The sequence below is a fragment of the Lathyrus oleraceus genome, chromosome 1 (assembly GCF_024323335.1).
Source record: "Lathyrus oleraceus cultivar Zhongwan6 chromosome 1, CAAS_Psat_ZW6_1.0, whole genome shotgun sequence".
Classification (NCBI taxonomy): domain Eukaryota; kingdom Viridiplantae; phylum Streptophyta; class Magnoliopsida; order Fabales; family Fabaceae; genus Lathyrus; species Lathyrus oleraceus.
The window spans coordinates 251,030,957-251,103,045 of record NC_066579.1 but is presented as its reverse complement, the minus strand read 5'-3'; the positions used below and the strand labels follow the sequence as shown (position 1 = coordinate 251,103,045).

The window sequence follows — 72,089 nt, the reverse complement described above, 5'->3', positions numbered from 1 at the left end:
AACCTTAACTTAGGGATGATTTGCATTATAACATCTAGGCTCGAGTCGTAGTCTCCCTAGTTGTGTCTCCCTTTGTTATCTGGTTAGGCTAGTCCTGTGTCCCTTCGTAGGGGAACTACGTCGCCCTGATCCTCATACCAGATGAGGTACGTAGGCAGGAGATGAGCTGATCTCTCCGGGCGCCCTTTTGTTTTGTATTTGCATGTTAGGAGATGGATGTAAGCCCAGCGATTGGCATTCCGTATCCTCTTGTTGTATGCTTGGAAGCTGATATAAGTCCAGCGATTGGCATTCGGGTTCCAGTGTGGGTGTGTTTGGTTCGGAAGCTGATGTAAGTCCAGCGATTGGAGTTCGGGTTCCATGTTTGCCCATTTTTGTGTGGAGTTTGACGTAAGCCCAGTGATTGGCAGTCGATTTCCTGTGTCTGTTTTGTTTGCGTGCGTGAGCCGAGCTACGGATGCTCTGATTCTTCTTAGTCCAAGAAGATACGTATGCATAGGATGCGACATCCTAGCGAGCATGTGTTTTCCCCAGGTCGAACTACTTTGACTCTGATGTCTATGCCTGATAGACTAAGTAGGCCCAGGATGCGATATCCTGCCGAGTCAGTCTTGTTTGTTTTCCTGTGTCTCTTTCAGCCAGTGTTTGTTTGTTTATGAGCAGTGTTTTAGCAACCATCTTCCTTCCTTTTGTGTGTGGATCCCGTCGAGTACGACAGATGCGTAGGGGTGCTAATACCTTCCCTTCGCATAACCGACTCCCGATCCCATTCTCTTCGGTCGCGAGACCATGCTTTTTTCCAGGTTTACTTCGAGCGTTTCCTTTCCCTCTTTTGGGATAAATAACACACAGTGGCGACTCTGTTGTTCTTGTTTCCCGCCGGTTTTTCGCGTAATGCGACACATAACATCATAACATCATGGCATTGTACTAACCATTTCAAGGACTTAGGGATTTAACGTTGCTCTATTTTGTAAGGCTATGACTCCCAGGAAGACCATCCGGATCAATTTCGTAGCCATCTCTCCTCAACTCAAGGATTTAGTGTCAGAACTTCCTGATCAGGCTCAGTTCATCAAGAAACATGGTTCTCTCCTTAATTTGGTTACCACTGGTTTCAAAGAAGATATGATAAGAGTCTTATTCCAGTTCTTCGATCCTAAACATCATTGCTTCACATTCCCAGATTATCAGTTGGTACCCACATTAGAAGAGTTTTCCAGGCTGCTTGGGATACCTATCCTTGATCAAATACCTTTCAGTGGTTTAGAAAAGAGTCCGAAGTCCGAAAAAGTTGCCGCAGCTTTACACATGACAAAATCCGACATTGAAACCAATTGGGTAACAAGAAGTAGAATTAAGGGTTTACTTGCCAAATTTCTGATAAATAAGGCCCGAGAATTCCTAAAAGTAACGAATGTCCATGCTTTTGAAGATGTTCTAGCATTACTAATCTATGGTTTGGTGTTATTTCCAAATCCAGACCAATTCATAGATATGAATGCTATTAAGATATTTCTCACTCATAACCCTGTGCCTACCTTGCTTGGAGACATTTTGCATTCCCTTCATACCCGTACTATGAAAAGGCAAGGGACTCTCATGTGTTGTATACCTTTATTATCTAGGTTGTTTATTTCGCACCTTCCTCAATCGGTCTTGAAGAATGAGCAGAATTTGAAATGGTCTCAAAGGATAATGTCGCTCTCCCATTCAGACATCCGTTGGTGTCCTCATCTCGAATAAAATGTTATCCTCATCGACCGTTGTGGAGAATTCTCTAATGTACCACTTATGGGGATAAGAGGAGGTATTACTTATAATCCTGCTTTAGCCCTACGTCAGTTTGGTTGTGCTCGAAGAGATGGTCCACATGAAATGATTATCCAAGGCACGGTGTTTGACTATGACAACGATTCCCAAGGTCTCCGTCAAAGGTTTGTACGAGCTTGGGGCATGGTGAAAAGAAGCACTTTAGGACAGAAAAACTCTATTCCTATGGAACCTTATCTGAGATGGGTACGCGCAAGAGCTCGTGAACTTGGCATGCCATATCTTGCAGTCGGACAACTGATTATTGAGCCAGAAGTTGAAGGAGGTATTTCTCAGATCATTCCTTATCCAGATATGCCTACCAATGTTGAAGAATTGAAGAGATCCTGGATCCAATTGAGAGAGGAAAGGGATACTTTTGAAGCCCAGTTCTGTGCTGAAAGGAAGAAAGTGTTGGAACTCACCAGCCAGCTTAATGAGGAACGAAGACTCAATACATATCTTCGCCCGAAAAGAAGCCGTCCCTGGGAGACTTGAGCTTTCATTGGATTTTATTATTTTGTTGTAATAAATATTGATTACAAAGTTATTAATAAAATTTCCTTTCTTGGTGGTTTATGCAAAGTTAAATTCCAAAAGTCCTTGAAAACATTTCATACATTGCATAGCATGACATAACATTGCATAACAGGTATTCTAAAGGATCTATGTTCTCACGGTCTTCCTGTTGTAAACAGAAAAATGGCTCTCGAACAAACTGTCAAAGATCTCCAGGCTCAGAATGCTCAATTCCAGGAGATGATGCTGAGCTTATCCAAGGGGCAGGAGGAACTGAAGGCTCTCTTGCTCGAGAAGAAGAAAGACAAGAAACCTATGAGTTACATTAACCCGGGAAGAAGGCTTAAAGGACAGGCTGCAGGAGTCAAGATTAGAATTCCGAAGGATCAAGAAGAGGGGATAGATTCAGAAGATGAGAATGCTGATCCTTTCAGCCAGGAGGACGAAGATGAAGATTATGAGAATGAACAGTACTCTCCAAAAGATGATAAGTACAAATTGCTGGAAGAACGTATGCTAGCTATGGAGGGTCAGAAGGCGCCCGGTCTGGATTTCGAAAGCTTGGGTCTAGTCTCTGATATGGTCATTCCTCGTAAATTCAAGATCCCCACGTTCACTAAATACGATGGGGCGTCTTGTCCTCAGATGCATCTGAGAGCTTATGTGAGAAAGATTCAGCCGTATACCACTGATAGGAAGCTATGGATCCATTTATTCCAAGAGAGTCTGTCTGGCACACAGTTGGAGTGGTATTATCAGCTCGAGAGCTCTAACATCCGCACCTGGACTGATTTAGCGACATCTTTCTACAAGCACTACCAGTATAATTCTGAATTGGCGCCTACTCGGCTACAGTTGCAGAATATGACTATGGGATCTAAAGAAAGCTTCAAAGAATATGCTCAAAAATGGAGAGATTTGGCTGGCAGAGTCAAACCCCCTATGACTGATCGAGAATTAGTAGACACGTTCATGGGTACACTGACTGGCCCATTCTACAGCCATCTACTGGGAAGTTCTTCATCAGGTTTCACTGACCTTATATTGACGGGTGAACGTGTTGAAAGCGGCATTCGAAGTGGAAAGATACAGGCAGCTACCTCCGCAAGCACCAGAAAGACCCATCAGGGAAAGAATGAATCAAATGCTGTGTATGGTGAAAGGGGTCATAACAAGAAAAGTCGTGACCATACCATTGGAGCAGTTACAATTGCAGCACCGCCATCTCAAAACTTCCAGCACAGACAAGACAGGCCAAGAAGGCAGTTTACCAAGATCAATATGACTTTAGCACAAGCACTGCAAGGTATGCTAAAGGCAAATTTAATTACTCTCATAGGCCCTCCTGCAAATCTCAACACTACTTCTCCTCGTTATAATCCTAATGCCAGGTGTGCGTATCACTCCGATAGCCCTGGGCATGATACAAACGATTGCTGGTTGTTGAAGAATAAGATTTAGGATATGATCGACGCTGGAGAAATTGAATTTGATCCTCCGGAGACTCCTAATGTCATCACTGCACCTATGCCTAATCATGACAAAACTGTTAATGTTGTGAATGACAATTCTCACATTACTAATGTAGCGGGCTTAACATCGCCTCTCCTGATCATCAAGAAGAATTTATTGCAAGCTGGTTTATTTCCAGGTTGTGCGGAAAATTGCGGTCTCTGTGTACTCCGACCCAATGATTGCCTGAAATTGAGGAATGGCATTCAACGACTGATGGATGATCGTACAATTCTCTTTGAAAGGATTCCTAAGGCGGAAAACCCTGTGGAAGAAATATCTGTGATTGCTAGGTCCAAAGTCCCAGTGAAGATTACCGCTACTAGAGTACCTGTGAAGATTACTGCTGAGCCCAAGGTAGCTCCCCTAATCATTACTGCACCTGGCCCAGTACCGTATTCCTCAAGCAAAGCCATTCCGTGGAATTATGGAGGTGATGTTTACATCCATGGCGTAAAGCAAGTTGGTAATTTTGCTAATCCTAATGACATTGTTGGGACTAGTAAAGTTACTCGAAGTGGAAGGATCTTCTCTCCAGAAATCTCACCTCCCGCCCCTGAAACTCGAGGAAAGGAACTAGTGATCAACCCTTCTCAGTCAAAGACACCGGTCGAAGTTACTACTGAAGATGTTGCCAAGCAGGAAATGGAGGAAATGCTGAAAATCATCCGTAAGAGTGATTTTGACGTGGTAAAACAGCTGGGGCATACTCCGTCTAAGATCTCGATGTTATCCTTGTTATTATCTTCTGAATCTCATGCCAAAGCGTTGATAAAATTCTTGAAGACTGCTCATGTACCTCAGGAGACCTCCGTCGATCAGTTCGAAAACTATGTTGCTAACCTGGCTGTTGACAATGGTCTAGGCTTTTCCGATGCCGACCTGACACCAGCAGGAAAGAATCATAATAAAGCTCTGCATATCTCCATTGAGTGTGAGGGGATCACCTTATCTCACGTATTAATCGACAATGGCTCTTCTTTGAATGTGTTGCCGACAGCTGTGCTCGATAAACTTGATTGTAAGAGCATCGAATTGGAACCCAGTGATACTGTGGTGCGTGCGTACGACGGTGCGAAAAGTGTTGTCCATGGTGAAGTGGTTCTCCCTATCAAGATAGGACCTCAAGTCTTCAACACTACCTTTCACGTGATGAACATCCGTCCTGCCTATTCATGCTTGCTGGGACGCCCTTGGATTCATGGGGCAAGTGTCGTAGCTTCATCTCTCCATCAAAAGCTGAAGTATCCAATAGAGGGTAAGATTGTCACTGTGTGTGGAGAAAAAGAGTATATTGTCAGTAGTGTGCAGGCCTTCAGATACGTCGAGATGGATGGCGAATTCTTTGAGACTCCCACTCAGTCATTTGAAATGGTTCACCCGACCAGTCCTGTCCTTAAGCCAACTTCCCTTGTGCCCGAAGTCATTCATGCCCCTCCTGCTATGATTTCTATGAAAGATGCTCAAGCCGTGGTTGAAAATGGTGGTCGTACTGGTTGGGGTCAACTGATCAACGTACCGTACAAGTCTGACAAGTCTGGTCTGGGGTTTAACTCTGAGAAGATAGTCAAAGATCAAATTAATGCTGTAGAAGATGCTGATAGCGACTATGACTTGGATAGCTGGATTTTCCCAACAATTGGTGACGGACTCGATAATTGGAAGGCTGAAGACACTATCCCGATTTCCTTTAGTCAGGAGTAATTGTTATTGTCTTGTTGCAAATTTTTAATTTTTTACAATTGAACTTCTTAAAGCATTGTGTCTATGCCCGGGGCACAATGGCTAATTTGTTAAGGGTTTTGTCATTTTCATAAGCATATTCACATTCAATAAATCAATGGACTTTTTGCATTCAAATATTGCGCTCTTTATCTTTCCTGTCATCTTTCGAACAAGCTATGTTTTCTTACACACACTCACGTAACGAATTGCAGACCCACACCCACTCTGGATCCTGTTGATAATAGTTCTGCTACTGTTAATTACGACTTCAAAAATCCGATCTACCAAACCAAGGATGGAAGTGAGGAAGATTGTGAAGTACCTGAAGAGCTTGCCAGACTGTTACTGCAAGAAGAAAAAACTATACAGCCGCATGAAGAGTCAATCGAAATTGTAAACCTGGGTACTGAAGTGGACAAGAAAGAAGTCAAAATAGGAGCAGGCTTGGAAAGCAGTGTCAAGGAAAGATTGATTCAGATGTTACATGACTATATTGAGATTTTTGCTTGGTCTTACGAAGACATGCCAGGACTGGATACTGATATAGTAGTGCATCGTTTGCCGATGAAGGAAGATTGTCATCCTGTTAAGCAAAAGGTTCGTCGCATGCGTCCTGAGATGTCTGAGAAAATCAAAGCCGAAGTGATGAAACAGTTTAATGCCGGTTTTCTAGCCGTTACTTCTTATCCTCAATGGGTTGCTAATGTGGTACCGGTGCTGAAGAAGGATGGTAAGGTGCGAATGTGTGTCGATTACAGAGATCTGAATAAAGCAAGTCCCAAAGATGACTTTCCACTTCCGCACATTGATGTTCTGGTAGATAACACCGCTCAACACAAAGTATTCTCCTTCATGGATGGATTCTCGGGTTATAACCAGATTAAGATGGCACCTGAAGACATGGAGAAAACTACGTTTGTGATGCAATGGGGCACTTTCTGTTACAAGGTAATGCCATTCGGTTTAAAGAATGCCGGGGCAACGTACCAGCGTGCTATGGTGGTTTTGTTCCATGATATGATTCATCATGAAATAGAAGTATATGTGGATGACATGATAGCCAGATCTCATACTGAAGAAGAACATCTCGACCATTTGTACAAATTGTTTGAGAGGTTGAAGAAATACAAGCTGAGATTGAACCCGAACAAATGCACCTTTGGAGTAAGATCCGGTAAACTCTTGGGATTTATTGTCAGTGGCAGAGGAATTGAGGTTGACCCGGCCAAGGTGAGAGCTATTCAAGAAATGCCAGTTCCCGGTATAGATAAAGAAGTCAGAGGTTTCTTGGGACGTTTGAATTACATTGCCCGGTTTATCTCCCATTTGACCGCTACCTGCAAACCCATCTTCAAGTTACTGAGGAAAAATCAAGAGATGATATGGAATGATGAATGTCAAGAAGCTTTTGACAAAATCAAGAAGTACCTCCAAGAACCTCCAATTCTGATGCCACCAGTTGAAGGAAGACCTCTAATCATGTATTTTACCGTGTTAGAAAATTCAATGGGGTGTGTGTTGGGGCAACATGATGAGTCTGGTCGAAAAGAGCATGCCATATACTACCTTAGCAAAAAGTTTACCGACTGTGAAACAAGATACTCACTGCTCGAGAGAACTTGCTGTGCTCTAGCCTGGGCTGCTCGCCGACTAAGACAATATATGTTGAATCATACCACTTTGTTGATTTCTAAGATGGATCCTATCAAATACATATTTGAGAAACCTGCCCTCTCCGGAAGAATAGCAAGATGGCAGATGATTTTAACAGAGTATGATATCCAATACACTACTCAGAAAGCAATCAAAGGAAGCGTGCTAGCTGATCATTTGGCTCATCAAGCAGTGGACGATTACCAATCTATGAATTTTGAGTTCCCGGGTGAGGATGTCATGCTTGTTACTGATTATGAAGAACCTGGGCCGGATGAAGGACCCGAACTGGGATCCCGATGGACTATGGTTTTTGATGGATCTTCTAATGCATTGGGCAATGGTGTTGGTGTTGTAATCAGTTCCCCCAAGGGTTGCCATACGCCTTTCACTGCTAGACTATGTTTTGATTGTACCAATAATATGGCCGAGTACGAAGCATGTATTTTGGGACTCAGAGCTGCTATAGACCTGAGAATCAAGTTTTTGAGTGTGTATGGAGACTCAGCTTTGGTAATCAGTCAGATCAAAGGAGCATGGGACACTAAACATCCGAATCTCATCCCTTATCGAGAACGGGTGTTGACATTAATCCCATATTTTGAAGAGATTACATTCGAACATACTCCACGAGAGGAGAATCAGTTGGCAGACGCCTTGGCCACCATGTCATCTATGTTCAGAGTCAGATGGGACAATGAAGCTCCCACGATCACCATTGAACGATTAGATGAACCAGCATATTGTTATGAACTTAACGTGGATAAAGTAGAAGAGAAACCTTGGTTCCACAAAGTAAAAAGATATTTAGAAACTCAGGAATACCCTGAAGGGGCATCCATCAATGACAGAAAATTCCTGAGGAAGTTCTCCGCTAAATTCTTTCTGAGTAATGGAGTATTATACAAACGTAATCGTGATTCGACTTTGCTTCGCTGTGTGGATAAAAAGGAAGCAGAAAAGATTATGGAAGGCATGCATGACGGTATTTTTGGGACTCATGCTAGTGGACATACGATGGCCAAGAAGATTCTGAGATCAGGGTATTATTGGTCTACCATGGAAGCTGATTGGCACCATCACTCCAGAACTTGTCACAAGTGCCAGATCTATGCGGATAAAGTACATGTGCCTCCTGCTCCATTGAACGTGTTGACAGCTCCTTGGCCCTTTACAATGTGGGGCATTGATATGATCGGGGAGATTAAACCTACTGCTTCTAATGGACATCGTTTCATCCTTGTTGCTATTGATTACTTTACAAAGTGGGTAGAGGCAGCCTCATTTGCTTCTGTCACCAAGAATGTGGTGGCACGGTTCATCAAAAATAGTCTTATTTGTCGATATGGCATCCTTGAAAGAGTTATCACGGGCAATGGCACCAATTTGAACCACAAGATGATTACTGAACTCTGCACGCAGTTCAAGATAAAACACCATAACTCTTCTCCGTACCGGCCAAAGATGAATGGCGCCATAGAAGCTGCTAATAAGAATATTAAGAAGATTATACAAAAGATGACAGTAACATACAAAGACTGGCATGAGATGTTACCATTTGCTCTTCATGGTTATCGCACTTCAGTACGCACTTCGACAGGGGCAACTCCCTTCTCTTTAGTCTACGGGATGGAAGCCGTTTTACCAGTGGAAGTTCAGATTCCCTCTCTAAGAATCATGAAAGAGGCAAGCTTAGATGAGGATGAATGGATTCAGACTCGACTCGATCAGATAAATTTGATTGATGAAAAGAGACTTGCGGCTGTTTGTCATGGGCAGATATATCAGAAGCGCATGACCCAGGCATTTAATAAAAATGTCAAGAGACAGGTGTATCAAATTGGCGACTTGGTGATAAAGCGTATCATTCTACCACAAGGTGATCCCAGGGGCAAATGGACTCCCACATACAAAGGGCCATTTTTAGTTAAGAAGGTATTCTCTGGTGGAGCCATGATACTTGCTACAATGGATGGCGAAGACTTCCCACATCCCGTGAACGCAGACATAGTTAAAAAATACTACGCATAAAAGAGACCCGCTAGGTCGACGTACCTAGGCAAAAATAAGGGCATCCCGGCGAACCAAAAGGGTTCGGGCAAAAATTAGGGATAAACATATAAAAATGTACACCCGGCAAGTCGAAAACCTGAAAAGGCGGCTTGGGCAAAAAAGGGTATCCTGGTGGACTGAAAACCTGAAAAGGCGGTCCAGGCAAAAATTAGGGATTAAAAGCGTATGACTATGTCCCGTTCTCAGTCAGCTTCACCCAAGTCAAAGGGACTGAACAAGCCAATCACTTCTATCCGACAGCAGGAGATGAGACGCTTGAAGACATAATGACAGTAGCAGAATTAAAATCAATAGGACTTTTCCTTCATAGCTTTTTCTTTGTGTTCTCGACAATTTCCTCTTACTAGGATTTCTGTCCCCGTGTATTCAAATTGCCTGTTTATAGGCCCTCTTTCAAAATCAATACAATTTCATTTCCAAAAAGATGCGTTGTTTTACTTTCTCTGTTTTGCTTGCACAAACGTCCATTGATTTAATTTAATTGACATATGCATTTGAATATGATCGATGTTTATCAAAATACATGCATAAAACGGAAATAGCAATTACTAAAAGACTTCAGGATTGAGGAAAAGGTCTAACCATGCTTTCCAATGAATCCATTGCCAATTCTACTCCCCAGCAAAGCCGGTTATTCCCCAGAAGAAATTGGCATCGCTAGACAGACGGATCATCTCCTCCATCCCCTAGCCAGGCTCTGTTGAATATTCCTACCATCAGACAGAAATCAAGTATCCCCAGCTAAGAAAGGGTCATCAATACAAATATCTCCAACCAGAATATTGGGATTTATTTTCCCTTGGAAAAACTCCTCATGCATAGTTCATTCATCACATTATTTCATAGTATACGCATGCATACAACTTTCGCATTTATTTCCGAAAGCATAAAACATCTCATGCATCATGACATAGCATGAAGCTAACTTTATTTTTCAGGTTAATTATCCTCCTGGTACAGTCAAAACAAAGGTCCATTCAGACGGACATCTTTATCAATTACATTCAAGATCCGGATACATCTTTCAGATATACTCCATATAGACGTCCATTCTGACAAGCACTCTGATATCCTCCCAATGGTGGCATCTTTAAGCCCACCCCAGATATTCATTGCAAATACAACATATACAAATACTATCAGATATAGCCTAGCGTACGGTTCATTCTGATTCAGCTCAACATATGACTCCTTCAACTCAGATACGATCTAACGTACGATCCATTCTGACCTTCAACAACTCCAATACGGTCTAACGTACGACCCATTTGGATCCTCAAATCCTCAGATACTGCCTAGCGTACGGTACATTCCGGGGTGTAGTCTAGCGTACGACTACTTTATTCTTCAGATACAGCCTAACGTACGGCTCATTCTGCAACTCCAATACGGTCTAACGTACCACCCATTTGGATCTTCAAATCCTTAGATACTGCCTAGCGTACGGTACATTCTGGGGTGTAGTCTAACGTACGACTACTTTCTTCTTCAGATACAGCCCAACGTACGGCTCATTCTGCAACTCCAATACGGTCTAACGTACAACCCATTTGGATCTTCAAATCCTCAGATACTGCCTAGCGTACGGTACATTCCGGGGTGTAGTCTAGCGTACGACTACTTTTTTCTTCAGATACAGCCTAACGTACGGCTCATTCTGCAACTCCAATACGGTCTAACGTACGACCCATTTGGATCTTCAACTCAGATGCGATCTAACGTACGATCCATTCTGACCCCTTTTTCAGATACAGCCTAACGTACGGCTCATTCTGCAACTCCAATACGGTCTAATGTACGACCCATTTGGATCTTCAACTCAGATACGATCTAGCGTACGATCCATTCTGATCCTACCTTCGTCAGATACAGCCTAACGTACGGCTCATCCTGCAACTCAGATACGATCTAGCGTACGATCCATTCTGATCTTTCGTCCCCAGCGAAGTCACCCGCCTAATGGATAACTCATTCTGCTACTCATATACGATCTAGCGTATGATCTATTCTGATCTTTACCTCTCCAGAGGCAGCCTAATAGACGGTTCATCTTGCAACTCATATACGATCTAGTGTATGATCCATTCTGATCCTTTATCCCCAGCAGTGTATGACCCATTCTGATCTTTCATCATCAAACTTCCTGGATGGCATCTTTAAGCCCATCTCCATCAGGAATAACTTCTGATTAACAAGTGCAAATTTTTGGGGCATTCTAGTGTTCAATAATCTTCCACCTCCAGACCACGAATGGCGTACATACCATTCTAACTCTCTCGGTTCAAGAATATTGAACAGGGGTAGCTGTCATACCCCAAAATTTGCCCGTTAATATTACAAGGCATTTTTTAAGGCACTCCAACTTATTTTTCAAGGCATTAATCTTAAAAGAACAAAGACCCAGCACACAGATGGCCAAATCCAGAAAATGGCCTAAACTGGCTTGCTCGCTAGGCGAGCAATTCCTTCGCCTAGCGAACCCTTCGCTACGCCACTCGCCTAGCGAAGCTTGCGAATACCAGAAAATTCTGGGCTTCATTCTGAGCCCATTAGGTCACAAAAAGAGCATTATAAATACCACAACTTCAGTCAGAAAAAGGAGAACGAAAACGGAACGGAAAGAGGAGATAGAAAGAAGGCACAGCAAACCCTGGAGGCTAACCCAGAGAATTCAGAGCAACCCTAAAGGAAACCCTGAAGGAAACTCATCTGCACCAAGGTTACCTCTGCCCAACTCAATCCGGCGCTAACCCTAAGAGTGACTTGCCAATTCAAGGTTGCAATTCAATTGCAAACAGGTTTGCATTACCATTACCGCTTTATGTTCTTAATTTGCATGTGGCATTATGATTGAATTTATAAAAATATCTTAAGTCTTGCATGTGAATTTAAGTATGTATGAATGTCTTGAACGTTTAACCATGTAATTTCTATGATGAATGCCATAAGGTTTGGAGCTTTTTGGAATTGTACGGTTATTAAAACCAGAACCCGCAGCCGCTCGCTAGCACATCGCTAAGCGAGCATGTAGCGAGCATTCGCTAAGCCGTCGCTAGGCGAGGCAGGAGCGAACGTGACAGTCGCTGATTTTTTCGTTCTGATTTTTGCTTATCTGACATGTTTTATTGTAATCATATATTATTCACCTAACACTATTTCTGTTGTGATGCTTTTTGTTGGGTGCGACTCTTGACCGCACCTTGATTTGGTATTCTGACCTGTTTGCTGAATTTTGTAAGGGTTCACATACTCCCGAGAAGGTAGCTTGCTAGGTATTCCACTTTATTTGTGGGATACCCTTGTGGAGATTCACCCTAATTACCTAATTGATTATAACGTGGACCTAATTACCTAATTGATTACAACTACCTAATTGATTATAAAATATTGCCTTTGAATATGTGATCTTGGACCTCTCTCTGTTGCCTTACGATATTACGGTATTATGGCCATGTCCCGCCAATGTGGGGATACCCTTAGCAAAGACCCTTCGATTAAATCATCATGTCCCTATAAAATAAATCATTGTCCCTCGGATGTTGCCTGCGAATATATGATTTTGTCCCTCGATGTCCCGTCGTTGTAGCCTACGGTTAAATGATGATCGTCCCTTCGAATGTTAAGGTATCCTTACAAATGTTGCCTACAATGACCAAACGATGACCCTACGATGTCCCTTTACATCCAAAGGGATAAGACTATTTACTTCTCAATAGTAATGACAGTTTTACCCTCATAAGGATAGGAAATGCCCATAAAGACTTTGGGTAGGTATAACTCTTAATTGCTGGCTCACAACCTAAAACATTTTTCATACCTCACACTTTGCAAATACTAGAAAATCACCACTCGGTATACATTCGTACTAGAATCATCGCCAAGTTATATTTTTCTAAACCGCTTTCAAAATTAAACGAGATAAACACTTTGTATACATTCGTACAAGAATCATTACAAAGTTAAACTCTCTTTTCAAAATGTTTTCTAAGCAATTCACAAACACTTTTTCAGACAAACATAAGTGATCCAGCAATTAAGAGCCCATGGATAACCATGGATACAAAGGGTGCTAACACCTTCCCTTTGTATAATGTACCTCCCGAACCCAAAATCTAATTAAGGTCTTTCCTGTTCTTTTCCACCTTTTCTTATTGGATAAAAGAAAAGTCGGTGGCGACTCTTGCTATCCGCGACATTTGCTTTCCAAAGCAAAACACATCAAAGTTAGTTCACCGTATGACACTAGCATATAAATTCTAAAAAAAATATTTTTTCTATTATCTTTCTTTTTATTTATTTTATTATATTTATTTATTTTATTATATTTATTTAATTTCTTGTAGTTTCTTTTTATTAATGCTAGCATATATTCTTTTTAAAAATATATATTTTTATCATTTATTTTTATTATTGTTGTTTATTTATTTATTTATTGCAAATTTTAATTAAAAAGATATAATGATATTGATTAAATAATAGAATAAAATAGTTATGACTAATCTCTTAGATCTTGATCTTACCCCAAGTTGTACCTTTTAATCCAATTAAATCGCTTTTACCCCGATTTAAACATCTTATTATTTAAGTTAAAATATTAAAACTTTTTTCAAAAGAAAAGAACCATTGGAATCTGTATTCCGCTGGGAACCCTCGAATGATCAGTCATATGCCATGCGTTTTGGGTTAACCGTTCATTCTTTTATTTCATTCTTAAAACACTTAAATCAACTTGGAAAAATAATGGTCGTTGGGATCAAGCATTCTGGCGTAACTCTTTGAACAATTGATTCTTATAAAGCATTTGTTGTCCATCAAATATTTTTCTCAAAATCTTGAATGAAAAAAGACCGATGGAATCTAGCATTCTAGTGGAACCCCAAATGATTGATCTCGAGGCTTAGGTCTCGTTCTCATCAAAGGTTCGTCATTCATCTATAAAATACATTCAACTAATCAAACTCTTTTTTCTCTCCGTCGTGCGATCTCAAAAAACCTTTTTTTAAACGAAAGACATTTTGTCTTAAGATGATGCAAAGCAATGCTTCATACATAATCGTTGAGTTGAGATAAGTGATGTTTTACTATGAATAGTGATTTGTAAATCCATTCAATATGATGCAAACGCCTGTTCTTCATCTGTTTTTGGTAAAATAATGTTTTATGTCGATTATGACAAAATAGCCTTAGTTAAAATTGACCAACAAATAATTTTTTTTACCCATAACTACATATGCCTTGAGTTCTATATTGCATTTATAGATATGTAGGAGCGAGATCGAAAGTCTCGCCAGGCACATTCATAAAAAAATCCAAAAAAAAATCTCTTTTCTTTTTTCGCACCCTAATGAAAAATCTTTTTTAGTTCTTCACACATTACTAAGGTCCAAAAACATTTCTCTTCTCTCTCTTTTCTCACTCAAATAAGTAGAAGATTGCAAACTAATATCACGCTAACATTCACTACAAGAAACTAAATAAATGGTTCCCATTGAGTATAACGGACGTGAGGGGTGCTAATTGAAGGAAAATTATGATCCAAAATGCAACGGAAATTGAAATTTTTCCTTTAGTGATCCTTACAAATGGGCATGATCAGTGATAGAAACCGTTACCTCTTGTGGCAATTGAAACCTTTGATGTAGATCTAAGGAGTGATAGCAAGCATTGTATGGTGACAACACCTCTACTCAGTCCACACGAATGGATTTCTTCAGTCTCAGTGCTAGATGCTACGAATGAAGGCTTTGAGTGAGAGAGAGAGATAGAGAGAAACTAAATTTCATCAAGTCAAATGCTTCTGCACAAGGGTTCTATTCATATAACCACTTATGTGGGCTGCAAGCTAAAAAGCCCACTTAAGTGTATGTGGCCCATATCTTATGGTATACCGAAAATCACTTAAACGCATGGTACCTTACCATATTTCGTATTCTACTAAAGTGCACCATACCTTACGATGTTCTACAATTCACTTAAGTGCATTGTACCTTGCGGTGTTCCTTATTTACTCTATGTCTCATTAATCAGTCATTTTGTATGTGACCCTGTAGGTTTTCACGATATTGGCAATTATATTAAATCACGTATTTAACATAATAAACAGTGAGTGGTATCTAGCAATGTCATACCCCAATTATTTCCAGGTTTATTTTTTTATGGATACCACAACACATGCATTTCCAACCATCATTGTTAGACTATGGCACGGATCTAGAAGGGGGGTTGAATAGATCCCAATTAAAAACTTGAGTCGGCGCTACCAATTTAAAATTGGTTTTAAAAATTTGTTTTAAGTGCGGAAGCGGCCGAGGAAAATTTTAGTCTAAAACGAACCGTTATTGGAAAACCGGATATGCGTTAAGTTAATGGAATAGAGATAAAGTGAAATACGAATCACTACACTATTTGCACAATCAATGATATGTTTCACTTACTAGCAAGCCTCGTTCCAATGATCCAAAATACCAAATTAAACTAGATGCAAACTTAAGACAACTTTGGCTTATGCAAATTAACAAACACTTGGTGTGCATAAACACTCCAAGTGATATTTGAGTTGAGTAAGTAATTCAAATTGACCTAGTACAATATACTATTGTACTTTGTATTCAAACAGCAGTTTTAATTTCTTACTCAACTTATATCAATGTTTGGTAAAATTGCTTAAACTAAAATCACTTAATTTTTAAGCTGAAAAACACTTATGCAGAAAATTAAAGAAGACAGAGATTTGATGAGGCAGTTCCCCCGCCGTCCTCGCTTCGGGGTATGTCTGCCCTCAATTCTAAACTTAGAATTGAGATGATTTAATTAGATATCACCTGTGAAATTTAACCGTTTATACAAGGATTGCAAAGCAAGTAAACAACAGAACTCCCAATGTGTTGAATGATGCTTCCTATCCTTGCTCCTTGATTCAAGATGAATCAAGACCTTCGATCGTTGTTGCTAGACCTCCAATTCCAGCCCCTTTGCTGAAGAATCTTCCGTTCTTCAAACCCTCGGCCCGGCTGATCTCAAACACAACGAATCGAACCTGAATCCTTCACTTCAATATCACCGAATCCGCTACTAGACTGAAGAAGACTTCCTCTTCTCAATCACCTTCGCTCAGTTGAATATTGATGAAGCAATTCGTCCAAAAAACCCCAAACACAAACCGGTCTTGGAGGACAAAACCCTAACAGTTTTATTCAAGAAAGAACCTGCCACAAGCTTCAACCCGAACCGGATTCTCCAATCACAGCTTCGAACCTTATCACCTTTAACCGAACACGAAGCACATCAAAAATGGTTGTGTGTAGTTGATGTGTTGTGAGATGTTGAAGATGAAGATGATGAATCTTGGACACCTATTTCACTCTTTCTTGTTTCCTTGAACACTTGAATTCAAATTGACAAATGTTTGTTGATAAAAGTGATTTTACTTTTATTTATAGTAACAGCTTACCAACCAAAAATAACAGCTTTTCAAACAGTGGAAAATACTCAGAAAACTGAGTTTACGCCTGAGCGGTCGACCATAGGTCGGCGTGCGCTGACCCGTGGGAAAATGAAAGTTTCATGCGCCGACCCTATGGTCGACTCAAGTCTTCCATGCGCTGACCCATGGCCAACTGCACTATGCCATGCGCCGACCTGTGGTCGACTCAAAGCCATCATGCGCTGACCAGTCACCAACTGGTCTGTGTTATGCACTGACCCGTGGCTCATGCGCTGACTCGTGCGGTCGACTCAAAGCTTCCATGCGCTGACCTGTGGTCGACTCAAAGCATCATGCGCTGACTCGTGGTTCATGTGCTGACCGGTATGGTCGACTCAAAACCTGCACATCTGCACAATTTCATATTTTTGTGATTTTCATGCATTTTGTCATGATCACATCTTGTCCACATATGTTTTTAAGAATTATAACAGATTTAGATAATCATAGGAAAGGATACGATAGGTGATGTGTTGCATTTGTTTGTAGACGTGGAATCGACAATGCTGATTCATCTATGATGGTCATTTGTCATCATCGAAACTTGTGATTGTATGTTGTCTGACAATTTTCCCTTACAATCATAACCCTAAATCCCTTATCTCTTCGCATTTTGAAACTTTACCAGCTTGCACTTAGGGTTTAGGCTCCACCAGGATCCTCTGAGTAAAGGTCTCATTGCATGTTTCTTCAGTGGTCCTATGGATATGTACTTGACTTAAGTTTGATAGTTATTACATTGATTAATTGTTCGGTTGGACATCTATCCAAGTCATGAAGGCACATCATCTTAGATTCACATCACTATTTGTGTCATTTCCAAACCACCTTAAAACATGCATTTCGTGAATCAAATTTCATCTGAAGGTATGATTTTGTATACTGATATGAGGTGCAAATACAAGTCATTTGGTTGGCTCGACTTACAATTTCTGTTTGTTGTCTCTAGCCCATTGCGTCTCATTTCCATTTTATCATAAGCACTGTAAGAAAAGGATATAATGAACAGATACTACTTGAAATGGAATACTAATTTGAATCAAGATCATGAGTAAGTTTTATTATGCAATTACCATATCAATAAATCCATAAGAGTAACCATGAACATGGTTTATTACAAGCAGGAATTGTTGATACGTCAGGTAATCCATAACTCTAATAATATCACATCTGGTTTAAGAACAATTCTTACATTAAATTTTCATCTTTTCGAACTAAGTTGACTAAGGTCAACAAGATAACGGTGAATGACTTAAGATAAATTCACAGTTTTTTTCATTTATAATCATCCTTTTTGGGTCATGAATCGAGAAGTTTTCCTAGGATGGAGATTAGGTCTCGATCTATGCATTTTATGACTATAAGAAAGTAGCAAGCCATTTTTCTATGGATTTCGTGCACAACATCATGTGGTTTGGGTTATTAGCTTGAATTTACATTAATTGAACCATAATTTCCGATTTACAAATATAATTGTTTCAAATGCCATTGACAGAAGCACATCATACGATCGGTCATAACAATCTTAGGATCAAAACTGAAGCTACATATCACTTTTCCATGACACTTGCCCAAGCCTCCCCCTGCGTTTACCTATACATACCATTATAAGCTCTCTTTAAAGCCTGTAGGGTACCCTCTAGCTGCGTGACGTAACCTGCAAACCCAAGAGCCAGTAGTATGCCATACCATCTGTTTTTGAAGAGTTCAACAATGCAAAATGACCAAGATAAAATTCAAGACAGTCATAAGATTCAATGACATTACAAGAAGAAACATCCAATCCTAAGTTACATTCTGAATTCAGGGTCCAATGACAGGATAACATGAAAACAGAACCGCATACACAATCCAAGAAAATCTAATTAAAACTTTCAGCATGAGGACGCAAAAGAAAGCACTGTGTTCAAAGGTTCCAAATCCATAAAGCATACCTGGTATACATTCTACCTCAAAGAAAAACAGGTTTGACACATAATGACAGGGCATGTCCTTACAAGGCAAGAATTCCTCTCAATTTTCATGGACCTCCATATGTTGCTTACCATCACCTTGCTGAGATTATTGTAACTGCAAGCAAAGCACACGGAGTTATCATGGTAAGAAGGAGTCAATCAATATGTCATATAAAAAATAATTGCAGTAAAAGAAACGTTGTACCAGATATACTAAAATTTCATGGGACCACAAGAAACGTCAGAAAGAAATGCTCACTCACTACAAACAAGAGCAGATTTGCTCTTAACAAAATCAGGAATGAACAAACTGGTCCCCCCATAAAATCTTATGTGAAATCCCTCTCTAACAAATTATTGATTTTTGCCAGCACACAATTTGCATATGATTGCGAGACCCACAACTCCCCTCTATAAATAGGTGGATATAATTAGAGAAAGGGGGAGGAACCCTACCGTTACCCTGTTGAAATCAATACCACCCCCCTCACCAAAAGCTCTGATTCGAGTTTCTTTTAGAGCTTCATATTGAAACTCTGAAGAAAACGAGCTTAAAAACCCCATCGGTAAGAGGGATAGCAACAAACGGACGATCAAGCCGAGCATCCGAGAAACGAACGGAAGTCATACCTTATATGGACGTTCATCCGCGGCCGGAATCCTCGTTGGAAAAGCTCAAGTAAAAGCATTGGATCTTGGACACACTGACTCTCCAATTGGGTAAATTTATGTCGTTTCTCCATTGATTTCTCTGCTATCTCATTCTTCGAGCAGGTGGTGAACGATAATTCTTTGTTTTTCTTGTTGTAAATCATTTTGATTTGGGTAACGGAGACGATTGTTATGTTTGGGATTTTCGATTCCTTTTGGTTTTTGTTGATTTGAGTTAAATGTATGGTGTTTCAATCTGGATAGTGTGAGTGTGAAGGCTAGTCTTGTGGTCATTCTGTGGTTATGGTTTGCGAGTAAATTGTTGTTTTGAAGGAAAGGAGAGTGTTGAACGAGAGAGAAGAAAGTGAAGATTGATTCTTCATCTTCGTATGTGTTGGTTTTCTTTATGTTTAAATTAATAGTAGGTTTTACTATTAATTAATGGCAGAATATTATTATAATGGGAAAGGTCATTAACTAGTGGTAGTTATACACCATACAATGAATCTGGCCGCATCACCTTCCCAAGAAGCCACACGCTTTCCCATGGAGTAAGCAAGTTGGAGGAGCTCGCCTCACTACCGTGCATATTTGATTTCCATAAACAACTTCCACTAACAATTTGAATGGAAAGGGAGTAGAAGGCGTTCGCCTTATTATTCCTCGAATAATTAAACAATTGGTGTGCACCATATTGCTCAATATTTTGTCGTTCTTCTAAAAAATACCAAATACTTTAAACTTAATCTCTCGGTCTCGCGCGGCCCACCACTTTACTCTTTTCAAAAAGAACAATGTTTAATCCTTTCTAACTCGCACAACAAACTAGTGTTGTAAGCCTCCGCCGAGAGTAGACAAGCCAACGTTTAGCCTTTAGAACGTGATATAAACAGTTATTCATTAAAAGACACCAACCAACCATAGTACCCGAACTACAAATGCTCTGATTTCCTTATTGCACCATAAGGATACGTAGGCACGAGATTGCAATACCTTGGTAGCACACTAATGAAAAACCTCCCTTTTCCCCCTTTCTGAGGTTTCCATCCATCTTTTTTTTCAATATTTTTATCACTCGAAGAAAACAAACAACATAAGCTAACATTCAAATCGCAAGTTTAACTAAAAGGTTCTCGTTGAGCACAACAAACGTGGGGGGTGCTAATACCTTCCCCTTGTGTAATCGACTCCCGAATCCGAATATGGTTGCGACGACCATTATTCTATTTTTCAAAGGTTTTATCCATATTTTACTATTCCTTCATTAGAATAAATAAAGTTCGGTGGCGACTCTGTTCGAACTAATTTTTCCGCGACCACCGCGTGGGATCGTATTTTTCGAGATGCGACAGATGGCGACTCTGCTGGGGACAACCTGCTCCAAGCTAGAGACAGTCAAGCCTAATTTAGTTTAATTTTCAATGAATGTTAAAATATTGTTTCTTTCTTCCACGTTGCTTCTCTGTGTATTACTGTATTATTTTTGCTATGTGATTTATTATGATACTATATTGGGTGGTCTATGGTGCTTGACGTGTGTTGTAAAATAAGATTCGTACCCGAGCTTTGAGAAGAACTTAGAACCAGAAGTTGTGTAGTATTGAACCGAGGGGTATACACCTCGTTGGAACAATACGAAGACTCCACCTAGAGTAGATCTGTTTGGATTTTCCATCACAATATGGCTAGCCCATTATTGTGAGAAAACTTTGAACACGGTCCGTGACTCTAGGAACCTCGCCTTAACCCAAAGTCTGTTTTCATGATTGGCGATTGTGTGGTATTGAACTGAGGGGTCTACACCCCGTTCGAACAATACGAAGATCCCACTTAGATTAGATTGATTCAGAACTTCCATAATGATGTGGCTAGCCCATTATTGCGATGGGATGCTGAACACAATCTGTTGGTTCTATGTGTTGGAAGCAATTTTGGTAAAACCTAGAGTGTTCACAAGTTGTCACAAGTGTTATCTTGACATAACATAACAGGTTCCTGCAGGGTGTTTAAAATGTGAATGTGCAGGATTTTACTGAGATGTCAGACCCGATATCATGACATCTATATACAGAACATTCAGTCTGAATGTTATGTATTGTGTGATAATACTTTTTATGCTAATCTCTATGTGATTGATGAGATGATTGAACGCGCCATTCAATCAGTAATTACAACCAGATTGACTTATTTTCCAATAAGATATAATCAGCTATCATGAGAAGATATGAATGGAAAATAGTTTTAGGGTTTTATAATGTCCAAGCCCAGCCAAACACTTCTATAAAAAGGGCATGGAAAACATGGTTTTGATACACAAGAATTAACGAACGAAATATTGAGAGAGAATAAGGGTTTTAGTCTTGTGTGGTCGTGTGTATTGTGAGCCATTCATTCATCCATAGATGATTGAATTGGACTGACTTTTGAGTTGTAATTTGTCCACTCTAAGCTTTGAAGCATGAGTGTGTGTTTACTTGGTTGAAGCTTTTAAGCAAGATCAAGTATGTGTTCTTGAAGAGTTTCGTCTTTCATTGTAATATTTGTTTTTACATCACTGCTGTGATTGAGGGGGGGTGAGTAGGATCTCATATCTAAGAGTTCTTAGATAGAAGTCACACGGGTAGAGATTAGGTGAAAATACTGTAACTTGAAGTTGTTTACTAAGAGTCTTTGAACTAATTTTGTTTACTGGATTTCCTTCCTGGCTTGGTAGCCCCTAGACGTAGGTGAGTTTGCATTGAACTGAGTTAACAATTGCTTGTGTCACTTGTTTTACTGTTCTTTATCTTTTATCTTGTTTATATTGTTCAGATATTAGTGTCGTGACATTACCTTCGACATCTCATATCTGATACCAAAATTTCAATTGGTATCAGAGTAGGCATCCTGCTCTAGTTCTGGGTGAGATCTAGGGACGTTACTTTCTGGTACTATGGATAGAGACGGAGGATCTATTCACAGACCACCAATTCTGGCTGGATCTAACTATGACTACTGGAAACCTCGAATGGTAGCCTTCTTGAAATCTTTGGATAATAAGGCTTGGAAGGTTTTTCTAACAGGCTGGGAACATCCAGTTATTACTAAGGAAAGAGAAGTTACTACTGATAAGAAGGCTGAGGAATAATGGTCCAAGGAGGAGGATGAACTAGCCCTTGGAAACTCTAAAGCATTGAATTCTATATTCAATGGGGTTGATAAGAACATCTTTAGATTGGTGAACAACTGTGACGTGGCTAAAGATGCTTGGAATATTCTCAAAACCACTCATGAAGGCACCTCTAGCGTGAAGATGTCTAGATTGCAGCTGCTCACTACCAAGTTTGAAAATTTGAGGATGAAAAAAGATGAAAATATTCATGACTTTCATATGAATATCCTTGAAATTGCTAATGCCTCAGGAGCCCTGAGTGAGAAGATGTCAGATGAAAAACTAGTGAGGAAAATACTCAGGTCACTTCCTAAGAGATTTGTCATGAAAGTGACAGCCATAGAAGAATCTCAAGACATTTGCAATATGAGAGTGGATGAGCTAATTGGATCCCTCCAAACATTTGAGTTGGGAATGTGTTATGGATCTAAAAAGAAAGTCAAAAGCATAGCCTTCATGTCAAACACTGAAGAGAAAGAGGAAGAAAGTGGTCAAGATACTGATGAAGATCTGTCAAATGATGTAGCATTACTGGGAAGACAGTTCAACAAACTTCTGAAAAAAATGGATGTGAGGTCTAAGTCTAATGTCAAGAACATCTCATCTGGCATCAGTAGGTCCAATAATGTTGGAAGAAGAACAAGATCTAATGAAAAGTCCAAAGAAGGAAAAGGAGTTCAGTGCCATGAATGTGATGGGTATGGACACATTAGAGCTAAATGTGGGACCTACCTCAAGAAACAAAAGAAGAGTCTTGTTGTTACTTGGTCTGATGAAAGTGAAACAGAAGGAGAGTCTGCAAATCTTGTGACTTCCTTGACTGGAAGATGGATATCTGATGAAGGCTCAAGTGATGATGAAGTAACCTTTGATGAGTTAGCCATTACCTACAGAAATTTGTGTCACAGAAGTGAAGAAGTGTGTCAACAAGTGGAAAGTCAGAAGAAATTGATAACACAACTGGAGAATGAGAAGATAAAACACTTGGAAACCATCTCTAAGTTGAAGACTAAAGCAGTGTTCTTGAACTCCAAACTGGATGAGATGAGAAAGTATATCAGAATGCTAAACAATGGATCTGACACCTTAGACAAAATTCTCCATACTGGAAAAATGGCAGGAGACAAGTCTGGCCTTGGGTTCAATGAATCCAAACCTGAGTGTAGTCACACTGGTAGCAAACCAAAGATGTCACATCATGTGTCACAACATCATAAGGGAAGACAACATAAAGGAAAACACCAAAGATGGAGATGTCATTACTGTGGAAAATTTGGCCACATAAAACCATTCTGCTATAAGTTGTATGGCTATCCTAGTCCTTCTCATCATCAACCTAGACCCAAACATCACATCCCTGTCAACATAAAACAATGGGTTCCTAGGACTGGTGTTACTAACCTGATAGCTCACACTTCCTTCAGAGTTTCAGCCAAACAAGACTGGTATTTTGACAGTGGATGCTCCAGACACATGACTGGAAGAAAAAACCTGCTAATTGATCTTCATCCTCATGCCACCAGCTATGTAACCTTTCGTGATGGAGCAAAGGGTGAAATCAAGGGGATTGGAAAGCTAAACTGCCCTGGAGTCCCTAACCTTGACAATGTCCTACTTGTTAAAGGACTGACTGCAAAACTAATCGGCATCAGTCAACTATGTGACCAAGGTCTAACTATAAACTTCACAAAAACTAAATGTCTAATTACTAATAAAGAAAATGAAGTGATCATGAAAGGAGTCAGGTTTAAGGACAACTGCTATATGTGGAGTTCTCAAGAAACTGGTTATTCATCAATGTGTACTCTAGCCAAAGAAGAAGAAGTGAAGATATGGCATAAAAAATTGGGCCATCTGCATCTTAAAGGAATGAAGAGGATTATATTTGTTGAAGCTGTCAGAGGAATCCCAAACTTAAAGATTGATGAAGGAAGAGTTTGTGGGGAGTGTCAGATTGGAAAACAGACAAAGATGTCACATCAGAAGCTCAGACATGACACCACTTCCAGAGTGCTGGAACTTCTCCACATGGACTTGATGGGACCTATGCAGGTGGAAAGTCTTGGTGGGAAAAGTATGCTTTTGTGGTGGTGAATGACTTCTCCAAATACACCTGGGTCAATTTTATAAGGGAAAATTCTGATGTATTTGAGGTATTCAAAGATCTTTGCCTAAGACTTCAAAGAGAAAAAGAAAGTCAGGTTATAAGAATCAGAAGTGATCATGGGAAAGAATTTGAGAACAGCCAATTTGCTGGATTCTGTGCATCGGAAGGAATTATTCATGAGTTCTCATCTCCCATTACCCCTCAGCAAAATGGTGTGGTAGAAAGGAAAAATAGAACTCTCCGAGAATCTGCCAGAGCTATGATTCATGCTAAGAAATTGCCCTACCACTTATGGGCTGAAGCTATGAACACAACCTGCTATGTTCATAACAGAGAAACCTTGAAGAAAGGGACTCCTACTACTTTATATGAAGTCTGGAAAGGAAGAAGACCTACTGTCAAATACTTCCATGTGTTTGGTAGTAAATGTTATATCTTGATTGATCGTGAACAAAGAAGGAAGATGGATCCCAAGAGTGATGAAGGAATATTTCTGGGCTACTCAACAAATAGCAGAGCATTTAGAGTCTTTAATTCCAGAACAAAAGTAATGATGGAATATATCAATGTTGTGGTTGATGATCAATAGACTGATGTCACAGACGATGTTGAGACATCTCTAAATGATGCCCCAGCTGATTTCCTAGACAAAAGTAATGAGAGTGAACTCACTCAAGCTGAACCTGAAGTTGACAAAATTAATAAAGGACCCTCTATCAGAATTCAAAAGGATCATCCTAAAGATCTCATTATAGGAGACCCAAATAAAGGGGTCACAACTAGATCAAGGGAAGTGATCTCACATGGTTGTTTTGTGTCCAAGATTGAGCCTAGGAATGTCAAGGAAGCCTTGACTGATGAATTCTGGATCAATGCCATGCAGGAAGAGTTAGGCCAATTCAAGACAAATGTAGTATGGGAACTGGTTCTAAGGCCTGAAGGAATAAATGTTATTGGAATAAAGTGGGTTTACAAGAATAAATCTGATGAACAAGGGGTGGTTACTAAAAATAAAGCAATATTAGTAGCACAAGGATACACTCAAGTTGAAGCAGTTGACTTTGATGAAACATTTGCCCCTGTAGCTCGCCTTGAGTCCATTAGACTATTGCTTGGAGTGGCATGTATTCTGAAGTTTAAACTGTTCCAAGTGAATGTAAAAAGTGCCTTCTTGAATGGTTACTTAAATGAGGAAGTGTATGTTGAACAACCTAAAGGGTTTACAGATCCAAATCTTCCAAAGCATGTGTATAAGTTGAGGAAAGCCCTCTATGGTTTGAAACAAGCTCCTAGGGCTTGGTATGATAGACTCACAGTGTTTCTCATTAACAATGGATACAGGAAGGGAGGCATTGACAAGACCTTATTTGTTAAGAATGAAGGAGGAAAACTCATGGTGGCTCAAATATATGTGGATGATATTGTGTTTGGATGGATGTCAGATCAGATGGTCGAACATTTTATTAAACAAATGTAGTCTGAATTTGAAATAAGCCTTGTAGGAGAGCTGACCTATTTTCTTGGGCTACAAGTCAAACAGATGGAAGATTCTATCTTTCTATCTCAAAGCAAATATGCCAAAAACATTGTTAAGAAGTTTGGCATGGAGAATGCAAGTCATAAAAGAACATCTGCTCCTACTCATCTGAAAGTCTCTAAAGATGAAAATGGTGTTAGTGTAGATCAAAGTCTCTACAGAAGCATGATACGGAGTTTGCTATATCTCACAGCAAGCAGACCTGACATTGCTTTTGTTGTAGGTGTTTGTGCTAGATATCAAGCTGAACCAAAAGTCAGTCACATAAACCAAGTGAAAAGGATACTGAAATATGTCAATGACACCAGTGACTATGGGATGTTGTACACTCATGGATCTGGATCTATGCTGACTGGATACTGTGATGCTGATTGGGCTGGAAGTGCTGATGATAGGAAAAGCACATCAAGAGGATGCTTCTTCTTGGGGAACAACTTAATATCATGGTTTAGTAAGAAACAAAATTGTGTGTCTCTGTCCACTACTGAAGCTGAATACATAGCAGCTGGAAGTAGTTGTTCTCAACTGGTTTGGATGAAACAGATGCTGACTGAATACAATATCACGCAAGATGTCATGACATTGTACTGTGACAACCTGAGTGCTATAAATATTTCTAAGAATCCTATTCAGCACAGCAGGACAAAACATATTGATATTCATCATCATTTCATTAGAGAACTAGTGGAAGATAAAATCATAGCCCTGGAGCATGTTGCTACTGAAATGCAGTTAGCTGATATATTTACAAAGGCTTTGGATGCTAATCAATTTGAATGTCTAAGAGGGAAATTAGGGATTTGTATCTATGAGAATTTGTAGCAATTAATTTGGAGTGGAAAAGGTAATAAAAATATTGTCTGCCCACTTAAAATAAAGTGCCCCATTTATGGTAAATCATCACCTAGTATTGGAACTTCCATTTATAGCCTTTTCACACGCAACGTCTACTCAAACATTTCCACCTTCCTTCAACTTCATCAACCTTCTCTGCTAGGGCAACAGAAACCTTTCTACAAGAACAACAAGATGTCACAACATCCTTCACCATCTGGTTCTAAAACTACCAAACCTACGCACAAAGATAGAATGCCCTCTATGGACTTTCTTAATGAAGATATTTTGGACGTGTTTCCCCTGTCTGTCATTCCAGGAGACGCTCCTGGTTCATCCTCCACTGCATGCCCTACTCAAGGTAACAGTTCCAATATCCCCTCCAGCTCTACTTATACTCCTAGTTCTAAGGACGACGTGCATCACATTGATCTTGTTATAAGGAACCTTGTCACAAGAATCCTCAATGAAGGACACTCTGTAAAGGGAGTTTCTACTCCTCTATCAAGAAGGGACCCATCTCCTGAGGTTGGACCTCACAATGAGAAGGAGGATGATTCCTCTAGGTCTAAAAAAGATATAGCTGCTGAAGGATTATGCTCTTTAAGGCAAACTTTGTCTAGTAAGAAATATGTGGCATCATCTACTGCCAATGCTTCACAGTCTAAGAAGCATGATTCTACAAAGAAGGTGATTAACCTAGAAGATGAGAGTTCGGATGATGAAGATGATAGCTTGCTTCATCACTTGAAGCCTAGTGTGGCTAAGAGGATGAAAACCAGAAAGGGTAAGTTTGTGGCTGAAATGATGACAGCCAAAACTGCTAAGAAGACTACTGTTGTAGGCCCTTCAAAGTCTTGGAGCAAAGTGGAGGTGAAGAAGAAAAAAGTAAGAGAAATTTCTGACTCAGATGAAGATGTTGAAGAAGATGTCCCTGACATCTCCCCTGTCAAGAGGACAACTGTTAGGAAATCCCCTGTAAAAGTTGTTGTTGTACACTTGGATAATATTTCCTTCCATCTTGAAGATGGAGCAGCAAAATGGAAGTTTGTAATCCAAAGAAGAGTGGTTATGGAGAGAGAACTGGGCAAGGATGTTGTGGAGGTCAAAGAGGTCATGGACCTGATTAAAACTGCTGGATTAATGAAAACTGTTGCTGGGTTAACTCAGTGTTATGAAGGATTGGTGAAAGAATTTGTGGTGAACATCCCTGAGGACATTGCTGATAAAAACAGCAAAGAGTTTTGTAAAGTGTTTGTAATAGGGAAGTGTGTCACCTTTTCTCCAACTGTGATTAATAAGTTTCTAGGAAGAGGAACAAAAGGTGCTTGTGAACTGGAAGCCACACACAATGAAGTCTGTAGGGAAATAACTGCAAGACAGGTCAAGGAGTGACCTAGCAAGAAGCATCTCCCTGCTGGAAAGCTAATTGTGAAATATGCTATTCTGCACAAGATAGGGTTAGCAAATTGGGTGCCAACCAATCACATCTCTACAATCTCAAATTCTCTTGGAAGGTTCATCTTTGTTGTTGGAACCAAGCTGAAATTTGATTATGGTAGATTCATGTTTGAACAAATTGTCAAACATGCTTCTACAAATGCAGTGAAGCTGCCCATAGCTTTTCCCTCAATAATTTGTGGGATTATCCTGAGCCAGCAACTTGGAATTCTGAGCACAAATGATCTTCCTAGTAGAAGAAAACATCCTTTATCAGTTCATTACAAATTGTTTGAAGGCAGACATGTCAATGACATTGTCATGACATCTGCTGTGAAGAACCCAGCCTCAAAAGGTGGCCTTATTGCTGAGCTGAAAGAAACTTGTAAGGAATTGGATACTGGGATAACGGTAGCAAAAGCCAGGAAAGAAGCTTTGGAGGCTCTGATTGAAAGCTTGGAGCAAGCTGACAGATAATGTTGGACAGGCCAAGGAAACAGAAGCCCAAACCTCTAGTGAGAGGTCTGAATCTCAAGATGAATCAAGTGGCAGTTCTGGTTCTGAAGCTGATGAAGATGCAAGCTCCTCTGACTAGTTTTATTGAAGTTGTCCCCCCACTTTTCTAATGGTGTGCTGTGATGGATGTTCTTTTGGTGGTTCTTTTGGCAGTCATGTTTTGATTCCTTGATGTATTTTTTCTGGGTTCTTTTTGGTTTTTCTGGATTTTTATCTCAACTTGTATAGTTATGTATCTGTAACACCTAACAATATGCTTTGACATTCTGTGTGACATTCTGTTTGACCAATAGACATTATTTTGTCTCTTTGGTCTCTTTTGGCTAAAAAAGGGGGGAGAAGTAGCTAAAGGAGTTATAGCTAAAGTAGAAAATAGATGATAGATGATGTTGAAGATGATGTATGTTGGAGATAATCTGTTTAGTACAGGTGTTGTTGAAGGAGATGTTAGATGAGGAGGTGTATGTTACAGGTGATGTTGAAGGTGTTGTCTGTGTTGAGCAGACTGAGGGGGAGAAGGAGCACAAGCGCATGTGTGTTTAATATGTGTTTACTAGTTGTTATTTTAGCTAGTAATGTGTGTTTTATTACTTCTGTTGCTAAACTGCTGATGTGATTATTCTCTTGTGAAACATATGGTCTGATGTATGTTTTATCCAAAATTTGCCAAAGGGGAAGTTTGTTGGTTCTATGTGTTAGCAGCAATTTTGGTAAAACCTAGAGTGTTCACAAGTTGTCACAAGTGTTGTCTTGACATAAGATAACAGGTTCCTGCAGGGTGTTTAAAATGTGAATGTGCAGGATTTTACTGAGATGTCAGACCCGATGTCATGATATCTGTATACGGAACATTCAGTCTGAATGTTATGTATTGTGTGATTGCGCTTTTTATGCTAATCTCTGTGTGATTGATGAGATGATTGAACGCGCCATTCAATCAGTAATTACAACCAGATTGACTTATTTTCCAACAAGATATAATCAGCTATCATGAGAAGATATGAATGAAAAATAGTTTTAGGGTTTTATGATGTCCAAGCCCAGCCAAACACTTCTATAAAAAGGGCATGGAAAACCTGGTTTTGATACACAAGAATTAATGAACGAAATATTGAGAGAGAATAAGGGTTTTAGTCTTGTGTGGTCGTGTGTATTGTGAGCCATTCATTCATCCATAGATGATTGAATTGGATTGACTTTTGAGTTGTAACTTGTCCACTCTAAGCTTTGAAGCATGAGTGTGTGTTTACTTGGTTGAAGCTTTTAAGCAAGATCAAGTATGTGTTCTTGAAGAGTGTCTTATTTCATTGTAATATTTGTTTTTACATCACTGTTGTGATTGAGAAGGAGTGAGTAGGATCTCATATCTAAGAGTTCTTAGATAGAAGTCACACGAGTAGAGATTAGGTGAAAAGATTGTAACTTGAAGTTGTTTACTGAGAGTCTTTGAACTAATTTTGTTTAGTGGATTTCCTTCATGGCTTGGTAGCCCCCATACGTAGGTGAGTTTGCACCGAACTGGGTTAACAATTGCTTGTGTCACTTGTATTACTGTTCTTTATCTTTTATCTTGTTTATATTGTTCAAATATTAGTGTCGTGACATTACCTTCGACATCTCATATCTGATACCATAATTTCACAATCTATGACTCTAAGTTATGTCTTGGAAAGGGACAACCTTAGGAGCCATCATTTGTGTGTGGGGTAGAGAACATAGAATCGTTGTATAGGGTGTACCATATGATATATATGAAACTTGGATCCATGTCATTGCATAAACATCATATTTCATTAATTATGCGCATAGAAAAATCATTTACACACTTTTCATTTTCAGGGAATTTCAAATTTTTCAATTGATTAAGCATTCAAGAATAGATGGGCCAAGAAAGAGAAAAGCATTCCAAATCAAAGCCAAAGTACCATGTGTGAAAGACTTCATTGCGTTTAGATATGGGTTGACTAATATCCGCCGAGATGCATTCACGCTAAAATATGGGAGGATTTTAAGCTTGTTGTCTGTGCCGATGCAAAATGATGCTATTACTGCACTAGCCCAATTTTATGATCCACCACTCAGAAGTTTCCTCTTTCGAGATTTTCAGTTGGCCCCAACTTTGGAGGAATTCGGGAAAATATTGGACTCTCCTAAGAAAAAAAAAGGGACCTTATAGAGGACTGGGTCAATTCCCAAAACCCAAGGAGCTGACAGAGGTATTGGACATTTCGGTTGAAGATTTAACTCCTAACATCAAGATTTGGGGAAAGGTACAAGGAATTCCTCAAGAATACTTAGAGAAGATTGCTCAAATTTTTGATAAAGCCCAGAAATGGGAAGCTTACGATATTATTATGGCCTTACTCATTTTTGGATTAGTGTTGTTTCCTAATGTGGAGAAATTGGTGGACGTGGTAGCTATTAGTGTGTTCTGGGCCGTTAAGGTTAAAGATGAAGATCCAGTACCCGCACTTCTGGAAGATGTTTATCATACCTTGCACTTACGCTTTGAGAAGAAGGGGGGTTGATGTTATGTTGCATACTACTCCTGTACAAATGGTTTGTCTCTCATGTGTTCAAAGATGCTGATATGGCTGAAAGGATGGATGGATATGAGTGGTCTGAAAAGCTGGTAGGACTCACAGAAAAGACCATTATTTGGTACCCCCATGGTTTGAACTTGGGGAATGCAATTACTAGTTGTGGATATTTTCTGAATGTACCATTGATAGGGTCAAAGGGTTGCAATAACTACAATCCAGTCCTAGTAGTGAGGCAATTGGGTTATCCTATCACATACATGCCAGATGACCAGTTGTTGGAAGGCTTCGTGTTTCATGATATGGAAGACCCTATTATGTTGAAAAAGATCATCTGAGCCTGGGGAAATGTTCGCTTCAGAGGACAAGACAAAGGAAAAAGTATTGTAGGAGATAAATAACCCTATTACCATGGGTCATGAAGAGAAGTCGATAGGTCAAGTTGACATTCATCCTCGATCCTCCTACCCAACCTCCACCACCAGAACCTATCCCTATATCCATTGAAGAGGTGGAAGCACTAAGGGCTACTATAGCAATACTTGGGAGAGAAAAAGAGGAGTTGCAAATAAGCCTTCAGCAAGGTTCAAATGAAAGGAATGAGATGAAGTAGGAACTAGAGCGGAAAAAGGCTCAGCTAGAGGCAAGTGAAAGGGTTGATAAAGAAGAGCATAAGAGAAAGAAGGTGAAAGTAGGCATGAAACAAGCTGACCTATGCTTAGAAACTATAAAAGAGCAGTTAAAATAGGTTGAGAGAGAATGCCAAAAGAACAAGCGGTGGTGGCTATGTCCAACAGAAGAAAAGAAAGAAGTTAGAGAGGCGTTAGAAGCTAAGATACATGATCTTATTGTCTCCCCTCACAACTCTGAAGCCCAATTGGAGTAAGAGAGCCGACTTAAGGAAAGAGCCACAGAAGCTTCTCGACTCACACCCAGAATTTGGGCTGAGAAATGTCAAGAGGCAAAGGATGCCAGAGAATATGCTCAACATTGGAAGGACATACTTGAAGCCTTCCATCAAGATAGCGTGATATGGTTGAAAGAGAGGGAGCATGTGATTGGGGATTATGAGACATTTAAGAAAACTATTGACTTTTTGCAAAAAGATAAAGATGGGTACCATGCAAAGCTTAATGGTTTGGTGGAATTATGTAACTAGTTAGCCCAAGATATGCCTTGGAGATTGAGAGAGGCAGTGGAAGGACTAGACCAAGACAACATGCATCTTGTTGTGGTCAGTTTCGTTATGTTGTGCGAAGGATGTTGAAGAGGTTCAAGGTTGAGTTGGAGGAACTCAAAACCCAAAAATCTGTTGTGTGGTTTTTCCGCTTTTTGTACTCAGTTTATGCTTTCTATGAAGGTTAATATTTGAGTTGTATTGATTCGGGCTGTTATGCCTTTGTATTCTGTACTTTGACGAATTGAATGAATGAGGATGGTCCTCTCTTTTATTTCTTGGCTTTATGTTTCTTCAAATGCTTAATAACGACAACCTTTATAAAATGATCCCCTGGAAATAAAATAAAAAACATCTTTCTCATCTGCATGCATTCAACACATCACGCATTTCATTTCAAAAAACTTACACGACCTTTTTACCCTCTGTCCAGTAACGCTGACTAATCAACACCGATACGAGATGCGCAATAACTACAGGATGACATTGGAACAAGTAGAGGCCAATCAGGCCACCATGAGGACAGATATCACTGTTATCCAGAAAAAGATGGACCAATTACTCGAAACAATGCTGGCAATTGCCCAAAGAGAGAGGATTATGGAAGCAGAAGTGGGAATGAGGAAGAATGATAGTCACATTAGCACGTTGTCGCATCGCGCGAAAAACCGGCGGGAAAAGAAAGAGACAACAGAGCCGCCACCGTGCGTTATTTATCCCAAAAGAGGGAAAGGAAACGCTCGAAGTAAACCTAGGAAAAGAACATGGTCTCGCGACCAAAGAGAAAGGGTTCGGGAGTCGGTTATGCGAAGGGAAGGTGTTAGGCCCCCAACGCATCCGTAGTACTCTACGGGATCCACGCACAATAGGAAGGAAAGATGGTTGCTAAAAACTGCTCAAACTCACACACACTGGCTGAAAAGAGACAAAAGAAACTGACTGAAACTGACTCGGCAGGATGTCGCATCCTGGGCCTACTTAGTCTATCAGGCATAGACATCAGAGTCGAAGTAGTTCGGACTGGGGAAACGACACATGCTCGCTAGGATGTCGCATCCTATGCATACGTATCTTCTCGGACGAGAGAAGAATCAGAGCATTCGTAGCTCGGCTGACACGCACACAAACAAAACAAGACAAAGGCAAACGTGGAGCCCGACTGCCAATCGCTGGACTTATGTCGGCATCCGAACCTAAACACACGCAAAGAGGCAAACGTGGAGCCCAAATGCCAATCATTGGACTTACATTGACATCCGAACCTAAACACACACAGGAAACCAACTGCCAATCGCTGGACTTATGTCGGACTCCAACCAGAACACACACAAGGGTGGTTAAGACACAAAGGGTTGAAAAATAAAAAAAGGGCGCCCGGAGAGATCAGCTCAATCTCCTGCCTACATACTTCATCTGGTATGAAGATCAGGGCAATGTAGTTCCCCTACGCAGGGACAAAAGATCTAGCCTAACCAGATAACAGAGGGAGACACAACTCTAGGGAGACTACGACTCGAGCCTAGATGTTGTCATGCAAAAGTCAACCCTAAGTTAAGGTTTCTAGCTAAATGGCACAAGGGCCAACCTATCCTGAACAAACACAGGAAAAAGCAAAGTCTCGATTGCAACTAGGGCAAGAGAAAGGGGATATCTCAATCACAACAGGGGTGAGAGAAAAGCATTAGATGTTAGTGGTTAGTCAAAACTCGGCAAGACATCGCATCTCGTGCCTACGTATCTCACCTGAACGTGAGAATCAGAGTTGCCGTAGTTCGGCCGGCAGGGATAAAGGATCTCAATTGCAACGAGGGCAAGAGAAAGGGAAAGTCTCGATCGCAACGAGGGCGAGAGAAAGGAAAAGTCTCGATCGCAACGAGGGCGAGAGAAAGGATCGCAACGAGGGCGAAGGCAAGCAAGGATTAGTCTAAGCTAACCTATCTTGCACAAGAGCAAGTCTAAGCTAAACCTAAAAGGCAAAGCAAGCAAATACAATCACAGGAAGCACACACTATATGCACACAAGAGGCTCACACAAGGGTTAGGCACTAGGGCCAACTGGAATAGGGTAAGTGTGCTCTTAACCTTGCCATTGAGAGGCTAAGGTGAAGCAGATGAAAGGATGAGGTGAGGATGAGACCTCACAGCTCTTATCCCTGGCCAGGGAGAGCTAATAGACAAATGAGCATGGGTCCAGAAAGTGGGAACCCTTCTATACTCGAAGACTCTGACACTGTACACTTTGTACAAGATCTTGGGTTTGTATCCCAATGCATCAACACACAGCAGTGTGAGCAGAGGGATGACACAATAAGAGTAGTGGGGGATAGATTGCATATCCCTACCTTCCACCAATTGCCTTACTTGAAGGACTTTTCCTGCTTGGGACAATTTTAAACATACACAAGCATGGCCTCTTAAGGAGGACTTCAGACAGTTTGCCCGGCCAAGTAACAAGCCGGGTCTCCAGACTACATGAAGTAAAAGAGATTATACCTCAAAAGCAATTGCTAAATAGCAAAGCAAGCAAAAAGCAACTAAAGTGTACCTGAAAAAGTCAAACCAATTAGTAAACAGTTCAACAGTTAAAAGCAAGAGGAATGGATAAACAGACAAAACAAATGATCAACTGTGCATAGCAAGACTCAAACACATGAGTCAAACCATCTGCAAAACAAAGGTTAGTTCATATGTAAACAAATCCAATTACATTTGTATGATCTCAATGGCAATGGTGCTTAACCTGAAACAGGAACTCAATAGTAAGCACAAAAGACCACTAGGACTAGCCTAGGGTCAAGGATGAAAGAAAAAAGTCAAGGCAGCAAGGAAAAGTCAACCAAAACCAAAGTCAAACATTTGAGAAGCTATCACAATTGGTCCCACATTCAAATCATGTATTATGATCATTTCATGAACATTTGAAATCAAAGTAAGGCAAAGGAAAGCACAAAAAAGTCAACAGAATGACTTGCATCAAAAGTCAACCTAAACAATCTCAAAAATCAACAAATAAATCACATTCAATCCTAACATCTAACATGGTAAGCATGTCAAATTTCATGGCATTTGGATGAGAGGAAGGCAGTCAATGAAAATCATGAAGTCAACATAATTTCAAGCATGCACAATGAAAATCAACAAACATGGGTCAACTTCAAAAAATCATATCAAATTGAAAACAGATGAGAAATGAATGAGATTAACACCAATGCAAAGCTCAAGATGTCTAGTTATCACATATGAAATTTCACGATCATACAATATGGTGTGAGAATTTCCCAAATGATATGGCAATGTGTAGCACAAAAAGTCAACCATGGACTAGGCAGGGAAGAAAATTCACAATCAAATGGAAAACAGCACAATTAATTCCAAGAAAATTCATACACCAACTAGACACGTGATAGATGATTCATGCAAAATTTGGGGTCATTTGGATGCAAGGAAGCATGTCAAACAAAATTGGGAAAATGCACATTCATGTTGTGACACCAAATACAACCTCTAACTTCAAAAAATCATATCACACAAACCACAAATGGGAAATCCACAAACTTTATACCAAAATGAAGGTGAAAGTGTCTAATTTCATCACAAAAAATTTCAAGACCAAAGGATGCAACATGAGTATTTCACAAAAGGAATGGCATAATGTATCAATTTGGCATACATGTTAGGAAACCAATTATCAATTAAAATCCAGCCAATGAAAAATTAATTAAAAATCACAATTAAATACTAGACACATTCATGAACATTATGGAAAAAACCTCATGATTTTTGGATTTAATTTGAGTGAAATATGAATTGTGGAAGTTGATGATCAATTGGTAGCAAACATGAGCAAATAGCATGGCAAATGGTCAAAGCAAGGTCAACTGAATGGCAAAGCTGTAAATAAGCATGCCACTTATCAAAACGACTGCGCTTTGGATGGGCACGGGAAATATTTCTATTGGCTCATTTTCAATGGAATAGTGACAAAAGCAACAACAGCCAATCATCATCGAGTTTTCTGGGCAACTAGGGTTTATCACAAGGGTTTATGCAGCTGGGCATTTCATGTTCATCATCCAACATCAACAGACCAACATTCAAACAAGCATCACATAATGACATGGTATGGTTCATGCAACATCTGAATAACAATAAGACCAACATATTCATGAATAAAACTGGGCAGACATGCAGGATTCAAACAGGGTATTCATCAACATTCAAGCACGAGCAAAAAAACAAAATGCCCAGAAATTCATGGCAGGCATACCAATAGCATCATCACACATCAAGCAACAAGAATGTATCATCCAATTTCATTAAAACACTTCCAGCAAGGCAAATCGAGCAAAAGTTAACATGAACACAAAAATGAAATCCAAATTTCTCTCAACAGAATCAACCATTTAGCATGATATAAGTTGCAATAGACTCATCATGGCAAGGACTATACATGGCATAGCATGGATAAGAGAAAAAATAGAGTTGAGATTTTACTTGGTTATGAAGAAATGGAGGGAGCAGTGCTTGTTTGGATGGTTTGAGCTTGAACAGATCTCCTTTGTGCTTTGGATTGATGGATTCTTGAAGCTAGTCAGCTCAATGATGCTTGAGAACTTCCAAATCTCCTTTCACCATTGTTGTAACTTCATATAGCAGCAGCACGAATTGAAGCCACAGCAAGGAAACAGGGTTTCAAACTCACTCAAGGTTATTGGTAGATGATGAGAATACAAAGCTAGCTCGAATCTCTTTGGGAATTTTGGCCAGAAATTTCAATTTGGTGAAAATGGTGATTTGAGAGTAGAGAGAATTCTGTATGGTGGCTGTTGTGTGTCTGCTGTTTTTTTAGGGTTGGAATCTGGCAGAAAATGAACTTTTATTTGCTGTTTAAGGTCTGTAATCCATGCACTAAACTTGGTTAGTTCAAATGGTAATATTTGCCTTTTTGCTAATTTGCACACAAGTGAAAATGAAGGGTGTAGCATTGCACGAAAATGGGCCTTGGCCAGCTGCAAAATGACCTATAATTCACCTGTTTTTGGTCTGCCCAAAGAATGGTTAACTTGTGTTGCTTATGTGAAGCCATTTGCCAAAATTTCATGTTATGCATCTTGGTCCAAAATGATGGTATGATGATGGAATGAACATGATTTTAAGCTCTAGACAAATCACAAATGATGTTTCCAAGCATTTCCAATTGGCCAAAGTGTAAAAAAAATCAAAGAATCAAAAAGTCAAAGTTTGGTCAAACTTGATTTTTAAATGGAAAGGGTCAAAAAATGCCATTTTGATTGGCAAGGTTTTGGAGGGTGAAATTTATATTTTTGGAAAGAGGAGGAAAAATGTGGTTTGTAGGAAAAAACCCCACCAAATTTGGCCTTATGGTTTGAGAGATATGGCTTGTTGAAGTTCACAAATTTTTGAATTTGAATTGATCACATCTTGACAACCACACATGGGATTTGAGAGTTCTTGGACTTTTTGAAAATGGGAGAACAAGATCTTCAACTTTCATGTTGGGAAAAAATTCACTTGAAGCTTGTATCATGATGCAAGTTGAGGATCAAGAAGTTTCTATTTTTGGCAGTTGAAATTACAGGTCCACTTTCTATTTCTGGAAATTTTCTGATTGGCTCCAAATTCTTCCATGATGTTGATTGCCATGACATATGAGGCCTATTAGGACATGAATAAGCTCTCTCAAACCATTTCCATCCATCAAAACCATAGAATCAACCACAGTTGACCAACTTTGACTTTTCTAGGGTTTTGGACTGTCTGTGCACTTCTGATGAATTCCAAACCCTAATCCCTTGAGACCTTGACTTCAAATGATGTCCCAAGATATATGAACTCTTGATTATTGATCATGGTGCCCAAATTCCACAAGAATGGCCACCATCCACTGCTTTGACTGACTGTTGATTGTCTAGGGTTTTTTGCCTGGCTGTGCATTGACCGATGACCCTTGAGCCTTCAAACCCTTGACTTGAACACTTCAAATAGACCCCCAAGTCATGTGAACTTGTTGGACAAACCTTAAGGCCTTGATTCCTTGAGAAACCTTTTTGCTTGACTGGTTGACTGATCTCCTGATCAGTTTGACCTAATTCTTGCTTGCTTGCTCTTGAGGCAACTGAGGACTATGCCAATGCTATGCAATGGACCATGATATGCTATGACCTAATATGAAATGGTATGTACAATGATAGGTGCAAATTTGAGGTGCTACACACGTCAGGACTAGTCAATCCGGGTGAAAGCTTCACTCAAGCCAAGAAAAGCTTTATTCATATACCGGTGGGGACCAAAGGTGATGGAGATCATTTGGAACCTTCTGATGCATCTGCTCAACATGGGTCTGAGATGGGAGGAGCCTATCAATATGATGCTTTTTACATACCTCACCCACAAAAACCTAATGTTCTTCCGGATCCTGCTGTAGAAAGGCTTCGCGCTTTAGAGAGGAAAATTAAAGTTATAGAGGAGAACAATATCTTTGGTTCAGTAGCCATGAATATGCGATTGGTTTTGAATTTGGTCATCCCGGCTAAATTTAAAACTCCTAATTTTGAGAAATACAAAGGCCAGACTTGTCCGAGAAACCATTTGGTGATGTATTTCAGGAAAATGGTTGCCCACACTGAAAATTATAAGCTGCTCATACACTGTTTTCAAGACAGCTTGAGCGGAGCATCACTCAGGTGGTACATGAGTCTGGAGCAAGGGCGAATCTAAAGTTCGGAAGACTTAGTTGATGCTTTCCTTCATCAATACAAATACAATCTCGATATAGCACCTGATCATATGCCGCTACAAGGGACGTTCATGAACAAGAAAGAATCATTCAAAGAATACGCCCAACGGTGGAGAGGGTTGGTTGCTCAGGTTAAACCTTTGTTGTATGAAAAGGAAATCACTGGAATATTCGTAGATACGTTGAAAGACCCTTTCTTTGAATGATTGGTAAGTAGTGTGGCGTCAGACTTCGCTCATCTGGTAACAATTGGAGACTGTATTGAAAAAGGCTTAAGGGATGGGAAAATCAAGGAGCTGTTGGGGCCCCCAATGCACTGAAAAAGTATTCTGGAGGTTTCCAGAAGAAGAAAGAAGGTGATACAAATGCTATCTCAAGGGGTTATAAGGATAAGCAACAAATTTCATATGACCAAGTCGCCGCTGTAATGCCCATACCATATCAGCAACCAGCGCAACAATAACAGCTTTATCAACAACAACCTCCGCAACAGTGACAGCAACAGAATGCCCTTCCGAACTGACAGTTCAAACCAAGGCCACCGCGAAGGTAGCTTGACCCCCTACCTGTGCCTTATAGCCATATATTCTCGTACCTGCAGAAAGAAGGACTGTTAACCTTAAGGGAGCTGAAGCTAGCCACCTTCCCGTATCCTCCTGGGTATGATGCTAACGCCCACTGTGAGTTTCATATGGGTGCACCTGGCCATACTCTAGAAAACTGTTCCGCATTCCAGAACCGTATGCAAGATCTGATTGAAGCCAAGGTTGTCACTTTTACTCCAAGGCGCCCGAGTGTCAACATTAATCCCATGCCGACGCATGGAGGTGTGTCAGTTAGTGCCATCAAAGAAGTTAGTCAAGGTGAACTGGTCGAGAAAGTGGAAGAAATTCAAACTCATATTGCCATGATAGGTGCACAATTGTTGAAGAGTGGTTTGATCCCAATGAACTTAGCTAATGAAGAAAACATTGAAGAGTTGAAGAGTTTTATCCAGCAAATGTTGGATCAAGGTGTGATGTAAATCAAGCGCTGCAACAAAGAAAAGGAGATAGTTGTGATTGATATTCCTTATGACGCGTTCAATTTGGAGATTCACATCACCCTGCTGGTGATAGAGTTTCCGGCACCATTCGCATATGAAGATGAAAAAGCAGTACCATGGATATATCAGCCCAGAGCTTTTAAGCAAGGGAAGGAAGACCAACCTGTGGTCATTAATGAGCCAAATGTTACCTCCATTGTAGGACCAGCTGGAATGGCACGCAATAGCTGAGTGTTTGTGCCAAGAGTTGTTGATGCGTCTGCCAAAGCTAAAGGGAAGGAAGTTGCCACCCATGACCAAGTTCCTGCTCCGAACATTGAATTACAAGAAATGCACTTATCTCCGAAAGCTGTCGTTGCCCAAGAAGAAGCTGAAGAGTTTTTGAAGATAATTAAGAAGAGTGACTACAAGGTAGTCGATCAGTTAAACCAAACCCCTTCGAAGATATCCATGTTATCTTTGTTGCTCATCTCATAGGCACATAGAGATTCGTTGATGAAGGTATTGAGTGTTGCTCATATTATGAAAGACATCACAGTAGAACAATTTGATGATGTTATAGGTTGTGTAACCACTAGAAAATTCCTAGGGTTTAATGATGACGAGCTGCCTGCCGAAGGGAAGAATCACAATAAAGCTCTACATATTTCCTTAAGATGCATAGATACCATGTTATCAAGAGTTTTGGTGGATACAGGTTCTTCTTTGAACGTTATCCCAAAGACTACCTTGGTGAAATTTCCTTTGGAAGGACTAAACATGAAGCCTAGCACTCTGATAGTGAAGGCTTTTGATGGCTCAAGAGGAGCAGTAATAGGGGAGGTTGACTTGCCAATTAAAATTGGCCCGACTATCTTCACTATTACATTCCAAGTTATGGACATACACCCTGGGTATAGTTGCCTGCTTTGAAGACCTTGGATTCACTTTGTAGGCGCAATAACCTCTACCTTACACCAAAAACTAAAATTCATCATGAATGACAAGATGATCGTGATTGGAGGTGAAAAGGACATTCTAGTTAGTCACTTAACCTCTTTTTAGGTATATTGAAGTGGAAGGCGAAATTATTGAGACACCTTTCCAGTCCTTGGAGGTGGTGAATGTATTGACAGTCCAACGGATATCTAAGTCACCAAAATCAGAGTTGTAAATAGCCTTCTGGCAAGGAGCTAAAGCTTCTAAAGAGATGGGAATGCCCAAGGCTGGGGCAAGGTGATAGAAATACGCGAGAAGTGGGACAAGTTTGGTTTGGGATATGAATCATCCTTGGTTGAAGCAAGTAGTCAACGTGACAAGAAGCAAGTTCCTCCTGTTGAGGAGACATTCACTAGTGATGGCCATATCTTTGGTGATCAAGTTGCGATGATTAACGATGAAGCTTATAATGAGGCGGTGTCCAGCTGGGTACGTTAAGCAGTGCCCGACAAAGAACTAAAGAACTGGAAGACTATGGAAATCCCCCAATTCTTTCAAAAGTAATTTTATTGTTTTAATCAAAACATTGTGCTTTGCCCAAGGCACAGTGGCATGTTGTAGGGCTTCCTTATCTTTAGAACTTCGATTATCATTTATGGAAATTTGTATTCAAATTTTGCTCCTTTTCTTTCATTTTTTTATATATACAATAAAATGGCATTAATTCTTATGCACGCACTTTCTAAATAAACTGCATAAATCATAACATGCAGAAACACCACTGAGACCATTGATAATGACACTGCTATGGCCTTACATGACTTTGATTGTCCAATTAACCAAGCCGAAGATGAAGGCGGGAAGATTATGAGCTCCCTGAAGAGCTAGCCAGATTGCTCAAACAAGAAGAGAAATTCATTCAACCGTACCAGGAGGACGTCGAAGTCATCAATCTCGGAACGGAGGAGGGCAAGAAAGAAGTAAGGATAGGCGCCACCCTTCAAGATACAGTGAAGGCAAGACTGATAGAGCTCCACCACGAGTATGCTGATGTGTTTGCTTGGTCATATCAAGATATGCCTGGGCTGGACACTGATATTGTTACACAAAAGCTTCCGCTCAAAGAAGAATGTTTTGCGGTCAAACAAAAGTTAAGGAGAACTCATCTAGACATGGCTCTCAAGATTAGAGAGGAGGTGAGAAAGCAGTTTGATACCGGGTTTTTAGAAGTTGCCAAGTACGCATAATGGGTTTCTAACATCGTACCAGTACCAAAGAAGGACGGAAAAGTACGCATGTGTGTTGACTACCGAGATTTGAACAGAGCTAGTCCCAAAGACGATTTCCCATTACCTCACATTGATGTATTGGTAGATAACTGTCGCAGCCTGAAAAATACAGAGGTGCGAAAAAACAACCGGCGAAAGAAAGATGACAGAAGAGTCGCCACCGTGCGTTATTTATCCCAAAGGAGGGAAAGGAAACGCTCGAAGTAAACCTGGAGAAAGGAAAAGGAAAAGACAAGGTCTCGCAACCAAATCTTGGGTTCGGGAGTCGATTATGCGAAGGGAAGGTATTAGCACCCCTACGCATCCGTAGTACTCTACGGGATCCACTCTTGTTGTTTCTTGTCTAAATGGTGTATGTTTATCTAATGTACTATTTACTAAAAGAAAGGATCAAAGAAAATGACTCGCACGGATGTCGCATCCCCTGCATACGTATCTCATCTGGAATGAGAATCAGAGTCTTCGTAGCTCGGGTACCTATGGGTTAAGGATAAGTGTGCTTGCTAAGACATCGCGTCTTATGCCTACGTATCTCATCGGGAATGAGAATCAGAGCAAAACGTAGTTCAAACTAACTACGGGAACAAAGGGTCTCGATTGCAACTAGGGCAAGAGAAAGGGAAGGTCTCGATCGCAACGAGGGCGAGAGAAAGGATCGCAACGAGGGCGAAAGCAAACAAGGATTAGTTGTTAGTCGTTAGTCAAACTCGGCAAGACATCGCGTCTTGTGCCTACGTATCTCATCTGAACATGAGAATCAGAGTTGCCGTAGTTCGGCTACACGCACGCCAAATAAACAAACACACAAGAGGTAAACCTGGAACCCGAATGCCAATCGCTGGACTTACATCAGCTTCCGAACCAAACAAACCCACACTGGAAACCAGATGCCACTTGATGGACTTATACCGGACTCCAAGCACACAACAATAGGATACGGAATGCCAATTGTTGGGCTTACATCCATATCCTAACACACACAAGAAGAAACAAGCAACAAGTTACTAAGGAGTCGGGAACTCGAGCCTAGCAACTGTCAAGCAAACACACACAAAAAGAAAAAGGGTGAAAAAGAAAAAAGGTGGCCCGGAGAGACCTCGCACGGTCTCCTGCCTACGTACCTCATCTGGTATGAGAATCAGGGCGACGTAGTTCCCCTCATAGGGGCAAAGGACTAGCCTAACCAGATAACAGAGGGAGACACAACTAGGGAGACTACGACTCGAGCCTAGATGTTATCATGCAAAATCATCCCTAAGTTAAGGTTTCTAGCTAACTTGCACAGGAAGCAAGCCTATCCTAAACATGACTTGCACAGGAAGCAAGCCACACCTAACCTAACTTGCACAGGAAGCAAGCCAAAGCAAACCTAACTTGCACAGGAAGCAAGTCAAACAAACACACAAGCACAGGTAGCACACACTATATGCAAACAATGGGCTCAATCAAGGTTAGGTTTTAGTCGAGGGGTCATATCAACCTCAACAAACAAACCACTGTAGCTGGGTAGTGTTAGCTCTTAACCTTGCCATTGAGAGGCTAAGGTGAAGCAAATGAAAGGTGAGTGAAGATAAGACTTCACAGCTCTTATCCCTGGCCTGGGAGAGCTTAAGACAAGAATGTGTGGGTTCAGAAAGTGGGAACCCTTCTACACATTTGAAACTGACTCAACTGTACAATTGTACAAGATCTTGGGTTTGTATCTGTAATGCATCAACACAGTGGTGTGAGCAAAGCAGATGACACACAGAATAGCAGGGGATAGGTTGCATATCCCTTGGGTTCTACCAATTGCCTCTTCACTTAGGAGGTCTTTGACTCTATACAAGGACAAATGTAAACAGTCACAAACATTGCCTCTTAAGGAGGACTTCAGACAGTTGCCTGGCCAAGTAACAGGCCAGGTCTTCCAGACTACACGAAGATGAGAAATTATACCTCAATGCAAATTTCTATTCAAGCAAAGCAAAGCAAAGTTCACAAGGAACTATAAGCAACTAAAGGTACCTGAAACCAGTCAGACGACATCAGTATTCAATTCAAAGTTAAATCAAAATGAGATGGATCAACAGTCTACACAATCAGTTAACTGTGCAATGCACAAGGCTCAAGCATATGAGCCAAGCAAGCTACAAAACAAACAAGCTAGTCATGATAATCAAATCAAACTCATTCAACTTGTGTAAGTTTCTTTGGGCAATTGCTTCTTAACCTGAAAAAATGAACTCAAACATGAGCAACAGGACCACTAGGACAAGCCTAGGGTCAAAAGGGGATGAGAAAGTCAAAACAGCAAGTGACAAGTGTCCAAAATCAAATTCAAACAATCAAGAAACAAACTCAATTGGTTTCATGTTCATATCATTCATCATCATGATTTCATAAACAGATTAGGTCAAAGCATGGCATATGGAAGCTCATAGAAGTCAACAGTAAGACTCAACTCAAAACCAATCATAAACAATTCCAAAAATTCTCAAATAATTCATGATCAAACATCATCCATAACATGATAAGCACACCAAATTTCAGCTCAATTGGATCATGGGAAGTAGGGAAATGAAAATCAGAAAGGCAAGGCAAGTTCAAACATGCTCAAAGAAGTCAACCAAACATGCACCAACTTCAATAAATCATAAATCAGTGACAACATATGATAAATGAATGGGACTAAAACCATGATGAACCTTAAGATGTCCACTAATCACATGTCAAATTTCATGTCCATCCAATAATGTATGAGAATTTCACAAAACAAATGGCATCAAGTGTCACAAAAGTCAACATTTTGGTCAAACAGGGGAGAAATTATCAATCAAATAGAAACTGCATCCCAAAATTCCAGAAAAATTCATACATATTCTCAACATCCATAAGCATGTTCATGCAAAAAATTAGACCAATTTGAGTTCATTAGGCAAGGTAAATAAAATCATGAAGTTGGACATCAATGGTGTGACACAAATTGTCACACCCTAATCCAAAAAAATCATAACTCTCAAACCAGCAATGATAAATTCACAAACTCTACATCAAAATCACCATGAATGTGTCTAGTTTAAGCACAAGAAATTTCAAAGCCATTGGATAAAGCATCATCATTTCACAATTGATTTGGCAAAGGGTACAAAAAATGGACACATGAGCAAAACCCTAGCACAAATAAAAAAAACATCCATGCCAAAAATCTGGAAATATATGATAAATAACTAGAGATCATGATGAACAATTGGCAAAAAATCCCATAAATTTTGGATCAAAATTGAGAGCTCTATGATTTTTGGAAGTTGGCCATGGCAAATGAAATAAATATTACAAAATTAAAATGATTAATGGATTAATTAAAGGATGTGGAAACAAATGACCAACGTGCCCCTTCGCTGAGTATGAAACTCAGCGTTTCATTAAAAGGAGGGAGTCAACGTCCCGGTCAACCAGAGCACGGGCCAATCGCGTGCTTGCATTGCCCACTCAAACAACCAATCGCCGATCTCCTTCCACAACAAACATGCAAACCCTATGCTACAGTGAAATCCAAAACGAAATGAATTCTGGCAGCGCACAGCAAGCTCATCCACGAAAAACCCAGGTCCAAGAACAAATTCCTGGTAATTCAAATCTAAGCACACCAATTTGTAGTTCTCACTTCACACATCATGAATCCACACTCTAATCACAACAAAACGCAAAGGCCAGCAAGAATTGAAGCAAATAAGTTTGGCATCACAAAAATAAATCAATGATATCTCAACCAAATCTCAACGAAAATCAAAAATAAAAAGTCCAGTGTATTCACGGCAGTGAGATCTACATAAACCATAGAAACATTCCATGAATAATGAAGATGGATTTCTGACCTTAGATTCATGGCAGAGCTGGAATCGTGGCTTTTGAGCTTTAAAAAGTGCAAACAGAAACTCCAATAAGTCCAGGTTGATGAATGGGTGAAGTGCCTTGGTTCAATGGTGCTCCATTTTCTTCTAATCATGAGCTGCCATGGAAGGAGCTTGGAAGAACAGTGGTAAATTCGTCGTTTACAAGTGGAAAGTGATGCTCACAAGAGCTTCCAAATGGTTGGTGTATCATGAAACCAATGAATACAGCTCGAGCTCTTTGGGGTTTTTAGCAAGAAAGTTCCAAAAATGAAGAAATGAATACCTGAGAGCACATGGATTTTTTCTGTTTGTGAATAGTGTGGCTGCTAGGGTTTTTTCAGAGAGAATATGCAGTATATGTATGCTGTTTAATGTTCTAAGCATGGTTAGTTTTGGTGGTAATTGCAATTTTGTAAAATGAAGGTGTTTTGCTAATTTGTCAATTTTCACTCAAATGGCAAGGTCTGTGGTTACAGTTGCGAAAGTGGCCTTGTACACACTCCAAATATGATTTCTTAGCAATTTCAATTGGCAAAATATATTGGAAAGGCTTAAATTGCAAAATCACTTTTTCACCTCACTTGAAATAATTCAAGTCACTTCAAAAAGTGCCATTTTGATTGGTGAGTTTTTGGTAAATTGTGATGACATATTTGGAAAGAGGGCATCAAATGTGACTTGTAGCAAAAAACCCCACCCAATTTGGCCAAATGGTTTGGAAGATATGCCACTTTGAAGTTCAAAATTTTTTGAGAATGATTTGATCATAACTTGCCAACCATTCATGGGAATTGAGTGTTCTTGGACTTTTTGAAAATGGGAGAACAAGATCTTCAGTTTTCATGTTGGGAAAAAATTCATTTGAAGCTTGTCTCATGATGTAATTTTGAGGATCAAGACTTTCCATTTTTGGCAAATTCCAATTACAGGTCAACTTTCTATTTTTGGAAATTTCTTGTTTGACTTCAAATTCTTCCATGATGATGTTTGACATGTTATATGAGGCCTATATGGGCATGAATGAACCCCTTCAAACCATTTCCCACCTTGAAATCCATAAAATCAGGCACAGTTGACCACAGTTGACCATGGTTGACTTTTTAGGGTTTCTGGTGAACTGAGCCATGACTGATGACTTCTGGGCACCCAATCCTTGACCAAATCACTTCAAAAGGACCCCTAGGTCATGTGAACATGTTGGACCAACCCTAGGGCCTTGGCTCAATGAAAATTGCACTTGCTTGCTTGATGGACTGATCTCCTGACCAGTTTGACCTAACTCTTCTGAATGGCTTGCACTTGGGCAAAAGGGACAATGCAATGTTATGCAGTGGACTATGTTATGTTAATGACCTAACATGAAATGAATGTACAAAATGCAGGGTGCAAATTTGAGGTGCTACAGCTGCCCCTATTCAATCAGCTGGGAACCCGAATGGATGAGAGCAACGGCTGTCAGACTTTCAGGGTAAACAGGGATTGAATACCAAGAACCGTAGAAATTTGCACTCTGCTGGGAAAATAATTAACAACGCCTGTCAGGATCGGCGAGGAAACAGTCTTGAAACAATGATTCGTCTGAAACGGAGAAAGTTGGCCTGATCACCGAAACAGAAACGTCGACCTGGATACCAAAATAAATGGTAACACAGGGATAACTATGGCCTGAGCGCCGCTCGTCAGTCTGAATACTGAGCACCGGAACATGAGAGATTTGATGTCGATCTGAAACATCGGAAATTGGCCTGGACGCCACATTCGGTCTGGATACCGCCTCGGTCTGAACACCGGAAAATTGGCCTGAATGCCATAAGTACATCGACCTGATCGTCGGAAACTTCTTCGATCTGAAAATCGGAAATTGGCCTGAACGCCACTTTGGTCTGAATACCGGAAAATTGGCCTGAATGCCATAAGTACATCGACCTGATCGTCGGAAACTTCTTCGATCTGAAAATCGGAAATTGGCTTGAACGCCACTTCGGTCTGAATACCGGAAAATTGGCCTGAATGCCATAAGTACATCGACCTGATCGTCGGAAACTTCTTCGATCTGAAAATCGGAAATTGGCCTGAACGCCACTTCGGTCTGAATACCGCCTCGGTCTGAACACCGAAAAATTGGCCTGAATGCCATAAGTACATCGACCTGATCGTCGGAAACTTCTTCGATCTGAATATCGGAAACTGGCCTGAATGCCACTTCGGTCTGAATACCGCCTCGGTCTGAACACCGGAAAATTGGCCTGAATGCCATAAGTACATCGACCTGATCGTCGGAAACTTCTTCGATCTGGAAATCGGAAATTGGCCTGAACGCCACTTCGGTCTGAATACCGCCTCGGTCTGAACACCGCCTCGGTCTGAACACCGGAAAACTGGTCTGAATACCACCTCGGTCTGAATACCGGAATACTGGTCTGAATACCACCTCGGTCTGAATACCGGAAAACTGGTCTGAATACCATAAGTTCTTCGTCCTGATTGTTGAGAACTTCTTCGATCTGGAAATCGGAAACTGGCCTGAATGCCACTTCGGTCTGGATACCGGAAAATTGGCCTGAATGCCACTTCGGTCTGGATACCGGAAACTGGCCTGAATGCCACTTCGGTCTGGATACCGGAAAAATTGGCCTGAATGCCACTTCGGTCTGGATACCGGAAACTGGCCTGAATGCCACTTCGGTCTGGATACCGGAAAAATTGGCCTGAATGCCACTTCGGTCTGGATACCGGGAAAAACTGGCCTGGATGCCACTTCGGTCTGGATACCGGAAAAATTGGCCTGAATGCCACTTCGGTCTGGATACCGGAAAATTGGCCTGAATGCCATAAGTACATCGACCTGATCGTCGGAAACTTCTTCGATCTGAAAATCGGAAATTGGCCTGAACGCCAGTTCGGTCTGAATACCGCCTCGGTCTGAACACCGGAAAATTCTTCATGTCTATCATCATCGGCGAAGATAACAAAACAGTGATACGTGAGCCGGCACGCATGCCAAAGACCCATGCTGGGGATAACAATCGAAAGATTTGACCAAAGAGTGCATGAGATATATCATCTATAGCCGTCAAAACGTAGATAATACACTCGCATGGAAGATTATCCATAACCGGGTTGCAGGTTGTTAAATGAATAATCGACCGAAAAGAAAGGTATCAGGGTACCAGGACTAGGCATGCAAAAGATGACCAATCAAAAGAGGATAAAGTTGCTAACTTGGAGCAAATACCCAAAAGAAAGGGGAAGACCCACTGGGGACAATACTGCTTGATCAAGGCAAGTATCCAGAGGGGAAAAGAGTATCAATACCGCAAGCTGGATACTGATAACTGCAAAGAGGGGATTACATCTACCGGTTTGTAGGCAGAAAACCACAGAAAGGTAACCAGTCGTCGATAGGATGAGCACAAAGGGTTAACTCTGCCAATGGGATGAAAATGGGATTTTACAACTACCAGCTAGTAGGTAGAAAACCACAAAGATAGGACTTACAACTACCGGTTTGTAGGTAGAAGCCACAAATTCTGCTGAGGATGAGATGAATGAGTGCCGGTTAGTGAGCGACTATTCATTTATGCCCCAGGGAAGCACGTGAGACAGCCAACAGGAAGCCAGTTTAGGATCGATCCAAAAAGGCAGACTGAATCAGGACTCATCCTAATGAGGAAAGAACTCAATAGGGAAAACCCATCCCATTAGGGAGGGAACGGAAACAACCTTCATCCACGAGGATGTATCTCAGTGGGGAAATGGCAGTAAAGGATAGACACTTTCTGCTTAAGGGGTTGGATCTACATGGAGAGATCAGACACACCCACATCTGCTAGAGGAGGATCTACTGGAGAGATCTGTATCAACAAATAGCAGGAGACAACCATCAACAGATACACGGCAACAGCTGCATCATGAGTATCCGAATGCTATGATTATGCATGTATGCATTATATCTAAAAAAATGTATGATGAATGCTGACAAACAGACATGCTCAACACACAGGTCCGGGAATCAACCATCCGGCACCACTCTTTCAGAGGGAAAACCAAAGTCACCAGAGAGCCAAGAAAATCCACTGGAGACTGGGATATCAGGGAGCAACACCATCCTGCTGGGGAGGAAGGCCACCAGAGGTTTCCGGAGGGATCGTCAGTCATAACCGGAGAAAAGATTTCAACATACTGGCGGACGCGCCACAACAACTCGTGCTGGAAATCAGAGATACTCAGAAGCAACCAGATCTCTGATGAAGATAGATAGGCATTAATAAAGCTCCTCATGCTAACAACTCCGCTGGGGATCTATCTGAGGACATGATGGTGTACTGGATGTCAATCCACCAAATACTGAATCTTCCAAGAAGAGCACCCATGCTGGGGGAGGGAGGAAGACTGCTCTGCTGGAGAGAGGAAAGTTGAAGTCTTCAATAAATGCTCTGCCTAGGACTGCCCCACAAAAGCGTCCAAACAGCAAACTTGCTAGGGATGCCCCACAATAGGGCTCAAACAGCACTCTACTGGGGATGCCCCACTATAGGTGCTAATAGGGACTTGGAAGAAAAAAAAACTGCACTGTCGGGGACATGAAGATGAACAACTTCAACCAACACTACACTGGGCAATCTCGCTGAGGAGAAACCATGAGAGGTTCTACAGGGAAAAGATACAGTCATGCTCGAGATACGAACAATTGTCTTACCTGTTGGTAATCATACCGCCCTTGGGAGAGCACTATGGGTCTCCTAAGTATCCTTCCATCATTGTGAATATTCACTTAGTTTGAGAACAATTTTGAAAAATTTATTTATTTTGAAAAACAATGATACTTTATCAATGAAAACATGCAAAACGTTTGTTGAGTTGAAACAAATAAGAGTGCAAATAATTGGATAAAAGCTCAAATTGATGTGATGGAATGGTAGTCTGCAAAGGGCGAGACTCCATAGATCTGTACAAGTTTGAAATCAGTGATATATATTGGAGAGGGCTACATTGAACATAATGACCCTTACTCTACCATTCTGAATTTCGATGTATTCAGAGCTTCAGTCGACGACGCATCGAGGATTCCTGACGGATGACAGATATAGAACACGGTCTTGTCAAGATGCAGTTACTTGCCAAATCCCTAATTTTTGCCTAGATTGCCCCAGTGTGAGGTGCTCAATCTAGCGGGATGCGAATTCTTTTTTTTTTTTAATGTCTCTAACTTTTTCCTGGATCGCCCTTTCGGGTTTTCAATCCACCGAGACGCTCCTTTTTGCCTAAGTTGCCCCTTGGGGTGTTCGACTTAGCGAGCTTTTTGTTCTTTTTTTGTTTTTTGCGAAGTATTTCTTGACTGCATCGGGAATTCACAGGACGAGTGAACTTCTTCATCCATTGCTGTAAGTCTCAGAGCACCGCCTGAAAAGACTCTCTTGACAACCTATGGGCGTTCATAGCTTAGGGTTCACTTGCCCCTGGAATCGGGTATGAAAGACAAGACTTTCTTGAGCACAGGGTCCCTCGGAACACACGAGGCTTGACCTTCTTATAGCGTGCTTTCGTCACTCTCCGCTGATATAACTGACCATGACACATGGCAGTTAATCTCTTCTTTTCGATCAAATTCAGCATCAGTCAACTTGGGACTTTGAGGGTGCTATTTTTTCTTTTGTTTCTTTCTTTCTTTCTTTTGATTCTGATTTCTTTTGATTTTGCACCCTCTTCTTTCTTTGTATTTTCTTTTTTCTTTTTCTTTTATGCCCCAGTTGGTTGTTCTGCTGATTCTCGAGATACAGCTGAGTGATCTTCTTTTCTTGCTCAAGAAGTCGGGAAATCTCGTCAGGAATCCCTTCAACATCATCTTCTTCCGCTTCGAATACAGGGAATTCACAATTGGGAGATGACGTCAGATCATTGTGTTCAATGGGTTTAAGAAACAACCTGCATAATGATTTTGATATGAAAAGCTTTTTGGAAATCAAACAAGACAATCATTATGCAGATGAAAAGATTGTTTTTATTCCTGTTTTTAGGGTTTTTTGTGATCACCAATTTCATGTAAAAAGCGAAAAAGGAAAACAATTGGAAAAAACAAATGTTTAACATGCATTTATTTCAATGAAAATATCATTGCACAAAATGTTGCCAACAATGTCATCACTTCTCCTTTTGGCATGGGAGAAGGGTTTTTAAACAAAGTGATTATTACTCTAACTTCTGAACAACTGTAGGAACACCCACAGTGACCCATTTGTGATAGATCCCACCAGGGATAACAACTGTCAGTATCCTTTGCATCAGCAACTTCTGCTTTTGAACAAACCTCTTCGTTGAAGACCTCAGAAGAACAACCATCGCCAACCCGGGACTTGCCGTCTTCAAGCTTGATTAACACGGGGACCTAAGTCTTCAAAGCTCAGAATCCCTGACCTCACAAGGTCTTGAACCTTCATCTTCAGTTGGAAACAACTATCCACATCATGACCAGGAGAACCCGAATGATACACACAATGCTGTTCAGGCCTATACCACCACCGAGGGTTGACGGGTATAGCCGGCGGGTCTCTGGGAGTAATCAAGTTCCGCTCTATCAAAGAGGGATACAACTCTGCATAGGACATAGGGATCGGATCAAAAATGATCTTCTTCCTCTCATTACTCGTACTGGCTTGATTACCATTGGGAGGCCGGTAAGCCTGCTGCTGAGGACGATGTTGTTGATGTTGATATTGCTGAGTTGGTCTTCTCTGTTGTTGTTGAGTTTGAGTGGCTGGAATAGTCACAGCAGCAACTTGCCGATACTGTCCTTTGTTCACACTCCTCTGACGGTGCACAACGTTTGTTTCACCCTCTCCCCTTCTGGGTGCCCCAGAGGATGGCTTTTTAGAACTTGAAGGATTTGAAGAGCTAGGATGGCGAACCGGAGCAAGAGTTGCTCTGACATTAACAGTCTCTGTAGCAAGGGGCTGTCTACTGATTATAATACCCCTCAAATCTTCACCCACGGCATAGTTGTTGACGGGAATAGGGACAGCAGTAATTTGATCATTGACAAGGACCCCCTCTGGTGAAGCACGACTGGGCGGCAGAATCACAGCTTCCTGTCTCTGGGCTAAGGCACGCAGCTCCTCTTGCCCATGAACAACTCCTTGCATCATGGTCATGAACTGGGCCATGTTTGCCCTCATCTCAGCCAACTCAGCTTGGACTTGATCCATACTCCTCTGATGATTCAATCTGGTTGTGGTGCGGACGATGATCAACAATCCAGTCTCAGTCAAAACCCAGAGTGAGAAGTCTCTCCCAAGCATGTCTGCAATGCAAGGATGATATGTGCATGATATGCATATGATGCGGATGCTATTTTATCATGAATGATCCTGAAAAGGATATGCACATGCGAGTTAACTTTTTTCATGCATTATTATTTTTTGGAAAATAAACATGCTATGATGCAAATGATGGAGCCAAGACTGGCAGGCTGTGCATCTCGGCACACAGGATCCGAAGCTTCGGCTTGAACTCTGATCAAACCATCTGAAACCCAAAGTCAATCTGATCAACTGGCATCTGAACCCATGTCTGGAGAACTGAGTCACCATCTGAGTGAGCACCCACAGATTCAGCCCAGGGATCCGAAATAAACGGAACCCGCTGATAAACCACGAACATAACTCTGGCGTCCCAGAAATAAACGTCCATAAATTTGGCTGAACCAAAGTCACCATCACAGCACCACTGGCAGAAACCGTATCTGTAGAGATCAAACCCTCCCCTCACTGGTAGGTTCTAAGAACAGAAGTTTGTCAGCTTCAGCCCTTCAGTCGAGAATAATACGTTTACCACTGAAGGTTTAGCATTATTACGGGATAAAAGACCTCTGCTAACTCCCCTCAACAGGATATCCTAAAGCAAGTTCCCAGTCTCGGGGTCCTCGGATTGAGCAGCGAGAATGCGCCCACCAGCGCTAACATAATCACGTCTCGGAGGAGAGGCCTCGACTGAGTTCTCGGAAAATGGTCACCAGAGTCGACAATTTCTAGAGGAACATCATGTCGTTACGGAACATCCGTAGGACATAATATATCCAAGAGAAACCTCGTCTAGGTGTGGTTCTTCACGAACGACTTAACGTAGCAACATGCCACGCAAGCCTCATGAACATCCACTCTAAAATCTGTGTGTACACTCAAGCCTGGGTAATGGGCTTACCTCTCATAGAACACCCCACCCCAACAAACAGATAAACGGCAGCAGATACAGCAAACATATGTACATGAATGCAATAAGGTAAAGCAGGTAAATGCTGAAAATAAATAACTGTACAAAAGAATAAACACCCAATAAACAAGAAACCTACAAAAGCTAGGAGGGACTCGCTTAGGGAAACCACGATCCCCAGCAGAGTCGCCAGCTGTCGCAGCCTGAAAAATACAGAGGTGCGAAAAAACAACCGACGAAAGAAAGATGACAGAAGAGTCGCCACCGTGCGTTATTTATCCCAAAGGAGGGAAAGGAAACGCTCGAAGTAAACCTGGAGAAAGGAAAAGGAAAAGACAAGGTCTCGCAACCAAATCTTGGGTTCGGGAGTCGATTATGCGAAGGGAAGGTATTAGCACCCCTACGCATCCGTAGTACTCTACGGGATCCACTCTTGTTGTTTCTTGTCTAAAGGGTGTATGTTTATCTAATGTACTATTTACTAAAAGAAAGGATCAAAGAAAATGACTCGCACGGATGTCGCATCCCCTGCATACGTATCTCATCTGGAATGAGAATCAGAGTCTTCGTAGCTCGGGTACCTATGGGTTAAGGATAAGTGTGCTCGCTAAGACATCGCGTCTTATGCCTACGTATCTCATCGGGAATGAGAATCAGAGCAAAACGTAGTTCAAACTAACTACGGGAACAAAGGGTCTCGATTGCAACTAGGGCAAGAGAAAGGGAAGGTCTCGATCGCAACGAGGGCGAGAGAAAGGATCGCAACGAGGGCGAAAGCAAACAAGGATTAGTTGTTAGTCGTTAGTCAAACTCGACAAGACATCGCGTCTTGTGCCTACGTATCTCATCTGAACATGAGAATCAGAGTTGCCGTAGTTCGGCTACACGCACGCCAAACAAACAAACACACAAGAGGCAAACCTGGAACCCGAATGCCAATCGCTGGACTTACATCAGCTTCCGAACCAAACAAACCCACACTGGAAACCAGATGCCACTTGATGGACTTATACCGGACTCCAAGCACACAACAATAGGATACGGAATGCCAATTGTTGGGCTTACATCCATATCCTAACACACACAAGAAGAAACAAGCAACAAGTTACTAAGGAGTCGGGAACTCGAGCCTAGCAACTGTCAAGCAAACACACACAAAAAGAAAAAGGGTGAAAAAGAAAAAAGGTGGCCCGGAGAGACCTCGCACGGTCTCCTGCCTACGTACCTCATCTGGTATGAGAATCAGGGCGACGTAGTTCCCCTCATAGGGGCAAAGGACTAGCCTAACCAGATAACAGAGGGAGACACAACTAGGGAGACTACGACTCGAGCCTAGATGTTATCATGCAAAATCATCCCTAAGTTAAGGTTTCTAGCTAACTTGCACAGGAAGCAAGCCTATCCTAAACATGACTTGCACAGGAAGCAAGCCACACCTAACCTAACTTGCACAGGAAGCAAGCCAAAGCAAACCTAACTTGCACAGGAAGCAAGTCAAACAAACACACAAGCACAGGTAGCACACACTATATGCAAACAATGGGCTCAATCAAGGTTAGGTTTTAGTCGAGGGGTCATATCAACCTCAACAAACAAACCACTGTAACTGGGTAGTGTTAGCTCTTAACCTTGCCATTGAGAGGCTAAGGTGAAGCAGATGAAAGGTGAGTGAAGATAAGACTTCACAGCTCTTATCCCTGGCCTGGGAGAGCTTAAGACAAGAATGTGTGGGTTCGGAAAGTGGGAACCCTTCTACACATTTGAAACTGACTCAACTGTACAATTGTACAAGATCTTGGGTTTGTATCTGTAATGCATCAACACAGTGGTGTGAGCAAAGCAGATGACACACAGAATAGCAGGGGATAGGTTGCATATCCCTTGGGTTCTACCAATTGCCTCTTCACTTAGGAGGTCTTTGACTCTATACAAGGACAAATGTAAACAGTCACAAACATTGCCTCTTAAGGAGGACTTCAGACAGTTGCCTGGCCAAGTAACAGGCCAGGTCTTCCAGACTACACGAAGATGAGAAATTATACCTCAATGCAAATTTCTATTCAAGCAAAGCAAAGCAAAGTTCACAAGGAACTATAAGCAACTAAAGGTACCTGAAACCAGTCAGACGACATCAGTATTCAATTCAAAGTTAAATCAAAATGAGATGGATCAACAGTCTACACAATCAGTTAACTGTGCAATGCACAAGGCTCAAGCATATGAGCCAAGCAAGCTACAAAACAAACAAGCTAGTCATGATAATCAAATCAAACTCATTCAACTTGTGTAAGTTTCTTTGGGCAATTGCTTCTTAACCTGAAAAAATGAACTCAAACATGAGCAACAGGACCACTAGGACAAGCCTAGGGTCAAAAGGGGATGAGAAAGTCAAAACAGCAAGTGACAAGTGTCCAAAATCAAATTCAAACAATCAAGAAACAAACTCAATTGGTTTCATGTTCATATCATTCATCATCATGATTTCATAAACAGATTAGGTCAAAGCATGGCATATGGAAGCTCATAGAAGTCAACAGTAAGACTCAACTCAAAACCAATCATAAACAATTCCAAAAATTCTCAAATAATTCATGATCAAACATCATCCATAACATGATAAGCACACCAAATTTCAGCTCAATTGGATCATGGGAAGTAGGGAAATGAAAATCAGAAAGGCAAGGCAAGTTCAAACATGCTCAAAGAAGTCAACCAAACATGCACCAACTTCAATAAATCATAAATCAGTGACAACATATGATAAATGAATGGGACTAAAACCATGATGAACCTTAAGATGTCCACTAATCACATGTCAAATTTCATGTCCATCCAATAATGTATGAGAATTTCACAAAACAAATGGAATCAAGTGTCACAAAAGTCAACATTTTGGTCAAACAGGGGAGAAATTATCAATCAAATAGAAACTGCATCCCAAAATTCCAGAAACATTCATACATATTCTCAACATCCATAAGCATGTTCATGCAAAAAATCAGACCAATTTGAGTTCATTAGGCAAGGTAAATAAAATCATGAAGTTGGACATCAATGGTGTGACACAAATTGTCACACCCTAATCCAAAAAAATCATAACTCTCAAACCAGCAATGATAAATTCACAAACTCTACATCAAAATCACCATGAATGTGTCTAGTTTAAGCACAAGAAATTTCAAAGCCATTGGATAAAGCATCATCATTTCACAATTGATTTGGCAAAGGGTACAAAAAATGGACACATGAGCAAAACCCTAGCACAAATAAAAAAAACATCCATGCCAAAAATCTGGAAAATATATGATAAATAACTAGAGATCATGATGAACAATTGGCAAAAAATCCCATAAATTTTGGATCAAAATTGAGAGCTCTATGATTTTTGGAAGTTGGCCATGGCAAATGAAATAAATATTACAAAATTAAAATGATTAATGGATTAATTAAAGGATGTGGAAACAAATGACCAACGTGCCCCTTCGCTGAGTATGAAACTCAGCGTTTCATTAAAAGGAGGGAGTCAACGTCCCGGTCAACCAGAGCACGGGCCAATCGCGTGCTTGCATGGCCCACTCAAACAACCAATCGCCGATCTCCTTCCACAACAAACATGCAAACCCTATGCTACAGTGAAATCCAAAACGAAATGAATTCTGGCAGCGCACAGCAAGCTCATCCACGAAAAACCCAGGTCCAAGAACAAATTCCTGGTAATTCAAATCTAAGCACACCAATTTGTAGTTCTCACTTCACACATCATGAATCCACACTCTAATCACAACAAAACGCAAAGGCCAGCAAGAATTGAAGCAAATAAGTTTGGCATCACATAAATAAATCAATGATATCTCAACCAAATCTCAACGAAAATCAAAAATAAAAAGTCCAGTGTATTCACGACAGTGAGATCTACATAAACCATAGCAACATTCCATGAATTATGAAGATGGATTTCTGACCTTAGATTCATGGCAGAGCTGGAATCGTGGCTTTTGAGCTTTAAAAAGTGCAAATAGAAACTCCAATAAGTCCAGGTTGATGAATGGGTGAAGTGCCTTGGTTCAATGGTGCTCCATTTTCTTCTAATCATGAGCTGCCATGGAAGGAGCTTGGAAGAACAGTGGTAAATTCGTCGTTTACAGGTGGAAAGTGATGCTCACAAGAGCTTCCAAATGGTTGGTGTATCATGAAACCAATGAATACAGCTCGAGCTCTTTGGGGTTTTTAGCAAGAAAGTTCCAAAAATGAAGAAATGAATACTTGAGAGCACATGGATTTTTCTGTTTGTGAATAGTGTGGCTGCTAGGGTTTTTTCAGAGAGAATATGCAGTATATGTATGCTGTTTAATGTTCTAAGCATGGTTAGTTTTGGTGGTAATTGCAATTTTGTAAAATGAAGGTGTTTTGCTAATTTATCAATTTTCACTCAAATGGCAAGGTCTGTGGTTACAGTTGCGAAAGTGGCCTTGTACACACTCCAAATATGATTTCTTAGCAATTTCAATTGGCAAAATATATTGGAAAGGCTTAAATTGCAAAATCACTTTTTCACCTCACTTGAAATAATTCAAGTCACTTCAAAAAGTGCCATTTTGATTGGTGAGTTTTTGGTAAATTGTGATGACATATTTGGAAAGAGGGCATCAAATGTGACTTGTAGCAAAAAACCCCACCCAATTTGGCCAAATGGTTTGGAAGATATGCCACTTTGAAGTTCAAAACTTTTTGAGAATGATTTGATCATAACTTGCCAACCATTCATGGGAATTGAGTGTTCTTGGACTTTTTGAAAATGGGAGAACAAGATCTTCAACTTTCATGTTGGGCAAAAATTCATTTGAAGCTTGTATCATGATGTAATTTTGAGGATCAAGACTTTCCATTTTTGGCAAATTCCAATTATAGGTCAACTTTCTATTTTTGGAAATTTCTTGTTTGACTTCAAATTCTTCCATGATGATGTTTGACATGTTATATGAGGCCTATATGGGCATGAATGAACCCCTTCAAACCATTTCCCACCTTGAAATCCATAAAATCAGGCACAGTTGACCACAGTTGACCATGGTTGACTTTTTAGGGTTTCTGGTGAACTGAGCCATGACTGATGACTTCTGGGCACCCAATCCTTGACCAAATCACTTCAAAAGGACCCCTAGGTCATGTGAACATGTTGGACCAACCCTAGGGCCTTGGCTCAATGAAAATTGCACTTGCTTGCTTGATGGACTGATCTCCTGACCAGTTTGACCTAATTCTTCTGAATGGCTTGCACTTGGGCAAAAGGGACAATGCAATGTTATGCAGTGGACTATGTTATGTTAATGACCTAACATGAAATGAATGTACAAAATGCAGGGTGCAAATTTGAGGTGCTACAATAACACAACTCAATTCTCATAGTTTTCCTTCATGGATGGTTTCTCCAGGTATAACCAAATTAAAATGGATCCAGAGGACATCGAAAAAACTACATTCATCACCCCTTAGGGGACCTTATGTTACAAGGTGATGCCTTTCGGGTTGAAAAATGCATAGGCAACATATCAGTGTGCCATGGTGACTCTCTTTCACGACATGATTCATAAAGAGATCTAAGTGTATGTTGACGATATGATTGCCAAATCCCAAACAGAAGAGGAGCACATCACTAATCTGGAGAAGTTATTTTCTTGACTAAGGAAGTTTAGGTTAAGGCTTAACCCTAACAAATGCACATTTGGAGTTCGATCCGGGAAGCTTTTAGGCTTTATTGTAAGCCAGAGAGGAATTGAAGTGGATCCTGACAAGGTCAAAGCCATTCAGAACATGCATGCGCCAAAGACTGAGAAAGAAGTTCATGGTTTCTTAGGAAGACTAAACTACATCGCCAGATTTATCTCTCATCTCATCGCCACGTGTAAACCAATATTCAAGCTTTTGACAAAAAATCAAGATATTAAGTGGAATGATGATTGCCAAATAGCCTTTGAGAAGATCAAAGAATACTTACAAGAACCACCAATTTTGATGCCCCCTACCCAAGGAAGACCTCTCATCATGTACTTATTAGTACTCGACGAATCTATGGGTTGTGTGTTGGGACAGCAAGACAAGACTGGTAATAAAGAGCATGCCATCTATTATCTGAGCAAGAAGTTTAATGACTGTGACACCAGATATTCATTGCTTGAAAAAACTTGTTGCGCACTCGTGTGGGACGCTAAGCGTCTCAGACAATACAGGCTGAATCATACAACTTGGTCGGTATCAAAAATGGACCCCATCAAGTATATATTCGAGAAACTAACTCTTACCGGCAGAATTGCACGATGTCAGATGTTGTTATCAGAGTACGACATCCAATATGTCGCACAAAAGGCCATCAAGGGAAGTGTACTAGCAGACCATCTTGCTCACCAGCCAATAGAGGATTACCAACCGTTGAAGTTTGACTTCCCATACAAGGACATTATGTTCATCAAGGATTGTGAAACCCCTGAACCTAGTGAGGGACCTGAACTAGAAGAACAGTGGACTCTCATGTTCGACGGCGCTTCAAATGCTATAGGTCATGGGATTGGGGCAGTATTGATGTCTCCTAAGAATTTTCATCTTCCATTCACTGCAAAGCTTTGCTTTACCTGCACGAATAACATGGCTGAATATGAAGCATGCATATTGAGGCTAGAGGAGGCTATTGAGTTAGAGATTAAAATCTTTGAGGTATACGGAGATTCCGCTCTAATGATACATCAAATCAGAGGTGATTGGGAAATGAGACATGCTAACCTAATTCCTTATCGGGATTATATGTTGAAGTTACTCCCAAAATTTGACAAAATCACTTTCTCTCATATTCCTCGAGAAGAGAATAAGATGGCAGATGCTCTAGCAACGTTGGCCTCCATGTACAAATTGATATGGCCTAACCATCAGCCTAATATTGAAATCAGGCGTTTTGATGAACCTACTCATTATTTGACAACAATAGAAGAAGGGGATGACAAACCGTGGTTCTTCGACATCAAACATTATCTGGAGAAACAAGAATATCCGAAAGAGGCTTCTAGCCTTGACAAGAGGACTATACGGAGGTTGGCATCGAAGTTCTTCTTGAATGGGGATGTGTTGTACAAGCAAAATTATGACATGGTCTTGCTCAGATGCATGGACAAACATGAAGCTATTCAGCTTATGAAGGATATACATGAAGAATCCTTTGGAACCCATGAAATTGGGCATGTGATGGCGAAGAAAATCCCGGTCAGTTACTATTGGTTAACAATGGAAGCTGACTGTTATCATTACACCAGAACATGCTACAAATGCCAAATATATGTTGACAAAGTGCATGTACCGCCTACTCATCTAAATGTCATAGCATCACCCTGGACTTTCTCTATGTGGGGAATTGACATGATTGGGATAATAGAACCCAAAGCATCTAATGGACATATGTTTACCTTGGTTGCCATAGACTACTTCACCAAATGGGTCTAAGCCGCATCCTATGCGAATGTCACAAAGCATGTAGTTGCTTGTTTTTTAAAGAATAATATCATATGTCTATATGGAGTTACCAACAAAATCATCAAGGATAATGGGTCCAACCTCAACAACAATACCATTGAGGAGTTGTGTGCAGCGTTCAAAATTGAACACCATAACTCGTCACCATATCGGCCCAAGATGAATGGGGTTGTTGAAGCTGCAAACAAAAATATCAAGAAAATTATTCAGAAGATGGTAGTCACGTATAAGGATTGGCATGAGATGCTTCCTTTTGCATTGCACGGTTATCGTACATCAGTGCATACTTCAACAGGGGCAACCCCTTATTCCTTGGTTTATGGCATTGAAGCGGTCCTCCCTATAGAAGTAGAGATCCCCTCGATAAGAGTACTGATGGAGGCTAAGTTAGACGAGACGGAATGGGTTCAGGCAAGGTTCGATGAGCTCAACCTTATTGAAGAGAAGCGCTTAAGAGCATTATGTCACGGTCAACTCTCTCAGAGGCGTCTTAAGAAGGCATTCGACAAGAAAGTTCGTCCTAGGGTATTCCAAGAAGGCGATCTGGTGTTGAAGAAGATCATTTCCTGTAAGACCCCAATTTTGTCCCTAAGATCCCTCATGGCATCATATCATACCATATCATTGCCTCAAGGATCTTTGTGCACCTTTGCTTCCCTCCTTGTGGGTGGGTTATCTTGTGAGTGTGGTTCTTGATCACCAAGCATGTATTGCATTTTTGTATCATTGCTTTTCATCTGTCTATTAACCAAAAGTACAAAAATATTGTCATCTAACCATGCTACTTGCAGATGAAGCCAGCTAGGTCAAATCAGTCAAAACAGTCATTGAGCAATAGATGGTGGCCATTCTTGAAGAATTTGAGCACCATGATCATTCATCAAGACTTCATATGAGTTGTGACATCATTTTGAATCAAGATCTCAAGAGAAAGAGGCTTGGAATTCATCAGAACATGGTTCAGTCAACCAAAACCCTAGCAAAGTCAACTGTGGTCAACTGTGCATTTAATCAGTGATTTGATGGTGGGAATTGGTTTGAGAGGTCTCATTCATGTCCATATAAGCCTCATATAACATGTCAAACATCCACAGTGAAGAATTTGAGATCAGGTGAAAATTTTCCAAAAATAGTAAGTCGACCTGTAATTGGAATTTGCCAAAAATGGAAAGTTCTTCTCCTCAAAGTTACATCATCATACAAGCTTCAAATGAATTTTTGTCCAACATGAAAGTTGAAGATCTTGTTCTCCCATTTCCAAAAAGTCCAAGAACACTCATTTCTCATGTGCGGTTGGCAAGTTATGATCAAATCATTCTCAAGAATTTTTGAACTTCAAAGTGAGATAACTTTCAAACCATTTGGCCAAATTGAGTGAGGTTTTTTGCTACAAGTCATATTTGATGTGCTCTATCCAAATCCTTCATCACATTTCACCAAAAATCTTCCAATCAAAGTGGCCTTTTTCAAGTGCATTAAATTTAAAAAGAGAGGGGTGAAAAATGGACTTTCAAATTAATCATTGTCCACATATTCTACCAATTGCAAATGACTGAAAACCACATTTGGAGTGTGCCTAAGCCCATTTTCGAACTGTAGCATGCCATGCACATGCAACTTGAGTAAATTCACCAATTTACCAAAACACTTTCATTAAGCTAAATTCAATTACCATTCCACTAACCAAACTTAGGCTTTGTTAATCAGAGTATATATGACTCATTTCAGACTGAAAAACCCTAGCCACTATTCACAAATCAGATCTGAAATTCATTTCCTCTCAAAAAAAACTCTCATTTCCTTACTTGGATTTTTCTGAAAAAATCTTCAAAGGACTCGTGCTCTTGTCCATTGTGCCATCATATACCATCCTTTTGGAAGCCTTTGCAAGCATCATTCCACAACTGTAGAGCCATTTCCAGCACTGTTACATTGAAGTTCTTCCATGGCAAGTATCGATTGGAGCCGCCTCAAGGGTTGTTGAGCTAAAATTCGTTGTTCATTCATCATTTGGAACATCATTGTGCATCTGTTTCAGCTCAACACGGCCAGAAAACCACGATTTCACCACTGCTCTTCAAATCAGGTGAACTTTCGAACCTCATTATTCTTGAAATCATGTTGTGATTTGGATAGATCTTGCCTTGCTGGTCATACTGAACTTTAAATCGTGAAATTTCATCAAGTATTTTGAGAGTTATGTTGTCATGAAGTTTCATATGTGATTGTTATGTTGCTTGTTTCTTCCATGTTAGCTCGAATTAGGGTTAATGAATGTTGGATTATTGATGAGCATTATGAGATGAACACAATGATATATTGTTTGTTGATTTTGGTTATAAATTGTTCTTGCTGGAAAAATCTGGAAAGATGATGATGAACAAGCTCGAAACCCTAATTTTCCTTGCCAAAACCCGTATTTGATCTTCCAAACCCGCATTTTGCATGAGCTTCCGCGTTTTTCCGCCATGAAACCAATCCCTGGATGACACGTCCTTAAGTGAAACGCGGCGTTTCACTTAAGGGACCGGTTAATTACAATTTTGCCATTGCCGTTTATTAATTCAATTAAATCATTTTCTTTTTTCAATATTTATTTCATTTGGCATGGCAATCTTCAAAAATTCATAAGTTCTTCAATATTTGTCCAAATTTGATGGGATTTTTTGTGAAATGCTCCTCATGATCTCTAGTCTATTATGGTGATTTTTCCAGATTTTTTGCACGTGTAGATTTTTAAATGTGCTAGGGTTTGTTCAGGTGTATCCATTTTGTGTATGCCATGCCATTTTGCTTGTGAAATAATGATACTTAATCCAATGAGGCTGAAATATTTTGTGCTTAAACTAGACATGTTCATGGTGATTTTGGTGTAGAGTTTGTGATTTTATCATTGCTGGTTTATGAGATATGATTTTTTGAATAGAGGTGTGACAATTTGTGTCACACCATTCATGTCCAACTTCATGATTTTAATTACCATGCTTATTGAACTCAAAACGGTCTGGATTTTTGCATGAAGATACTTATGGATGTTGAGAATACATGTGAATTGTTCTGGAATTATTGATGGCATTTCCTATTTGATTGGAATTTTCTCCCCTGTTTGGTCAATTGTTGACCCCTTGTGATACACGATGTTATTTGATTTGTGAAATTATAATGCTTAATGGGATGGACTTGAAATTTGGCATGAGTAATGTAGACATCTTGAAGTTTATCATGGCTTTGGTCCCATTCATTTACCATGTGTTGTTTCTGTTTTATGATTAATTGAAGTTGGTGCATGTTTTGATGCTTTGTATGAGTTTGCTTGAACTTGCTTTGACTTTCTGATTTTCATTGACCTACTTCCTTTGATCCAAATGAGCTGAAATTTGGTATGATTATCATGTTATGGATGATGTTTGATCATGAATTATTTGAGAATTTGTTGAAATGTTTGTGATTGGATTTGACTTGAATCTTTCTGTTGACTTCTTTGAGGTTCTATATGACATGCCTTGACCTAATTTGTTTATGAAATGATAATGATGAATGATATGAATATGAAACCACTTTGGTTTGTTTCTTAATTGTTTGAACTTGATTTTGGATAGCTTTCACTTGCTGTTTTTGGATTTTTTATCTCCTTTTGACCCTAGGCTTGTCCTAGTGGTCTTGTTGCTCATGTTTAAGTTTGGTTTTTTCAGGTTAAGAAGCAAATGCTTCAAGGAGATTAATGCAAGTTGCTTGAGTTTGATTGATTATCATGAACTAACTTGTTGTTTTGTAGGATGCTTAGCTCATATGCTTTGAGCTTTGTGCATTGCACATTTGACTGATTGTGTTGACTGTCGATCCTTATCTTATATTGGTTTTGAATTTGAGTTGTATACTGATTTTGTTTGATTGATTTCAGGTACCATTAGTTGCTAATAGTTCTTTGAGAACTTGAATTGCTTTGCTTGATAGCATTTGCATTGAGGTATAACACCTTCTTCTTCATGTAGTCTGGAAGACCTGGCCTGTTACTCGGCCAGGCAACTGTCTGAAGTCCTCCTTAAGAGGCGATGTTTGTGCTTGTTTACTTTTGTCCCAAGCAGGAAAAGTCCTTTAAATAAGGCAATTGGTAGAATCCAAGAGATATGCAACCTATCTCCTACTATTCTGTGTGTCACTCACCTTGCTCACACCACATGTGTTGATGCATAGTGAGTAAAAACCCAAGATCTATCGAGTCAATAATCTGTGGAGAGAGTTCCTACTTTCTGAACTCCCACACCTTCTATCATTTGAAGCTCTCCCTGACCAGGGATAAGAGCATGAGGCACACCCCTCATATCCTTTCATCTGCTTCACCTTGACTCTCAATGTCAAGGTTAAGAGCACCATTAACCCTATTCCAGTTGGCTTCAGTGCCTACCCTTTGTATGAGCCTCATTGTTTGGTTATAGAGTGTGCTGAATGACTTTGGTTGATTGATTACTTAGTTCATTTGTACATGTCTGCTTGCATGCTTTGTGCATTTATCATCATTAATTGCTCATTAGTGCATGATCATTTCATTTGTCTTTGTGACATATCTTTGTTGTTTGCCCATTGAGGACAATTGTAAGACCATTCATTGGCCATTGTTCCTATGATATGGAAGTGAGTATAAGACCATTTCATTGGCCACTCATCTTCTCTTTGCTTGATGCATTTGTTTGATTTATGTGAGGATGCAATTGTAAGTCCATGTAATTTGGCATTTGTTTTCCTATGATCATATGTTGGAGGTTAGAGTAAGCCCAGATAGATTGGCATCTGACATCCAAGTGTTTGCTTTATTTTTGTTGGAGATTGGTATAAGCCCAGATAGATTGGCATCCGGTATCCACTTTTTATTTCTTTGTTGAGGAGATTGGTATAAGTCCATAGAGTGGCCTCTGGTATCCAGTTTTGTTTTAGGAGATTGGTATAAGTCCAGTGATTGGCATCCGGTATCCGCTTTTGTTGACTTTCCTCTTTTTCTTTGCTTGTTTGTTATTGCTCATTCCAAAGGACACACTTGAGTCATCTTCTATATGATTTCAAGAGGTGAACCTTCTAGGAAATTTTACACTCCATCTTCATCCATTCATCCATTTTGTCCTAAACCTTTTCACACATTGCTTTCAAAACTTGAGATAAATATTGTGCAAACATCTTCATGCTTTCAAATTAGAAACCTGGACCCTAAGTCCTTGACTTTTCAAACTCCATTTCGTAATACTTCTTTTGAATCAACCTTAATCATACTTTGACCCTCCTTTTGTGAATAATCATAATCAATTAACTTCACCCATTCAGTTGTTTTGTGGCTTTGTCCATTCTTGTTAAGTTTTCATACATTAGCCATAGGTTTGATTTATCCTAGTTGGTTGATGTTAACCTCACCTATTTGTCCTTAGTTGATTGAATTGTAAGTCTTCCTTGCTTATTATAGGGTTAACCCCTCACTAGCAAGTTGAAGCTTTTCTCACATGGTGGACTCGTTGTTTGTATAAGGTTGAGTTTTCTCCTGTGGATAACGTAAGACCTTAGGGCTTGTGTTTAAAATTGAATCCACTAACTTTTGGAAATCTTTTAGCCGAACTACGGTGTTTTGATCCTTACCTTTGATGGAAGGTACGTAGGCAACGGGTTCATCCGTTCGAACACAAAAACAATAAAAATTGTATATTCTTTTCTCATCATCCCAATCATGTTTGCACAATAAATATTTCATAACAAATAACATTTTTATACAACAAGTGTGAAAAGGGCTCCCTAGGAGTACCTAGGACGTTTTGGGTGCCTAACACCTTCCCATTGCGTAATTTACCCCTTACCCAGATTCTCTGATCTTTTCATTAGTTTTCTATGTGTAAAACTTCTTAGGCTTTTGTTCGCTTTTTAGCCAGTCCTTTGGATAAATAAAAGTGCGGTGGCGACTCGATTCATTGTATGCTTTGCTTATGGTTTAATCGATAAATCATATAGCGACGAATACACCGCTACATTTCCCATTCACAAGGATTCTGGGGGAAAATGGACGCCAAATTATGAAGGTCCCTTTGTGGTGGTTAGAGCCTTTTCCGGAGGCGCTATAATCCTCGCAACTATGGACGGTGATGAATTGCCACTCCCCATAAATGTTGATGCAATTAAAAAGTACTTTGTCTAAAAACGTGGAATAATAAAGGCCGCTAAATCGAAAACCCGAAAGGGAGATTTAGGAAAAAATGGTTATCCTGGTGGATCAAAAACCCGAAGGGGCGGTCCAGGCAAAAATTAGGGATGAAAATGAGAATTTCTGACCCGCTGAGTTGAAAACCCGAAAGGGCGGCTCAGGCAAAAAAGGGTATCCTGGTGGATCGAAAACCCGAAAGAGCGATTCAGGAAAATATTAAGGATTAATTCTAAGGCAAAGAACTGCACTTTCAGGAATTTGTCATATCCCTGAAGGCGAAGAATCAATCCACCTGACTTCTTCAGAGGCAAGGTACTCGGACCGTCAAAGACATGAGGATCATAGTAGTGTTGAAACTCAATGGAAACTCAACTTTTATTGCCATTATATCTTTATACACAACAATTACCTCATCAAGGAACTGCATCTTTATGTACAGTTACCCATTTAAGAGTCAAATTAATAAAAAGAAACTTTCTCATCAAAGTTGTGCCAAAATTATTTTGTATTTTATCTGCTTGTTTGCCTTGTTGGAATATCTTGATTATATCATATAAGATGATGCTTCATTGATCCGGAGAATCTCACTTATCTGCTTGAGATACTGCTTCGTTTATCTGAAGAATCTCATTTATTCTTAGAGATACTGCTCTAGTATCCTCGAAGAGTCTTAGATACAATTGAGGTATCATTCCCTTGTTGGAATATCTTGATTATATCATATAAGATGTTGCTTCATCGATTCAGAGAATCTCGTTTATCTATTTGAGATACTGCATCATTAATCTAAAGAGTCTCATCTGTTTTTTAGAGATACTGCTCTAGTATACTCGAAGAGTCTTAGATACAATTGAGGTATCATTCCCTTGTTGGAATATCTTGATTATATCATATAAGATATTGCTTCGTCGATTCATAGAATCTCGCTTATCCGTTTGAGATACTGCTTCATTTATTTGAAGAATCTCATTTATTTGTTTGAGATACTGCTTCATTAATCTGAAGAGTCTCATCTGTTTTTTAGAGATATTTCTCTAGTATCCTAGAAGAGTCTTAGATACAATTGAGGTATCATTCCCTTGTTGGAATATCTTGATTATATCATATAAGATACTGCTTCGTCAATTCAAAGAATCTTGCTTATCTGTTTGAGATACTACTTCATTTATCTGAAGAACCATTTATCTGTTTGAGATAATGCTTCATTTATATGAAGAATCTCATTTATCTATTTAAGATACTACTTCGTTTATCTGAAGGATCTCATTTATCTGTTTGAGATGATGCTTCATTAATATGAAGAGTCTCATTCGTTTTTAGAGATATTGCTCTAGTATCCTCGGAGAATCTTAGATATGATTGAGGTATCGTTCCCTTATGGGAATATCTCTATTATATCATATAAGATACTGTTTCGTTGATCCTCAAAGAATCTCATGTGCTCGGCCCAAGACACTGCTCTGCTAATGTTCAAAAAATCTTAGGTACATTTGAGGTATCATTCCATTATTGGAATATCTCGATTATGACATCCAAGATACTATTCAGAAAATTACCAGAGAGTCTTAACCATTTCATTTAAATTATTATAACTTTCCTTACTGTATTTCTCACCATATTTCCTTTCTGCATTTTCTTCCTTGCACTTCAAAGGGCAAAATTCGGGTCTTTTCGTATTCAATTATCTTCCACCGCGAATGTACGAAAACTGTTGTCATTCATACCTTATAGTTCAAGTTAATTAAATAGGGGCAGTTGTCATACCCCAATTTTGTCCAGGTTTATTTTTTTTATGGATACCAAAACACATGCATTTCTAACCATCATAACCCTAAAACCCTTATCTCTTCGCATTTTGAAGCTTTACCAGCTTGCACTTAAGGTTTAGGCTCCACCAGGATCCTCTGAGTAAAGGTCTCATTGCACATTTCTTCAGTGATCTTGTGGATGTGTACTTGACTTAAGTTTGATAGTCATTACATTGATTAATTGTTCGGTTGGATATCTATCCAAGTCATGAAGGCACATCATTTTAGATTCACATCACTATTTGTGTCATTTCCAAACCACCTTAAAACATGCATTTCGTGAATCCAATTTCATCTGAAAGTATGATTTATTATATGAATACGAGGTGTAAATACAAGTTCTTTGGTTGGCTCGACTTACAATTTCCATTTGTTGTCTCTAGCCCATTACGTCTCATTTCCGTTTTATCATTAGCATTGCAAGAAAAGGATATAATGAACGGATACTACTTGAAGTGGAATACTAAATTGAATCAAGATCACGAGTAAGTTTTATTATGCAAGTACCATATCAATAAATCCATAAGCGTATCCATGAACATGGTTTATTACAAGTAGGAATCGTTGATATGTCAGGTAACCCATAACTCTAATAATATCACATCTGGTTTAAGAACAATTCTTACATTAAATTTGCAACTTTTTGAACTAAGTTGACTAAGGTCAACAAGATAATGGTGAATGAATTAAGATAAACTCACATTTTGTTTCATTTATAATCATCATTTATGGGTCATGAATCGAGAAGTTTTCCTAGGATGGAGATTAGGTGTCCATCTGTGCATTGTATGACTATAAGAAAGGAGCAAGCAATTTTTCTATGGATTTCGGGCACAACATCATGTGGTTTAGATTATTAGCTTGAATTTACATTAATTGAACCATAAGTTCTTATTTACAAACATAATTTTTTCAAATGCCATTGACAGAAGCACATCATACGATCGATCAAAACAATCCTAGGATCCAAATTACATTAAAGTCAAGCCAAATGAAAGGAACAAGCTTCAAAATTGAAGCTACATATCACTTTGCCATGACACTTGCTCAGGCCTCCCCCTGCGTTTACCTCTACAGACCATTATAAGCTTGCTCTAAGGCCTGCAGGGTACCCTCTAGGACCGTGATGTAATCTTCAAACCCAAGAGCAAGCGGCATGTCATATCGTCTATTTTTGAAGAGTTCGACAATGCAAAATGACCAAGATAAAATTCAAGACAGTCATAAGATTCAATGACATTACAAGAAGAAACATACAATCCTAAGTTACGTTCTGAGTTCAAGGTCCAATGACAGGATATCATGAAAACAGAACCGCATACACAATCCAAGAAAATCTAATTAAAACTTTCAGCATGAGAATGCAAAAGAAAGCATTATGTTCAAAGGTTCCAAATCCATAAAGCATACCTGGTATACATGCTACCTCAAAGAAAAACAGGTTTGACACATAATGACAGGGCATGTCCTTACAAGGCAAGAATTCCTCTCATTTTTCATGGACCTCCATATGTTGCTTACCATCACCTTACTGAGATTATTGTAACTGCAAGCAAAGCACACGGAGTTATTATGGTAAGAAGGAGTCAATCAATATGTCGTATAAAAAATAACTGCAGTAAAAGAACGGTTGTACCAGATATACTAAAATTTCGTGGGACCATAAGAAACGTCATAAAGAAATGCTCACTCACTACAGACAAGAGCGGATTTGCTCTTAACAAAATCAGGAATGAACAAACTGGTCCCCCCATAAAATCTTATGCGAAATCCCTCTCTAACGGATTATTGATTTTTGCCAGCACACAATTTTCATA

At 40.1% G+C, this 72,089-nt stretch overlaps 1 protein-coding gene across 1 annotated transcript; it reads left to right on the top strand.

Moving 5' to 3' along the window:
- Positions 1-61,230: 61,230 nt before the first annotated feature.
- On the top strand, positions 61,231-62,259 carry LOC127101959 (uncharacterized). Its single transcript, XM_051039383.1, has one exon. It carries the CDS (start codon positions 61,231-61,233, stop codon positions 62,257-62,259), a length of 1,029 nt encoding a protein of 342 aa, XP_050895340.1.
- Positions 62,260-72,089: the final 9,830 nt, after the last annotated feature.

Bases quoted from the DNA above. Each gene is read 5' to 3' on its own strand.
- LOC127101959 (XM_051039383.1), top strand. From the start codon at position 61,231: ATGTTCATCAAGGATTGTGAAACCCCTGAACCTAGTGAGGGACCTGAA.